Source organism: Ranitomeya imitator, chromosome 10 (assembly GCF_032444005.1).
Source record: "Ranitomeya imitator isolate aRanImi1 chromosome 10, aRanImi1.pri, whole genome shotgun sequence".
NCBI lineage: Eukaryota > Metazoa > Chordata > Amphibia > Anura > Dendrobatidae > Ranitomeya > Ranitomeya imitator.
In genome coordinates this window covers 78,575,557-78,647,645 of record NC_091291.1, presented here as the reverse complement: position 1 = coordinate 78,647,645, position 72,089 = coordinate 78,575,557, and the positions used below count along the sequence as shown (strand labels likewise).

The 72,089-nt window shown below is 44.4% G+C and overlaps 2 protein-coding genes across 2 annotated transcripts; both read left to right on the top strand.

The window, feature by feature from the left end:
* The first annotated feature begins 15,725 nt into the window (after positions 1-15,725).
* On the top strand, positions 15,726-57,307 carry LOC138651798 (oocyte zinc finger protein XlCOF8.4-like). The gene is made up of 8 exons (XM_069742302.1): positions 15,726-15,913; positions 36,303-36,388; positions 48,191-48,340; positions 48,467-48,646; positions 48,730-48,853; positions 48,937-49,037; positions 49,588-49,678; positions 56,877-57,307. Exons 3-8 carry the CDS (start codon positions 48,263-48,265, stop codon positions 57,173-57,175), a joined length of 873 nt encoding a protein of 290 aa, XP_069598403.1. The 5' UTR covers positions 15,726-15,913; positions 36,303-36,388; positions 48,191-48,262; the 3' UTR covers positions 57,176-57,307.
* On the top strand, positions 57,230-57,862 carry LOC138652208 (oocyte zinc finger protein XlCOF6.1-like). Its single transcript, XM_069742977.1, has 2 exons — positions 57,230-57,258; positions 57,344-57,862. Exons 1-2 carry the CDS (start codon positions 57,230-57,232, stop codon positions 57,807-57,809), a joined length of 495 nt encoding a protein of 164 aa, XP_069599078.1. The 3' UTR covers positions 57,810-57,862.
* Positions 57,863-72,089: the final 14,227 nt, after the last annotated feature.

Genomic DNA, 72,089 nt, shown 5'->3' with positions numbered 1-72,089 from the left:
GGGTTAGGGGTGTGGGGGGGTTAGTGTTGGAGTTAGAATTGAGGGGTTACCACTGTTTAGGCACATCAGGGGTCTCCAAACGCAACATGGCGCCACCATTGATTCCAGCCAATCTCGTATTCAAAAAGTCAAATGGTGCTCCCTCACTTCCGAGCCCTGACGTGTGCCCAAACAGTGGTTTACCCCCACATATGGGGTACCAGCATACTCAGGACAAACTGCGCAACAATTACTGGGGTCCAATTTCTCCTGTTACCCTTGTGAATCAAAAAAAATGCTTGCTAAAACATAATTTTTGAGGAAAGAAAAATGATTTTTTATTTTCACGGCTCTGCGTTGTAAACGTCTGTGAAGCACTTGGGGGTTCAAAGTGCTCACCACATATCTAGATAAGTTCCTTGGGGGATCTAGTTTCTAAAATGGGGTCACTTGTGGGAGGTTTCTACTGTTTAGGCACACCAGGGGCTCTGCAAACGCAACGTGACACCCGCAGACCATTCCATCAAAGTCTGCATTTCAAAAGTCACTACTTCCCTTCTGAGCCCCGACGTGTGCCCAAACAGTGGTTTACCCCCACTCATGGGGTATCAGCGTACTCAGGAGAAACAGGACAACAACTTTTGGGGTCCAATTTCTCCTGTAACCCTTGGGAAAATAAAAAATTCTGGGCTAAATAATTATTTTTGAGGAAAGAAAACGTATTTATTATTTTCACGGCTCTGCATTATAAACTTCTATGAAGCACTTGGGGGTTCAAAGTGCTCACCACACATCTAGATAAGTTCCTTTCGGGGTCTAGTTTCCAAAATGGGGTCACTTGTGGTGGGTTTCTACTGTTTAGGCACATCAGGGGCTCTGCAAACGCAACGTGACGCCCGCAGAGCATTCCATCAAAGTCTGCATTTCAAAACGTCACTACTTCAATTCCAAGCCCCGGCATGTGCCCAAACAGTAGTTTACCCCCACATATGGGGTATCACCGTACTCAGGAGAAACTGGACAACAAATATTGGGGTCAAATTTCTCCTGTTACCCTTGGGAAAATTAAAAAATTCTGGGCTAAATAATTATTTTTGAGGAAAGAAAACGTATTTATTATTTTCACGGCTCTGCGTTGTAAACGTCTGTGAAGCACTTGGGGGTTCAAAGTGCTCACCACATATCTAGATAAGTTCCTTGGGGGATCTAGTTTCTAAAATGGGGTCACTTGTGGGAGGTTTCTACTGTTTAGGCACACCAGGGGCTCTGCAAACGCAACGTGACACCCGCAGACCATTCCATCAAAGTCTGCATTTCAAAAGTCACTACTTCCCTTCTGAGCCCCGACGTGTGCCCAAACAGTGGTTTACCCCCACTCATGGGGTATCAGCGTACTCAGGAGAAACAGGACAACAACTTTTGGGGTCCAATTTCTCCTGTAACCCTTGGGAAAATAAAAAATTCTGGGCTAAATAATTATTTTTGAGGAAAGAAAACGTATTTATTATTTTCACGGCTCTGCATTATAAACTTCTATGAAGCACTTGGGGGTTCAAAGTGCTCACCACACATCTAGATAAGTTCCTTTGGGGGTCTAGTTTCCAAAATGGGGTCACTTGTGGGGGGTTTCTACTGTTAAGCCACATCAGGGGCTCTGCAAACGCAACGTGACGCCCACAGAGCATTCCATCAAAGTCTGCATTTCAAAACGTCACTACTTCACTTCCGAGCCCCGGCATGTGCCCAAACAGTGATTTACCCCCACATATGGGGTATCAGCGTACTCAGGAGAAACTGGACAACAAATATTGGGGTCAAATTTCTCCTGTTACCCTTGGGAAAATTAAAAAATTCTGGGCTAAATAATTATTTTTGAGGAAAGAAAACGTATTTATTATTTTCACGGCTCTGCATTATAAACTTCTATGAAGCGCTTGGGGGTTCAAAGTGCTCACCACACATCTAGATAAGTTCCTTTGGGGGTCTAGTTTCCAAAATGGGGTCACTTGTGGGGGGTTTCTACTGTTAAGCCACATCAGGGGCTCTGCAAACGCAACGTGACGCCCACAGAGCATTCCATCAAAGTCTGCATTTCAAAACGTCACTACTTCACTTCCGAGCCCCGGCATGTGCCCAAACAGTGATTTACCCCCACATATGGGGTATCAGCGTACTCAGGAGAAACTGGACAACAACTTTTGGGGTCAAATTTCTCCTGTTACCCTTGGGAAAATAAAAAATTGCAGGCTAAAAGATCATTTTTGAGAAAATAATTTTTTTTTTTTATTTTCATGGCTCTGCGTTATAAACTTCTGTGAAGCACTTGGGGGTTCAAAGTCCTCACCACACATCTAGATTAGTTCCTTTGGGGGTCTAGTTTCCAAAATGGTGTCATTTCTGGGGGATCTCCAATGTTTAGGCACACAGGGGCTCTCCAAACGTGACATGGTGTCCGCTAATGATTGGAGCTAATTTTCCATTTAAAAAGCCAAATGGCGTGCCATCCCTTCCAAGCCCTGCCGTGCGCCCAAACAGTGGTTTACCCCCACATATGGGGTATCAGCGTACTCAGGACAAACTGGACAACAATATTTGGGGTCCAATTTCTATTATCCTTGGCAAAATAGGAAATTCCAGGCTAAAAAATCATTTTTGAGGAAAGAAAAATTATTTTTTATTTTCATGGCTCTGCGTTATAAACTTCTGTGAAGCACCTGGGGGTTTAAAGTGCTCAATATGCATCTAGATAAGTTCCTTGGGGGGTCTAGTTTCCAAAATGGGGTCACTTGTGGGGGAGCTCCAATGTTTAGGCACACAGGGGCTCTCCAAACGTGACATGGTGTCCGCTAACAATTGGAGCTAATTTTCCATTCAAAAAGTCAAAAGGCGCGCCTTCCCTTCCGAGCCCTGCCGTGTGCCCAAACAGTGGTTTACCCCCACATATGAGGTATCGACGTACTCGGGAGAAATTGCCCAACAAATTTTATGATCCATTTTGTCCTACTGCCCATGTGAAAATGAAAAAATTGAGGCGAAAAGAATTTTTTTGTGAAAAAAAAAGTACTTTTTCATTTTTACAGATCAATTTGTGAAGCACCTGAGGGTTTAAAGTGCTCACTAGGCATCTAAATAAGTTCCTTGGGGGGTCTAGTTTCCAAAATGGGGTCACTTGTGGGGGAGCGCCAATGTTTAGGCACACAGGAGCTATCCAAACGCGACATGGTGTCCGCTAACGATGGAAATAATTTTTCATTCAAAAAGTCAAATGGCGCTCCTTCCCTTCCGAGCCTTACCATGTGCCCAAACAGTGGTTTACCCCCACATGTGAGGTATTGGTGTACTCAGAAGAAATTGCCCAACACATTTTAGGATCCATTTTGTCCTGTTGCCCATGTGAAAATGAAAAAATTGAGGCTAAAAGAATTTTTTTGTGAAAAAAAAGTACTTTTTCATTTTTACGGATCAATTTGTGAAGCACCTGGGGGTTCAAAGTGCTCACTATGCATCTAGATAAGTTCCTTGGGGCGTCTAGTTTCCAAAATGGGGTCACTTGTGGGGGAGCTCCAATTTTTAGGCACACGGGGGCTCTCCAAACGTGACATGGTGTCCGCTAAAGAGTGGAGCCAATTTTTGATTCAAAAAGTCAAATGGCGCTCCTTCCCTTCCAAGCCCTGCCGTGCGCCCAAACAGTGGTTTACCCCCACATATGAGGTATCAGCGTACTCAGGACAAATTGGACAACAACTTTCGTGGTTCAGTTTCTCCTTTTACCATTGGAAAAATAAAAAAATTGTTGCTAAAAGATAATTTTTGTGACTAAAACGTTAAATGTTCATTTTTTCCTTCCATGTTGCTTCTGCTGCTGTGAAGCACCTGAAGGGTTAATAAACTTCTTGAATGTGGTTTTGAGTACCTTGAGGGGTGCAGTTTTTAGAATGGTGTCACTTTTGGGTATTTTCAGCCATATAGACCCCTCAAACTGACTTCAAATGTGAGGTGGTCCCTAAAAGAAATGGTTTTGTAAATTTCGTTGTAAAAATGACAAATCGCTGGTCAAATTTTAACCCTTATAACTTCCTAACAAAAAAAAATTTTGTTTCCAAAATTGTGCTGATGTAAAGTAAACATGTGGGAAATGTTATTTATTAACTATTTTGTGTCACATATCTCTCTGGTTTAACAGAATAAAAATTCAAAATGTGAAAATTGCGAAATTTTCAACATTTTCGCCAAATTTCCGTTTTTATCACAAATAAACGCAGAATTTATTGACCTAAATTTACCACTAACATGAAGCCCAATATGTCACGAAAAAACAATCTCAGAACCGCTAGGATCCGTTGAAGCGTTCCTGAGTTATTACCTCATAAAGGGACACTGGTCAGAATTGCAAAAAACGGCAAGGTCTTTAAGGTCAAAATAGGCTGGGTCATGAAGGGGTTAACTCACCTCTCAATCTTTCTGACCACAACCTACTCACATTCACTTCCCTTTCCACTCCTTGTCCAAAATCCCCACCCAACAAACTTGCACACCCTCGCAGAAATCGTAAACACCTCAATCTACACTCACTGTCTGAATCCCTTCTCCCTCTTACAGGCATAAGCTACCTACATAATGCGGATGCCGCTGCCACTCTGTATAACACTATAATGGCTGTAGCTCTGGAATCAGCCGCCCATGTCACACATACCAAAGGTCGCAAAATCAACAGACAGCTCTGGCACACCAGCCTGAACAAAGAACTGAGACTTGCTACCAGGGTTGCTGAGCGGAGATGGAAAAGATCCAGCTCCAATGGGCACTTCATCACATTCAAACAGTCCCACACTACTTTCAAGGCCACACTCACTGCAGCAAAACAAACCTACTTCTCATCTCTCATATCCGCCCTGTCTCACAACCCTAAACAGTTATTCAACACTTTCAATTATCTACTCCTCCCCCTCAGCACCCCCTCCCTCTCCACTCATCTCGGAGGAAGACTTTGCCTCATTTTTCAAGCAGAAGATTGATAACATCAGAGACAGTTTTTATCGACAACCCCAGAGCCCTTCCTCCTAACTGCCCAGCCCTCCTCCTCCAAAACAAACTTCTCCACCATTACAGAAGATCGATTCTCCACTCTACTGTCAAGATCACATCTCACCACCTGTGCACTTGACCCGATCCCATCCCACTTCATCCCAAACCTCATCACAGTCTTCATTCCAACCCTAACCCATCTCTTCAACCTATCATTACCAATGGGTTTTTTTCCTCTCAAGCTTTAAACATGCCTCAATCACACCTATCCTCAAAAAGCTCTCTCTTGATCCATCCACTGTATCGAGCTATCACCCCATATCACTTCTCCCCTATGCCTCAAAACTACTGGAACAACACGTCCATCTTGAACTGTCGTCCCATCTATCTTCCTGCTCCCTTTTCGGCCGCTTACAGTCAGGCTTCCGGTCACCCCACTCCACTGAAACTGCCCTAACTAAAGTCACCAATGACCTTTTAAATGCCAAAGCCAAGCGGCATTACTCTGTCTTCCTCCTCCTAGACCTGTCCTCTGCCTTTGACACAGTGGACCAATCCCTACTATTGCAGACCCTCTCATCTCTTGGCATCACTGACTTGGCCCTATCTTGGATTTCATCGTACCTAACAGACCGGACATTTAGCGTCTCCCACTCGCACACCACTTCCTCACCTCACCCCCTATCTGTCGGGAGTCAAGATTCAGTCCTAGGGCCTCTGCTTTTCTCCATCTATACCTTTGGCCCTGGACAGCTCATAGAGTCCCTTGGTTTTCAGCATCATCTCTATGCTGATGACACACAGATCTACATCTCTGGACCAGATATCACCACCCTACTAACCAGAATCCCACAATGTCTGTCTGATATTTCATCCTTCTTCTCCGCTAGATTTCTAAAACTTATTATGGACAAAACATAATTCATCATCTTCCCCCATCTCACTTGACTCCCCCAACAGACCTATCCATTGAAGTAAATGGCTGCCCACTCTCCCCAGTCGCACAAGCTAGCTTCCTCGGGGTAATCCTTGACACTGATCTCTCCTTCAAACCACATATCCAAGCCCTTTCCACTTCCTGCCGACTCCAACTCAGAAATATTTCCCGGATCCGTATATTCCTCAACCAAGAATCTGCAAAAATTATTACACCAATAGAATTCCTCAATCATATATTTAGGATCCCTTCAAGTAATGTGGACAACAAGCTATTGGAGAATAAAGAAGGAGCACTGATCCAATGTATAATAAAAGATATTTCAACAACACATTTTATTAATAAATGGAGTACATATCATATAATAAATACAAAAGATATGGATATTTGACAGATAGGACAAAGTACATCAACCAATGAGTGCACAGAACACAACTGTCACTCATCAATTGGAGGAGCAATTTTGTTTTTGGTTATTTATTTTGACTTATCTACAAGTCACTACCCTGGAAAGGATGTTCTTTAAAATATTTCCCAGGAAAATCCATTTTGGTTTAGTTTTTGTATGTTTTATTGTGAGACTGTAAAAGTGGCGTAAGACTCTGACAACCTTGTTCACAGCAATGACCTGGGAGTCAGAAATGCTTCCTGGAGTCTTCCCCATACTATTCCCATGTCATTTGAGCACTGTTCCCATCAATATCCGCAATTTCTAGTCCCTCTGCAGACTGCCGGGGGACTACCAGAAAAATGCTCGAGTTTCCCATAAACTTACATTGGGCTCGTTGCTCGGGTAGAGCACCCAAGCATTCAAATTTGCTCCACCCGTGCAACGAGCACTCGAGCATTTCAGTGCTCGCCCATCACTAATGTTTAATAAAAAAAAATAAATGATAATAGTAATAAATATACAAGATACAATTATATAATTAGTCAGGGCTTAAAGTGCCGAGTCTCAGCTTTAATTTGAGGGTTTTCACATCTTAATTGAAGGTTTAAGAATTACAGCTCTTTAATCCCTTTACCCCCGAGGGTGGTTTGCATGTTAATGACCGGGCCAATTTTTACAATTCTGACCACTGTCCCTTTATGAGGTTATAACTATGGAACGCTTCAACGGATCCCGGTGATTCGGACATTGTTTTTTCTTGACATATTGTACTTCATGATAGTGGTAACATTTATTTGATGTGACGTGTGTTTATTTGTGAGAAAATGTTGAAAATTTCGCAATTTTCCAAATTTGAAATTTTATGCCCTTAAATCACACAGATATATCACACAAAATACTTAATAAGTAACACATGTCTACTTTACATCAGCACAATTTTGTAAATTTTTTTTGTTAGGAAGTTATAAGGCTTAAAAGTTGACCAGCGATTTCTCAATTTTACAACACCAATTTTTTTTAGGGACCATATCACATATGAAGTTACTTTGAGGGATCTATATGATAGAAAATACCCCAAATTGACACCATTCTAAAAACTGCACCCCTCAAGGTGCTCAAAACCACATTCTAGAAGCTTATTAACTCTTCGAGTGCTTCACAGGAATTTTTGGAATGTTAAAAAAATGAACATTTAACTTTTTTTTCACAAAAAATTAACTTCAGATCCAATTTTTTATTTTCCCAAGGGTAACAGGAGAAATTGGACTTCAAACGTTTTTGTGCAATTTGTCCTGAGTACGCTGATACCCCATATGTGGGGGTAAACCACTGTTGGGCGCATGACAGAGCTCGAAAGGGAAGGAACGTTGTTTGACGTTTCAATGCAAAATTGGCTGGAATTGAGATTGGACGCCATATCGCGTTTGGAGAGCCCCTGATGTGCCTAAACAGTGGAAACCCCCTAATTCTAACTCTAACCCTAACCCCAACACATCCCTAACTCTAGTCCCAACCCTAACCATAACCCTAAGCCAACACACCACTAACACCAACACCCCCCAACCCTAACCACACCCCTAACCCTGACACATCCTTAACCCTAATCCCAACCCTAACCCTAATTCCAATCATAAACGTAATCCCAACCCTAATCCAAACCCTAACTTTAGCACCAACCCTAACCCTACCTTTAGCCCCAACCCTAATCCTAACTTTGGCCCCATCCCTAACCTTAACTTTAGCCCCAGCCATAACCTTAACTTTAGCCCCAACCCTAACACTAATTTTAGCCCTAATCCTAACCCTAATGCGAAAATGGAAATAAATACATTTTTTTGTTTTATTATTTTTCCCTAACTAAGGGGGTGATAAAGAAGGGTTTGATTTACTCTTTCTAGCGGGTTTTTATGTTTGGCAGCTGTCACACGCTAAAAGACACTTTTTATTGTAAAAAATAGTTTTTGCATCACCACATTTTGAGAGCTATAATTTTTCGATATTTCCGTCCACAGAGTCATGTGAGGTCTTTTTTTTTGCGGGACGAGTTGACGTTTTTATTGGTACCATTTTCAGGCACATGACTTTTTTTATCGCTTTTTATTACGATTTTTGGGAGGCAGAATGAAAAAACAGCAATTCATGAATTTCTTTTGGATGGGGCATTTATACCGTTCCGAGTGTGGTAAAATTGATAAAGCAGCTTTATTCCTCGGGTTAATACGATTACAGCGATACCTCATTTATACCTTTTTTTTAATGTTTTGGTGCTTTTATACAATAAAAACTATTTTATATAAAAAATAATTGTTTTTGCATCGCTTTAGTCTGAGAGCTGTAACTTATTTATTTTTTCACTGATGACGCTGTATGGTGGCTTGTTTTCTGTGGGACAAGATGACGTTCTCAGTGGTACCATGTTTATTTATATCCGTCTTTTTGATCGTGTGTTTTTCCACTTTTTGTTCGGCGGTATGATGATAAAGCATTGTTTTTTGCCTTGTTTTTTTACTTATTTTTTTACAGTGTTCACTGAAGGGGTTAACTACTGGGACAGTTTTCTAGGTCGGGTCGTTACAGACTCGGCAATACTAAATGTGTACTTTTATTGTATTTTTTTATTTACATAAAGAAATTTATTTATTGGAACAATATTTATTTTTTCTCTTTATTTAGGAATTAAAATTTATTTTTTTTATACATGCTATTTTTTTTGCATTGTCACAGGGTGGGACATCACTGTATAAAGTCAGATCGCTGATCTGACACTTTGCACAGCACTGTGTCAGATCAGCGATCTGACAGGCAGTGAAGGAGGCATGCCGATGCTTGCTCTTAGCAGGCACTGAGAAGCCACCTCCCTGCAGGACCCGGAAGGACCCCATGGCCATCTTGGATCCGGGGGTCTCCATGGAGACCCTCAGGACAACGCCTCCCTGTGCGATGCTTCTCTATGTCACCGGAACACTGCGATCTTGCTTGATCGCATTGTTTCGGGGGTTAAAGTGCCGGGAGCGGTCCGTGACCGCTCCTGGCACTTAGTTTCGGGTGTCAGCTATGAGAATCAGCTGACACCCGGCCCCGATCAGCTGCACACCACCCGTGTGCGCGGCCGATTGGCTTTGGCATACTATCCCGTCCATGGTCATATGAGCCCACATGGATGGGATAGTATGTCGGATGTCAGAAAGGGGTTAATATGGAGCTGCCTGTTTTTTAAGGGACCAAAATTATTTGGATAATAATCTCAAATGCTCTTTCATTGACTATATGGGCTCTTGCCTTGTTAATCTATCATTAATTAAGCAGTTAAAAGGTCTGGAGCTGATTCCACGTGTGGATAGTGTAAAGTAACTCTCAATGGAAGTGAATCTGACCATCATTAGGCTGAAAAAAAGATAAAATCCATCAAAGAGATATGAGAATTGTTGGAAGTTGCCAAAGAAAACCGTTTGGTACATTCTGCAAAAAAAAAAAAAAAAATGAGTGCACTGGTGAGCATGGGAACTCAAAAAGGCGTGGACATCCATTGAATAAAACAGTGATGGATGATTGCAGAATCCTTTCCTTAGTGAAGAAAAGCCCGTTCACAATATCATCCTGTACCAGAATGATGGGAAGAAGAAAATATGAAGAATGCTTGAAACAGCAAATGATCCAAATCACAACACATCCTGTATAACACATGGTGGACATGTTGTTATGGTGTGGGCATGCATTGCTTCCAATGGCGCTGGATCACTAGTGTTTATTGATGATGTGACTGAAGACAGAAGCAGCCAGATGAATTCTGAAGTGTACAGGGCGATCCTTTCTCATCAGATTTAACCAAATGCGGTAAGGTTGATTGGACGGCACTACACAGAACAAATAGATGGACAATGACCCAAAACATAGTGCGAAAGCAAAGAAGTGGAATATTCTGCAATGGCTGCGTCATCACTAGATCTCAAACCCATGGAGCCACATTTCACAGGCTGAAGACAAATCTAAAGGCAGAAAAATCCAAAACAATCAACAACTGAAGTCACTGTAGTAAAGGCAGCTAAACCTCACAGTGGAGAAGACCCAGCTTTTGGTGATGTCCATGGCTTTGAGACTTCAGCCCATCATTGTGGAAGAGGATTCTCTACAAAGTATTAAACACGAACATTTTATTTATGGTGAAGTTAATTTGTCCAATTACTTGTGAGCTCCTGACATGAGGAGGATTTGTAGAAAAATTCCTAAACGTTTCACAGGACATATTTTTTCAACCTCTTTAATTAAACCTGAAAGTCTCCACTTCAATTGTATCTCAGTTGTTTCATTTTAAATCCAAATTAGTGTCCTGCAGAGCTGAAATAAAGAAGATTCAGTCACTGTCCAAAATATTTCTGGACCTAAATGTATTCATATATTTACAATATATGAAAAATATTGCATCTCTTTTCCCCAACCCCCAAAACAAACCCAAAATGTCCTCCTGCCTTTTTTCAAACTCGCAATCCCAAAAAATAAAAGGACATTCGGATTTGCCAATCCTCCCTCTTCTGTAGCCTTTTGGAGATAAAGCATCTTCAGTCTCGGCTCTTTACCTCTGCTACAGACAAAATGGAAGATAACAAAACACTTTTAGTAATCAGTTACAGTTGTGTTCAAAAGTTTACATACCCAGCAGAATATTTGCTTTCTTTGCCTTTTTCAGAGAATATGATCAAGAACACCAAAATCTTTTCTCCACTCATGGTTAGTGGTTGGGTGAAGCCATTTATTGCCAAACTACTGTGTTTTCTCTTTTTAAAGCATAATGACAACCCAAAACATCCAAATGCCCTGATCAAAAGTTCACATACCCTATTTCTTAATACCGTGTATTCAGGGCTGGCTCCAGGTTTTTGAGGGTTCCAGGCAAAAGAGTCTTAGTTTCAAACCCCCCCCCCCCTTCCTTTAACACATACCATGATTCATGATGCACAGATACAGCAGAGAAATATAGGTATAGTACAATGCCAGATTTCACTTCTTACATGAGTGATAGCTATTGTAATTTCTACAATACCATACAGCAGAGGGGCTTTATATAAGTCAACCCCTTATATGCCAATTTTTGTGACCTACTCCCTCATCCTCAGTTACCAGTAGGCATTTTATTCTTAGCTGAACTTGCTGCAAAGAAAAAACTGCATACATTGAATATGACATTTTTTTAATGGAAAACTTTTTAAAGTAAACACTAGAAAGTATTAACGTAGAACATTTGTAAAAGTGCAAAATGGGTAGCATATAGCACAGCCACGTAGTATAAAGCCCAGCTACGTAGCATATAGCACAGCCACGTAGTATATAACACAGCCATGTAGTATATAGCACAGCCACGTAGTATATAACACAGCCCACGTAGTATATAACACAGCCCACATAGCATATAACACAGCCCAAATAGTATACAGCACAGCCCACGTAGCATAAAACACAGCCCACATAGTATATAACACAGCCCATGTAGCATATAGCACAGCCATGTAGTATATAACACAGCCGTCAGTTACCAGTAGGCATTTTATTGTTAGCTGAACTTGCTGCAAAGAAAAAACTGCATACATTGAATATGACAATTTTTTAATGGAAAACTTTTTAAAGTAAACACTAGAAAGTATTAATGTAGAACATTTGTAAAAGTGTAAAATGGGTAGCATATAACACAGCCACGTAGTATATAGCACAGCCACGTAGTATATAGCATAGCCATGTAGTATATAGCACAGCCCACGTAGCATAACACAGCCCAAGTAGTATATAACACAGCCACGTAGTATATAGCACAGCCACGTAGCATATAACACAGCCCACGCACTATATAGCACAGCCACGTAGTATATATCACAGACCACATAGTATATAACACAGCCCATGTAGCATATAGCACAGCCATGTAGCATATAGCACAGTCACGTAGTATATAACACAGCCACGTAGTATATAACACAGCCATGTAGTATATAACACAGCCCACGTAGCATGTAGCACAGTCATGTAGTAATGACAGAAAAAAGACTGACACATCCAAACTAGAGTGAATAAGTGCATACCAGGAGCAGCTACCTCCATATACAATATACAAGAAAAGGTTTCACTTTATCGTGCCAAAGCATTGTCTAATATGAAATACATGAAATATGAATAGCAAAATGGCTTTTGAACATTAGGAAAAATATTTGAGAGACGCTTTGCACAGGATTTGGCCAAATAGTGTGAGCCCATCAACCATCGTCAAGGTGGTCTCATTAAACTGATGGACCTCCCTGTCCAAATGTGAACACTTACCGAAGGCTACTGTCTATATGCTTGGGTGAATGTGGACACCTCTGTCAGCAAAGCCTACATATGGGTTGGCTAGAACCAAGTGTGATTAGATGTAATTAAAAAACACATGGTGAAGGGAGGAGTGCTCAGTCAGTAAGCTAACATAGAAATGACAGAAAAAAGATTGGCACATCCAAACTAGTGTGAATAGGTGCATACCAGGAGCAGCTACCTCCATATACAATATACAAGAAAAGGTTGCACTCTATCGTGCCAAAGCATTGTCTAATATGAAAAACATGAAATTTGAATAGCAAAATGGCTTTTGAACATTAGGAAAAATGTGAGAGACGCTTTGCACAGGACTTGGCCAGCATAATGTGCTGCATTCATCTTTCCTGCAACTTCAACCAAGTTTCCTCTGCCTTTGTAGCTCACACATCCCCAAAACATCAGCGATCCACCTCCGTGCTTTACAGTAGGAGTGGTGTTCCTTTCAGTCCTTGTTGACCTCTATCCAAATGTAACGTTTATGGTTGTGGCCAAAAAGTTCAGTCTTGGTCTACCTGACAGTAGTTTTGTTTTTACAGAGCCCCTGATTTTCCACTTGTTAATCACACTTTGAACACTGCTGACTGGCATTATCAATTCCTTGGATATCTTTTTGTATCCTTTTCCTGTTTTATACAGTTCAACTACCTTTTCCAATAGAATCGCTGACAATTCTTTTGCTGTCCCCATGACTTACAATCTAGAAATATCGTGGCTGGATGAAAGATGCAAGACTCTGTCTGGATCCCAGAAACTCACTCAGCTGTTATGCACACACACTGATTACAAGCAAACAGGTCACAGGTGAGGATGTTCCCTTTAGTAGCCATTCAAACCCATTTGTGTCAACTTCTGTGCATGTTATCAGGTCCAAATCACCAGGGAATGTGAACTTTTGATGAGGGTCATTTGGATGTTTTGGGTTGTAATTATGATTTAAAATGAGAAAACACGGTAGTTTGACAATAAATGGCTTCAACCAACCACTAACCATGAGTGGAGAAAAAGTTTTGGTGTTATCATTCATATTTGCCTAAAAAAAGGGCAAGAAAGTATTTTTTTTTAAGGGAAATTACAGTAAAATGTCCACAATTCCTTTTCCCTTCCCCCTATCCAGAATGCTGGGGTGAGAATATCTCTCCAGAGACCCTAGATATATTAGGGTCCCAGCGCCATTATACAGAATAGTGTGATCTCCATAGCTCTTACACAGGACACAGAGATCAGACAAGGTCTCATACTCAGGCAGCTTCTCTGTTACTCCAATTATATGAGCAAGATCAGAGTCTCATTATACCGAGTAGAGAAGCTCCAGGGACAAAGACCCCGTCTGGTCCTAACACGCTGGGGCCCCGGAGTATCCAGCCACGGGGCCCGGATTCTCTCATTTGTGGCCCCAGCGTTTCTTGTAGAATAAATTCCTTTCTCATACAGTCCTGTAGTAATGACTTTGTTCTCACGTTTTGTAGGAGGGTTCGTCTGACTCCATCTTATGTTATCAGTATACGTGCAAGAGATCGACGACTGCAGATTTACCGTGTGTGTCCGGGGTCAGTTCTACAGGGGGACAGAGCCGCGGGGTCTGTGGCCAAAGATAGTGGTATACGGGTGTATACAGTGTACAGATAAGGGTCTACAACCGAAGCTGGGGGTACACAGGTGTATACAGTGTACAGAGAAGGGTCTACAAACGAAGCTGGGGGTATACAGCGTACACAGAGGGGTGCACACACACATGGCTCCACTCCGTACGTCTTGTACGCAAAAGGCTTAGCTCCGTACACCTCGTACACACACGGCTCCGCTCCGTACACCTCATACACACACGGCTCCACTCCATACACCTCATACACACACGGCTCCGCTCCGTACACCTCATACACACACGGCTCCGCTCAGTATACCTCGTACACACACGGCTCCGCTCCGTACACCTCGTACACACACGGCTCTGCTCCATACATCTCGTACACACACGGCTCTGCTCCGTACACCTCGCACACACACGGCTCCGCTCCGTACACCTCGTACACACACGGCTCCGCTCCGTACACCTCGTACACACACGGCTCTGCTCCATACATCTCGTACACACACGGCTCTGCTCCGTACACCTCGCACACACACGGCTCCGCTCCGTACACCTCGTACACACACGGCTCTGCTCCATACATCTCGTACACACACGGCTCTGCTCCATACATCTTGTACACACACGGCTCTGCTCCGTACACCTCGCACACACACGGCTCCGCTCCGTACACCTCGTACACACACGGCTCTGCTCCGTACACCTCGCACACACACGGCTCTGCTCCATACATCTCGTACACACACGGCTCTGCTCCGTACACCTCGCACACACACGGCTCCGCTCCGTACACCTCGTACACACACGGCTCTGCTCCATACACCTCGTACACACACGGCTCTGCTCCGTACACCTCGCACACACACGGCTCTGCTCCGTACACCTCGCACACACACGGCTCCGCTCCGTACACCTCGCACACACACGGCTCTGCTCCGTACATCTCGTACACACACGGCTCTGCTCCGTACACCTCGTACACACACGGCTCTGCTCCGTACACCTCGTACACACTCGGCTCTGCTCCGTACACCTCGCACACACACGGCTCCGCTCCGTACACCTCGTACACACACGGCTCTGCTCCGTACACCTCATATACACACGGCTCTGCTCCGTACACCTCGCACACACACGGCTCTGCTCCGTACACCTCGCACACACACGGTTCCGCTCCGTACACACGCGGCTCAGCTCCGTACACCCCATACACACACGGCTCCTCTACATGCACCTTGTACACATGCGGCTCCGATCTGTACACCCCATGCACACGGCTCCGCTCCGTACACCTCGTACACACTCAGCTCTGCTACATCCACACTGTAAACCCTCCTGACCCCACACATAAACTTCCCCCATCCAGCACCATGACAACCAGCACAGCAGAGTCCTGCATACACTGAGGCCCCTGATCATGTGACCCCTGACTCCTCCCTCATATGACCTCATCACAGGTCCTGTGTGCACAGAACAGCCGTATATGTGGAGTGCAGCTCTGCAGGTGGAGGGATGTGGAGATTCCCCATTACTGGGCGCAGGGGACATTAACCCCTTCAGCACTGAGGCTCTTTTGGGGTCTGTGTGAACAGTGACGTAACAGCTGCGGACAGAGGGGACAGATTACAGATACACCGTCGTCTATTGGAGCTTTCTGGTAAATAGCGTTTTCCGTTTCCCCCTCATATATGGAGATTTTGGGGTCACCGCCCTAGAACAAGCAGCGTAGAGTTCCCCATGTGACTTCTCCCCCAAATTCCTGCGGCTCCTGTCCTTGTGCTTTGTTTCTGGTCATAGTAAATAGAAGTCGGATTGGGAACTGTAGACCCCTGTAATGGGGACATGTCGCTTAGTAACGAGGGGGGAGACGCGGGATGGAAACATTTACCCCTTAGTTTCCCATAAGAATAGTGGCCCCAATAGCGTTGGGCTGAGACTCGGACACACGACCTTGCGCCGTAGGTTCCTCAGTGACGTTATCGGAGCTTCTATCCTTAGGCCGGCTTCACACTTGCGAGTTTTACGGACGTAAGAGCGCAGAAACTACGTCCGTAAAACTCGCAAAAAATACGGCACAATTATTCTCTATGCCCCTGCTCCTATCTGCCGTATTTTACTGATCAGTATTATACGGCTTTCTACGGCCGTACAAAATCGCAGCATGCTGCGTTTGTCACCGTACTGCGCAAGAAATACGTCAATGAAAGTCTATGGAAGCGTGAAAAATACGGATTTCACACGGACAAGCAGTGTGACTTGCGAGAAATACGCAGCGCTGTTAGAGAGAAAAGCCGGTAATTCAGTGCGGTGTACAGTAAAATCACACTGACAGCTTACAGTCCAATAGGTAGAATAAATGTGTACACATAGAATAGGTATATATATATATATATATATATGTCAGTGAGACACATATATGTATATATATTACTATTTATTCCAGCGCTATACAGCTTGAAAGCCGGTAATTCAATTACCGGCTTTTTCTTTCTCCTTCCTAAAACCCGACATGATTTGAGACATGGTTTACATACAGTAAACCATGTCTTCTCTCCATTTTTTTGGCAGATTCCACACTACTAATGTCAGTAGAGTGTATCTGCAAAATTTGGCCGTTCTAGCTCTTAAAATAAAGGGTTAAATGGCGGAAAAAATTGGCGTGGGCTCCCGCGCAATTTTCTCCGCCAGAGTAGTAAAGCCAGTGACTGAGGGCAGATATTAATAGCCTGGAGAGGGTCCACGGTTATTGGCCCCCCCCCCCCTGGCTAAAAATATCTGCCCCCAGCCACCCCAGAACAGGCACATCTGGAAGATGCGCCTATTCTGGCACTTGGCCACTCTCTTCCCACTCCCGTGTAGCGGTGGGATATGGGGTAATGAAGGGTTAATGCCACCTTGCTATTGTAAGGTGACATTAAGCCTAATTAATAATGGAGAGGCGTCAATTATGACACCTATCCATTATTAATCCAATTGAATGAAAGGGTTAAATAAAACACAAACACATTATTTAAAATTATTTTAATGAAATAAAAACAATGGTTGTTGGAGTATTTTATTCTACGCCCAATCCAGTCACTGAAGACCCTCGTTCTGTGAAAGAAAAAACATAATAAACCAACAATATACTTACCCTCCGCAGATCTGTAACGTCCAACCATGTAAATCCTTCTGAAGGGGTTAAAACAGTTTGCAGCAAGGAGCTTTGCTAATGCAATGCTACTCCTCGCTGCAAAACCCCGGGGAATGAGTCTAAATATAGACTGGATGTTCCTAGATCGTGGGAACTTTCCTAGAAAGCTCCCAGGCTTTCTAGGAAAGTTCCCACGATCTATAAACAGCCAGCAGAGGGCGCCTCACCGCAAATGAAGCTAAATATAGATCAGTGATCTATATTTAGACTCATTCCCCGGGGTTTTGCAGTGAGGAGTAGCATTGCATTAGCAAAGCTCCTTGCTGCAAACTGTTTTAACCCCTTCAGAAGGATTTACATCGTTGGACGTTACAGATCTGCGGAGGGTAAGTATATTGTTGGTTTATTATGTTTTTTCTTTCACAGAACGAGGGTCTTCAGTGACTGGATTGGGCGTAGAATAAAATACTCCAACAACCATTGTTTTTATTTCATTAAAATAATTTTAAATAACGTGTTTGTGTTTTATTTAACCCTTTCATTCAATTGGATTAATAATGGATAGGTGTCATAATTGACGCCTCTCCATTATTAATTAGGCTTAATGTCACCTTACAATAGCAAGGTGGCATTAACCCTTCATTACCCCATATCCCACCGCTACACGGGAATGGGAAGAGAGTGGCCAAGTGCCAGAATAGGCGCATCTTCCAGATGTGCCTGTTCTGGGGTGGCTGGGGGCAGATATTTTTAGCCAGGGGGGGGCCAATAACCGTGGACCCTCTCCAGGCTATTAATATCTGCCCTCAGTCACTGGCTTTACTACTCTGGCGGAGAAAATTGCGCGGGAGCCCACGCCAATTTTTTCCGCCATTTAACCCTTTATTTTAAGAGCTAGAACGGCCAAATTTTGCAGATACACACTACTGACATTAGTAGTGTGGAATCTGCAAAAAAAAAGGAGAGAAGACATGGTTTACTGTATGTAAACCATGTCTCAAATCATGTCGGGTTTTAGGAAGGAGAAAGAAAAAGCCGGTAATTGAATTACCGGCTTTCAAGCTGTATAGCGCTGGAAAAAATATTAATATATATACATATATGTGTCTACTGACATATATATAGATAGATAGATAGATAGATAGATAGATAGATAGATAGATAGACAGTATATATATATATTTTTTTTTCTTTTTGGGACACATGGATCACTTCTATAGCGGTATGTTGGTTTTGCAAGCCTGCGAGAAAACCACGCAGTACGGATGCCATACGGATTACATACGGAGGATGCCATGCGCAAAAAACGCTGACACACCCTGCCTACGGAGGAGCTACGGACCACTATTTTCGGGACATTTCAGCGTATTACGGCCGTAATATACGGACCGTATTTTCATACGCTGAGTGTGAAGCCGGCCTCATAGTGAGCCCCTGCGATGACATCCAGGAGACCCCAATGGGGACATTCCAGCTTGTTCATTCTCTGTGACTGAAGCAATGGCCGTGTCTGTGGTCGCTGGGCAGTCTCCCTATATCTGTAGATTATGGAGCTGACACTGTCGTTTTTAGGCGCTATGATTGTGCTATCAACAAGTCGCTGACGGGTGTTAAAACTATCAGGAAAACTTGGGTCAGTGACCTCCAGTTCCGAGGACGTCATTCTGCAAAAATTTTCTTAACCCCTTCTGACATGCGCCGTACATATAGTGCTCTGCGGGAGGTGCGTTCCCACAAAGAGAAGTATATGTATGGCGCTCTGATCACGCGGCCTCATGCTGAGCGACGGGGTGCGGGTGTCAGCTGTATGTGACAGCTGACACACTTCAGCAACGCCTTCAATCGGTGCTAGCACTGATTGCGAGCATTTAACCCCTCTGATGCAGCTGTCAGTAGTGGCAGCAACATAAAGGGGCACTCCCATCAGGACAACCCAATGCAATGACCTTTTCCTGATGGTCTCCATGAAGATGGCCGCGGGGTCCTGCAGGGAGGTGGCTTGTGAGAACCTGCTGAGAGCAGGCACTGGCATGCCTCCTTCCCTGCCTGTCAGATCTTATTTGATGCTCTGCAGTGCAAAGTGTCAGATCAGCGATCTGATACTGTATAGTGATGTCCCATACTGGGACAATGTAAAAAAACTATTATACAGTGTAAATATATTTAAAAAAAATCCCTTAATAAAGAAAAAAAGAAATATTTTCCAGTAAAAACATTTATGTAAATAAAAAAAAAATAAAAGTACACATTTGGTATCGCTGAATCCGTAACGACCCCCTCTATAAAACTGTCCTACTGCTTAACCCCTTCAGTGAACACCGTAAAAAAGATGAATAAAGAACAAAGCTTTATCATCTTACTGCCGAACAAAAAGTGCAATAAAACGCGATCAAAAACACAGATATAATAAAAATGGTACCGATGAAAATCTCATCTTGTCCCGCAAAAAACAAGCAGACACAAAGATCCATCAGCAGAAAAATAAGTTATAGCTCTGAGTAAAGCGATGCAAAAATAATTTTTTCTATAAAATAGTTTTTATTGTGTAAAAGCGCCAAAACATAAAAGCCGATATAAATGAGGTATCGCTGTAATCGTACTGACCTGAAGAATAAAGCGGTCTTACCAATGTTACCACACACGGAACGTTAAAAAAAAAAAAATTCTGAATTGCTGGTTTTTGTTCATTCTGTCTCCCAAAAATCAGAATAGAAAGCGATCAAGAAATGTCATGTGCCCGAAAATGGCGCCAATACAAACGTCAGCTGGTCCCGCAAAAATACAAGACCTCACATGACTGTGGTCCAAAATATGGAAAAATTACAGCTCTCAAAATGTGATGACTCAAAAACTAGTTTTCACAATAAAAAGCGTCTTATTGTGTGACTGCAGCCAAACATAAATACCCAATATAAATCTGGTATCGCTGTAATCGCACCGACCCAAAGAATAATGTCATCTAATTACTTATACCGCATGAGGAACTGCGTAAAAAATAAAACCAATTCTTCACCTGTTGTTAATTTTTTTTCATTGTGCCTCCTAAAGATCGCAGTAAGGTTCGGCTCGTATTTAACCTGCGCTGAGCACTTACACCGGAGTTGCCGTGTAAATCTCTGAATACGTGATTCAGACAGAACCTCCGCAGTTGTAGACACTGTGTCTTATTAGTGTACGTTCACATTAGCGTTTTGCGTCGGGCGCTGCAGCGGCGACGCATGCGTCATTCGCCCCTATATTTAACATGGGGGCGCATGGACATGCGTTGTGCTGCGTTGTGCGACGCATGCGTTTTTTTTGCATTTTTTTGGCGTCCAAATTTCGTCAAAAAAGGACGCATGCGTCGCAAAACGCAGCGTTTTAGCGTGCGTTTTGGTGCGTTTTTATTTGCGTTGTGCGTTGCGTCGCTGACGCAGCGGCGCACAACGCAAATGTGAACGTAGCCTTAGGATTGCATAAAAGTGCCGTCGGCCACAGTTTTGTGCACTTCAAAAAAGGACACCGCTGAACAGAGGCCAGACTGAGTCCAGAGTAAATCTGCCTCATTATAGTGAATGGATCCCTCGGGGGGTTTATCTGTCACGTTACTCAGAGATTTCGATGGAAACCCCAAAGTAAATGCTCAGCGTAGAGCATTTTCTTCTTCACTGCCCAATGGTATAGAAGTCTGTGACACACCTGTGGTGTCAATATAATCACTGCACCCCTAGATGAATTCATTGAGAGGTTTAATTGGTAAAATGGGGTCAGTTATGGGGGGTTCTGCTGTTCTGGCACCTCAGGGGCTCTGCAAATGTAATATGGCACCGTCAAACAAGTGCAGCAAAATCTGTTCTGTAATATGGTGCTACTCTCCTTCTGAGCTTTGCACTGTGCCTCAAAAGTAGTTTCTCTAGTCACCTTCCACGACAGCCACTTCGGAGGTTGTCTTCCCCGCCCTAATAGGGGACAGGAACACAAGAGGTTAAATACCCCTCCCCTTCCTGCACCCCCAGTGTTTTCCTGTCCCCTATGGGGCATGAAGAGATCTGAAGGGGCTGCCGTGGCCGGCGACGGAGCTCCACTTACCAGAAAAAGCCGGGCGGCATGAGGTCGGGCTCCCTCCTCTAGTATGCTGCTCCCGTCTCCTCTCTTTGGAGGGACTCTGGACCTTCCCGCCCCTCCGGCGCTCCCTTTGGGAGTAATGCGGGGCGGTGACGTGCTTGCCGGGGGCCTCCTGCAGCCCCCCGGTTCTCTCCTCCCATGGCTGCAGCGCTGGAGGTGGCGCGCGTCCCGGGCTGTGGCCGGAGGCCCGATGACTTCCGGGTTAACGCGCGTCACTTCCGGTTCATTCAGGGAGCGTTCCATGGAGCGCACGCCGGCCGGCAATGGCGTCCAGCAGCTGAAGCACGCCATACAGACAGCGTTTCGGGGGCGTTCCAGGACCTACCCCAATCGGGCACACGTGGGGGGAGGAGCACTGCACGCTGGGACCACCGATCCTTATAAAAAGATCCGGGTAGCAAGGTAAGCTGTCTGACTGTTAACAGCTGACGGACATGGACAGTGACAGACCCCCTTGCTCTGCATCTGCAGATGCCAGCGTTCCCCCTCCTACCAAAGTAAGTAGCAGGTGTTGGGCCCAGCTATCCCCTATATACATATGTGCTTTCATGGATATATGTATATGTAGATGTATACCTCTAAGTGGCTTAGCAAACCCTCTCTCTCTCTCTCTCTCTCTTAGGGAGAAAAGGTTTCCGACCCTAAAAGGTCAAGCCGCAAATGCAAAGTGTGTACAGCCAAACTCCCATCAACATACGGGAAAAAGCTCTGCCAATCCTGTACGGATGAGGTCCTACGCGCTGAACAACCCTCGCTGTTGGATAGCATTAGATCTCTCATTAAAGATGAGGTCCATTCTTCTATGGCTACCTTCTCACAAATGTTGGTGCCTCAGCCACCCCCTCCAAAAAAGAGGAAAAAAACCCCAGTAGAATCCGACCCGGACTCGGGAGAAATCCAGTCCTCAGGTTCAGAGGATAACTGGGAAAACGAAGGCTCTACTTCTACCCCCACCTGTAAATCAGAAAACAAAAAATATTATTTTAGTTCTGAGGACATGAGTGAACTAATCGGTTTAGTAAGAAGCACCATGGGGGTAGAGGATGAAGAAGTTACACTCACAGTACATGATGAGATGTTTGAGGGTCTGAAACCCAAAGACCAAAAAGGGTTCCCGGTGCATAAGAATTTACGAGATCTAATTCTGCATGAATGGGACCTCCCTGAAAAAGGTCTGACTATACCATCGGAACTAAAAAACCGGTACCCATTGGATGGGGATAACTCCTTATGGGAGACCCCGAAAGTAGATGTTCAGGTGTCTAGGGTAACTAAAAAAACTGCCCTCCCCTTTGAGGACTCTTAGCAACTCAAGGATCCGATGGATCGTAAAATAGAGAGTTTATTAAAGAAGTCCTGGGACACCTCCACAAATCTGCTGAAATCTAATATAGCCTCTACTTGCGTAGCCAGATCTCTATTTATCTGGTTACGCAAACTTGAGGATCACTTGACTCAAGGCACCCCAAGGGAGGAGATTTTAGACTCCCTACCATTACTACAGAAAGCTACGGGGTTCCTAGCCGATGCGTCTGCTGAATCAGTTCGAGTAGCCGCAAAAGCTGCCGTTCTCTCTAACTCGTCCAGGAGAGCACTCTGGATAAAATCCTGGGGAGGCGATTTTGTCTCCAAGTCCAAATTATGTAGCATACCCTTTCAGGGTCATAATGTATTTGGACCAGTCCTGGACGATATTTTGGATAAGGCGGCAGATAAAAAGAAATCTCTTCCTGAGCAAAAGACCCCCAAAAAACGCTTTTTTTGTCCCTCCCGTGATCAAACCTCACAGAGAGGAAAAGGCAAAACGGGAAGATGGAGTTATCCTAAGGGAGGCAGGGGAAAAAATATCCTGGCCCCTCAGGCCCAGCAAATCCCAGATAAGCAATGACTGTACTCCGGTCGGGGGTCGACTCTCACGATTCTTCACCGAGTGGCAAAACATCTCCACAAATCAGTGGGTCCTTCGTACCATTCAAGAAGGATTAAAAATAGAATTCGTGAGACCACCCCCACAATGCGTAAAGATAACCTCCCTTCAAAACCCAGATCTCCAAAACTCCTTGTTACAAGATCTACAAAAACTAATGCAATCAAATGTGATTTCTCAGGTGCCGAAGTTAGAGGAAGGACGTGGTCATTATTCACGCCTTTTTCTAATAACCAAGCCGTCGGGGAAGAACAGAATTATCATAAATTTGAAACCCTTAAACGAATCTGTCCGATACAGGAGATTCAAAATGGAGACAGTCAAATCAGTAATCCCCCTCATCGGTCAGAGTTGGATGATGGCGACTGTGGACCTGAGGGATGCGTATTACCATGTGCCAATCCATCCAGAGCACAGGAAATTCCTCAGGTTCGCAGTCTCCAAGGGTCACCAAATCAAACATTTTCAGTTCAATGTTCTCCCCTTCGGCATCTCTTCGGCCCCACGGGTTTTCACAAAGATTATGGCGGAAGCGATAATCTTCATCCGTCAACAGGGAATATGCATAGTCCCGTATCTAGACGACCTGCTTATCATGGCTCCATCTGCCTCCCGTCTGGAAACAGACGTATCAAAGTCCCTAGAGATATTACAAACCCTGGGTTGGATCCCAAATCTGGAGAAATCGGAGGTCCATCCCTCCACAAGAAGGAAATTTCTGGGGGTGCTACTGGACTCGGATGTAAGAACATCTTTTCTACCCAAAGATCATCAAATCAACCTTGTCCGCAAGGTAACCAAGTTCAGAGGCCAGCGTGCACCGACCCTCAGAGAATCGATGTCTGTACTAGGGTCCCTGACCGCATGTATACAGTCGGTTTCCTGGGCCCAGGCTCACACACGAACTCTCCAGACTTATGTTCTCCTACATTCCAGGAGACAACAGACTCCATTGAATCAGAAGATTCTTCTCCCTGGCCATGTGAAATCAGCGCTAAAATGGTGGCTAGATTACCAAAATCTCCAGAGAGGGGTCAGCTGGGACCACCTTCCCCTAAAAACACTCCGCTCAGATGCCAGCAAAAGAGGCTGGGGTGCGGTGGTAGAGGGTTTCCACTTTCAGGGACAATGGACATCGAACATCAGCAGCAGCTCCTCGAATCTAAGAGAATTAAAAGCTGTAGAGGAGGCCCATCACGTTCATATTTACTCGGACAATATGACCACAGTAGCCTATCTACGACACCAAGGGGGGACAAAGTATGCCTCTCTCAAAGAAGTGGCTGCAAGAATATTTTTCTGGGCAGAGAAGAACCTTCTATCGGTCACAGCAGTTCATCTGAGGGGATTGGACAACACTCAGGCGGATTTCCTCAGCAGGAAAGACGTTCATCCGGGAGAGTGGTCCCTAGACCAAGCAGTGTTTCAGTCCCTAACCAAAAAATGGGGTACTCCAGAGGTGGATTTATTCGCCAACAGGCAAAATGCAAAGGTAGAAACATTTTTCTCCCTTCATCACAAAGACAAGGCACAGAGAATAGATGCCTTTTCACACCAGTGGAAATTCAACCTTGCATATGCCTTTCCTCCCATTCCCATGCTGGCGAAAACTCTGCAAAAGATCAAGACAGACGAAGTGACCACAATCTTGATTGCCCCATTGTGGCCCGGGAGGAGTTGGTACGGCGCTCTATTAGATATGGCCCTGGAAGGTCCCTGCCTTCTACCTCAAAAGACCGATCTCCTACACCAGGGTCCTCTACTACATCCGGATCTAAACAGATTGAACTTGGCGGCATGGCTACTGAAGCCACAATTTTAAAAGCTAAAGGGCTCTCGGATGAAGTAATCCAGACCCTTCAAAAAAGCAGAAAGGCAGTAACCAATGCCATCTACACTAAGGTCTGGAAAAAATTTACGTCCTGGTGCTCCCCAGAAGTTCCAGACCCCTTCAATCCTGATATAGCAAGGATCTTACAATTTTTACAGAAGGGCTTGGATATAGGCCTTACCCCTAGCACACTCAAAGTGCAAGTATCGGCCCTTAGTAGCTTTTTTGACTCTAATTTAGCCAATCATCGCTGGATCAAGCGATTTATGACAGACGCATCCAGAATTCGTCCTACACTCCGTAATAGGGTACCCTCCTGGGACCTCAATACTGTACTTAACGCACTAACCCAGGATCCATTCGAACCCCTGGATGCTATAACCGTTAAAAACTTAACTTTGAAAACAGTCTTTCTAGTCGCAATCACTACGGCTAGACGTGTTGGGGAATTACAGGCCCTGTCAATACAGGAACCCTATCTAACGATCACTGCGGATAGCATTGTACTATAACTAGACCGGTCCTTTTTACCCAAGGTGGTCTCGAATTTCCACAGAGATCAGAACATTCTACTTCCTTCTTTTTGCCCAAACCCCTCCAACCCTAAAGAACAGACCTTCCACACCTTGGATGTTCGCAGGGTGGTCTAATTTTACTTACAACAAACTGAAACCTGGCGAATTGATCAAAATGTATTCATTCAGTTTTCTGGACGAAACAAGGGAAAGAAGGCGGCAAAAAACACCATCGCAAACTGGATCAAACAATCTATTTGCTTGGCTTATTCATCACAGGGACTGGATCCACCTGCCTCTCTGAAAGCACACTCTACCCGAGCAATGGCAACATCGTGGGCAGAGAGGGGGAATGCCTCAGCAGAGCAGATATGCAGAGCCGCCACCTGGTCGTCCATCCATACGTTCACCAGACATTACCGGCTAAATTTCAATAGGGATTTAACGTTTGGCAGACGTGTTCTGCAGGCTGTAGTCCCTCCCTAGAGAAATTAGCTGTTGGTACTACTCCGAAGTGGCTGTCGTGGAAGGTGACTAGAGAAAATAGAATTATTCTTACCGTTAATTCGGTTTCTAGGAACCTTCCACGACCGCACTAATTTCCCTCCCTACCTGATATTCCTATTGGATGATTCCTGCACTTTTGTGGTAACTATACATGCTACTGTGTCCAGGAAAACACTGGCGGTGCAGGAAGGGGAGGGGTATTTAACCTCTTGTGTTCCTGTCCCCTATTAGGGCGGAGAAGACAACCTCCGAAGTGGCTGTCGTGGAAGGTTCCTAGAAACCGAATTAACGGTAAGAATAATTCTATTTTTTGACCACATATGCAGTATCGGTGGACTCAGGAGAAATTGCACAACAAACTTTGGGGTCCATTTTCTACTTTTGCCCTTGTGAAAATGCAAAATTTGGAGCTAAAAAAAGATTTATCTGGGAAAAATGTGATTTTTTTTTTTTTTTTTTTTTCTTTTTAAATTTTCACAGGTTAACGTTATAAACTTCTGTGAAGCACCTGTGGGTTCAAGGTGCTCAATACACATCTAGGTAAGTTCCCTAAGGCTACTTTCACACTTCTGTCTTTTTAGATCCTTCACAATGCGTCGTTTTGGGAAAAAAACGCATCCTGCAAATGTGCCCGCAGGATGCTTTTTTTTCCCCATAGACTTGTATTGCCGATGGATCGTGACGTATGGCCACACGTCGCGCACTGGATGCGTCGGTATTTGGCGGACCGTCGCAGCGAAAAAACGTTCAAGGGAGCGTTTTTTCGTACGTCGTGTCCTGCATTTTAAACTGCCCATGCGCGGCCGGAACTCCACCCCCTCCTCCCGGGAAGTTTGCTATGGGCAGCGGACGGGTTGAAACACTGCGTTCGCTGCACACGTTGTGCAGAAAATCGCCACTGTCCGTCGGTACGTTGCGCCGACGCTTTGTGACGGCCCCCTACCGATGGAAGTGTGAAAGAAGCCTAAGGAGTCTAGTTTCCAAAATAGTGTCACTTGTTGGGGGTTTCCCTTGTTTAGTCACATCAGGGGCTCTCCAAACATGACATGGCGTCCACTAATTATGCCAGCAAATTTTACATTAAAAAAATAAAAGGTGCTCCTTCCCCTCCGAACCCTGCTGTCTGCCCAAACAGTAGATTTCCCCCACATATGGGGTATCGGCATGCTCAGGAGAAATTGCACAACAAAATGTATGGTCCATTTTTTCCTGTTACCCTTGCAAAAGTAAAAAAAATTTGATCTAAAGGAAGTTTTTTCTGAAAGAAAAGTAAATGTTTTTTTTTTTCCTTCTAAATTCAAAAAATTCCTGCGAAGCACCTGAAGGGTTAATAAACTTCTTGAATGTGGTTTTGAGTACTTTTTTTTTTTTTTGGGGGGGGGGGAGTTTTTAGAATGGTGTTGTTTTGGGTATTTTCTGTCATATAGGCCCCTCAAAGTAACTTCGAATGTGAGGTGGTCCCTGAAAAAGAAAAATGGTTTTGCAATTTATGTTGTAAAAATGAGAAATCACTGGTCAACTTTTAACCCTTGTAACTTCCTAACAAAAACAATTGTTTCCAAAATTGTGCTGATGTAAAGTAGACATGTAGGAAATGTTATTTATTAACTATTTTGTGCAATATGACTCTGATTTAAGGACATAAAAATTAAAAGTTTGACAATTGCGAATTTTTTGCAAAGTTTCCGTTTTTTTTCACAAATAAACGCAAGTCATATCAAAGAAATTTTACCACTATCGTGAAGTACAATATGTCACAAGAAAACATTCTCAGAATAACCGGGATCCATTGAAGCATTCGAGTCATAACCTCATAAACTGCCAGTGGTCAGAATTGTAAAAATTGGCCTGGTCAGGAAGGTGAAAACAGGCTTCGGGGATAGGGGTTAAGACAGTAGTGAAATCTGTAGGGAACCTGTCGTTTCCGATGCATGATAGATGGGACGTAAATTTGTCCGCAGTAGTATTTCCCATCAAAATTAAATAAATTCTGTAAAAAGCTAATCAAGGCAGCAAAGATTGCCAAAATATTCTTTAACTACATAAATAGAAACTAAAAAATGATAGTTTGGGTGAAATGATGGATGAGAATGAGGAAAAAGCCAATATGCTAAATGACTTTTTTTCATCAGTATTTAAACAAGAAAATCCCATGGCAGACAATATGATGAGTGATAACAAAAATTCCTCATTAAATGTCACCTGCTTAACCCAGCAGGAAGTGCGGCAGCGTCTAAAAATCACTAAAGTTGACAAATCTCCGGGCCCGGATGGGATACACCCCCGAGTACTGCAGGAACTAAGTACAGTCATTGATAGACCATTATTTTTAATCTTTAAAGACTCCATAATAACAGGGTCTGTACCACAGGACTGGCGTATAGCAAATGTGGTGCCAATATTCAAAAAGGGGACAAAAACTGAACTCGGTAATTATAGGCCAGTAAGCTTAACCTCTACTGTGGGTAAAATCCTGGAGGGAATTCTAAGGGATGCTATACTGGAGTATCTGAAGAGGAATAACCTCATGACTCAGTATCAGCACGGGTTTACTAGGGACCGTTCATGTCAGACTAATTTGATCAGTTTCTATGAAGAGGTAAGTTCCGGATTGGACCAAGGGAACCCAGTGGATGTAGTGTATATGGACTTCTCAAAAGCTTTTGATATGGTGCCACACAAAAGGTTGATTCATAAAATGAGAATAATGGGGATGGGGGAAAATATTTGCAAGTGGGTTGAGAGCTGGCTCAGGGATAGGAAACAAAGGGTGGTTATTAATGGAGCACACTCGGACTGGGTCGCGGTTAGCAGTGGGGTACCACAGGGGTCAGTATTGGGCCCTCTTCTTTTTAACATATTTATTAATGATCTTGTAGGGGGCATACAGAGTGGAATTTCAGTATTTGCAGATGACACTAAACTCTGCAGGGTAATCAATACAGAGGAGGACAATTTTATATTACAGGATGATTTATGTAAACTAGAAGCTTGGGCCGATAAATGGCAAATGAGCTTTAATGGGGATAAATGTAAGGTCATGCACTTGGGTAGAAGTAATAAGATGTATAACTATGCGCTTAATTCTAAATCTCTGGGCAAAACGGTCAATGAAAAAGACCTGGGTGTATGGGTGGATGACAAACTCACATTTAGTGGCCAGTGTCAGGCAGCTGCTACAAAGGCAAATAAAATAATGGGATGCATTAAAAAAGGCATAAATGCACATGAGGAAAACATAGTTTTACCTCTATACAAGTCACTAGTTCGACAACACTTAGGCTGGAGTCACACACAACGTATAAAAATATGGTCCGTTTTTACAGATCAAATACGCAGAAATTTTCCCTGAACAGTGATCCATATGTCATCCGTAGGTAAGGTATGGCTGCGTATTTTGTAATGTAAACCTCCGTATGGCATCCATATGGTGAGATTTTCTCGCCGGCTTGCAAACTGGACATAGAATAGATCCATGGGCTCAAATATTCGTGAAAACATATATACAGTTTCTATCTATCTATCTATCTATCTATCTATCGATTTATCACACACAGTACAGACCAAAAGTTTGGACACACCTTCCCATTTAAAGATTTTTCTGTATTTTCATGACTATGAAAATTGTACATTCACACTGAAGGCATCAAAACTATGAATGAACACATGTGGAATTATATACTTAACAAAAAAGTGTGAAACAACAACTGAAAATATGTCTTATATTCTAGTTATTCAAAGTAGCCATCTTTTGCTTTGATGACTGCTTTGCACACTCTTGGCATTCTCTTAATGAGCTTCAAGAGGTAGTCACCAGGAATGGTTTTCACTTCACAGGTGTGCCCTGTCAGGTTTAATAAGTGGGATTTCTTGCCTTATAAATGGGGTTGGGACCATCAGTTGTGTTGTGCAGAAGTCTGGTGGATACACAGCTGATAGTCCTACTGAGGCACAGAAGTTGAAGTTCACATTCGTTTTTATTTAGATTTAACGTGGAACCTCAGGACCACGGTCCGGGGGGCTCCGAAGGGGGCATGACTACGTGAGCCCTAGACACCCGTGGTAAGTCCCCTCGAACAGGGTCAAAGTGGAATGCCTGGGGGACACGGGTGCTACCTCCAGTTAGACCCCGAACTCGTAGCAGCTGTCCCACCGGGACAAACGGACAAGCAGGGTTAGCGGGAGACGTGGAGCTAAGCAGGTGATACCGGGTGGATGGGTAGAAGCTGAACAGCAGTACTGGCGTTGTCCGTAGATGAGGATGGCAGATTGGTGGGACGAGACAGATCTGGCGTAGACAGACTGAACGTCGTCCAAGATAGCCGGGTAACTGGTAGCTGATGATCTGTGGAGACAGAGAGTATGAGCAGAGCACTGGCAGAGAACTTCAGAAGCACATGCTGACAGGAACCGGAAGAAGCAACAGTGGATACTTGTTGCTCTGGCGCCCTCACTATGGTGGAGGAGCTAAAAATAGCAAAGAAAAACATTCCATTGGCCAGAAGCATCTTTTGAAAAGATGTGGGGGTGCTTTGCTGGTGACACAACAGGACAATGACCCCAAACACACCTCCAGGCTGTGTAAGGGCTATTTGACCAAGAAGGAGAGTGATGAGGTGCTACGCCAGATGACCTGGCCTCCACAGTCACCAGACCTGAACCCAATCGAGATGGTTTGGGGTGAGCTGGACCGCAGAGTGAAGGCAAAAGGGCCAACAAGTGCTAAGCATCTCTGGGAACTCCTTCAAGATTGTTGGAAGACCATTACCGGTGACTACTTCTTGAAGCTCATCAAGAGAATGCCAAGAGTGTGCAAAGCAGTCATCAAAGGCAGCACGGTGGCGCAGTGGTTAGCACAGCAGCCTTGCAGCGCTGGGGTCCTGGGTTCTAATCCCACCTTGGACAACATCTGCAAAGAGTTTGTATGTTCTCTCCGTGTTTGCGTGGGTTTCCTCCGGGCACTCCGGTTTCCTCCCACATTCCAAAGACATACTGATAGGGAATTTAGATTGTGAGCTCCATTGGGGACAGTGATGATAATGTGTGCAACCTGTAAAGCGCTGCATAATATGTTAGCGCTATATAAAAATAAAGATTATTATTATCAAAGCAAAAGGTGGCTACTTTGAAGAACCTAGAATATAAGACATATTTTCAGTTGTTGTTTCACACTTTTTTGTTAAGTATATAATTCCACATGTGTTAATTCATAGTATTGATGCCTTCGGTTTGATTGTACAATTTTCATAGTCATGAAAATAGAGTAAAATATTTAAATGAGAAGGTGTGTCCAAACTTTTGGTCTGTACTGTGTGTGTATGTATATATGTATATATATATATATATATATATATATATATATATATATATATATATATATATATATATATATATATATATATATATATATATATATATATATATATATATATATATATATACACACACACACTTTTGTTCCCCTAAATTTTGGGGGAAAGTGTGGGGGTGCGTCTTATAATCCGAATCTGTGTGCTGTGCTGTAGAGGAGGGGGGGCGGCTCTGAAGTGGAGTCGGGGGGCTGGGGTGGGCTGGCTGCAGAGACAGTAGGAGGTCCTGTGCTCCCGCTCAATAGCCTCATGTAATATTCACTGCACCTGCTGTCCATCACCTCGGTGCCGAAGCTGCTGGAGTTAATTCACAGGGGAGCAGCGAATATTACATGTGACTGCATCTCCCCCCCCCTTTCATCATTGATATGGCCCCCCTGTCACTCTTATATGCCCCCCCCCCCCCGTGCTGCTGGCAGACACATGCCCCGCCCCCCCCCCGTGCAGCTGGCAGACACATGATGAAATAACAAACACTTAACTCACCTTCCGATGATGGCTCCGTGCTCACAGCTCCTCGGTTGTGCTTCCTGTGTCTGTGCTGAGATCCGATTATGTGATTGGCACAGCACAGTGATGTCATCACTGTGTGCCCAGATCACATGATCCGATGCCTGGGAAACAGGAAGCACAACCGAGGAGCTGTGAGTATGGAGCCATCAACGGAAGGTGAGTTAGGTGATTGTTATTTTATCATGTGCCTGCCAGCAGCATGGGGGGGCATGTGTCTGCCAGCAGCACAGGGGGGGGGGGGGGGGTCATGCATCTGCCAGGAGCGCAGGGAGCATATAGTGACTGGGGGGCATTATAGTGACCGTGGGGGGCCTGTACCTGCCAGCATCACAGGGGGCATATAGTGACCGTGGGGGGCCTGTACCTGCCAGCAGCACTGGGGGCATATAGTGACCGGGGGGCTGTACCTGTCAGCAGCACTGGTGGCATATTGTGACCGGGGGGCATGTGCCTGCCAGCACAGGGGGGCATATAGTGACCCAGGGGGGGCATGTGCCTGCCAGCAGCACAGGGGGGCATATAGTGACCAGGGAAGCATGTGCCTGACAGCAGCACAGGGGGGCATGTGCCAGCACAAGGATGGGGGTTATATAGATACCAGGATGAGGGACATATGATTTGTAAGACGAACACTGGCATTAGAAGACAGACCCCCATTTAACGTATAAAAAAAAAATTCTTTTTCTTCACCAAATTTGGGGGTGCATCTTATAATCAGGTGTGTCTTATAAAGCGAAAAAAAAAATTATATATATATATATATATATATATATATATATTAGCTATTGAACCCGTTCTACGCCCGGGTGGCGAGCATCTATATTGGTATATGGTCTCCATCCTGTCATGAGCTGCTCCATCCTGCGTCCCCATCCTGTCATGTGCTGCACCCATCCTGCACCCCCATTCTGACATGTGCTGCTCCAATCCTGCACCCCCATTCTGACATGTGCTGCTCCATCCTGCGTCCCCATCCTGTCATGTGCTGCACCCATCCTGCGCCCCCATCCTGCCATGTGTTGCACCCATCTTGCGCCCCCATTCTGCCATGTGTTGCACCCATCCTGCGCCCCCATTCTGTCATGTGCTGCTCCCATCCTGCGCCCCCATTGTGACATGTGCTGCTCCCATCCTGCGCCCCCATTCTGACATGTGCTGCACCCATCCTGCGCCTCCATTCTGTCATTTGCTGCTCCCATCCTGTGCCCCCGTTCTATCATGTGCTGCTCCCATCTTGCGCCCCCGTTCTGTCATGTGCTGCTCCCATCCTGCGCCACCATTCTTTAATTTGCTTCTCCCATCCATATGCCCCATAAGCTGCTCCATTATGGTTGATGGCCCCCATAAGATGCTCCATAGTATATGCCCCGTACACTGCTCCATTATGGTTTATGGCCCCCATAAGACGCTCCAGTGTGTATGGCCCCGTACACTGCTCCATAAAGGTTTATGGCCCCCATAAGATGCTCCATAATATATGCCCCCGTACACTGCTCCATTATGGTTGATGGCCCCATAAGATGCTCCATTGTATTATATGCCCCCCATAAGATGCTCCATTGTATTATATGCCCCCCTGTTGTGAATTCTGTTGTCGGGCTCCGTCCTGTGGTCATGAATGGTACTTCGGCTGGTTCTGTCCATGGACTTCCTCTGGTCGGTGTTTCTGAGTTTCCTTTCACAGGTGACGAGGTTAATTCGTTAGCTGCTGCTCTATTTAACTCCACTTAGATCTTTGCTCCACGCCACCTGTCAATGTTCCAGTATTGGTCTAGTTCACTCCTGGATCGTTCTTGTGACCTGTCTTCCCATCAGAAGCTAAGTTCCAGCTTGTATTTCTTTGGTTTGCTATTTTTCTGTCCAGCTTGCTATTTAATTTGTTGTCTTGCTTGCTGGAAGCTCTGGGACGCAGAGGGAGCGCCTCCGCACCGTGAGTCGGTGCGGAGGGTATTTTTGTGCCCTCTGCGTGGTCTTTTTGTAGGTTTTTATGCTGACCGCAAAGTAACCTTTCCTATCCTCGGTCTGTTTAGTAAGTCGGGCCTCACTTTGCTTAATCTATTTCATCTCTGTGTTTGTATTTTCATCTTTACTCACAGTCATTATATGTGGGGGGCTGCCTTTTCCTTTGGGGAATTTCTCTGAGGCAAGGTAGGCTTTATTTTCCTATCTTCAGGGCTAGCTAGTTTCTTAGGCTGTGCCGAGTTGCATAGGGAGCGTTAGGCGCAATCCATGGCTATTTCTAGTGTGGTTGATAGGTTTAGGGATTGCGGTCAGCAGAGTTCCCACGTCCCAGAGCTCGTCCTTTATTATCAGTAACTATCAGGTCATTCCGTGTGCTCTTAACTACCAGGTCCATTATTGTCTTGACCACCAGGTCATAACACCCCCCATAAGATGCTCCATTGTATATGCCCCGTATGCTGCTGCCATATATATATATATATATATATATATATATATATATATATATTAAAAAAAAAACCATACTCACCTATGGTCGCTGGGCGCCGAGTGCTGGGGGCCTGAGCAGGTGGGGACACCGGCGTGCCGTGGGGGTCAGGTGCCGGTATCACCGCCAGCTCAGGCCCCCAGCACTTGCTATATTCACCTGTCTGTCCCGTTCCACCGCTGCGCGCCGCCATCTTCCGGCTCCTCTAGCTGTGACTGTTCAGTCAGAGGGCGGCGCGCATTAAGCGCATCATCGCGCCCTCTGAACTGTGAACGTCACAGCAGAGGACCCGGGAGACGGAGCAGCACGCAGCGCTGGAACGGGGGACAGGTGAATATACTTACCCTCCTGGCGGTCCCTGACTCTCCGGTGGAGATCGCGGTGTGCGTTCAGTGTTCACGCATACCGCGATCTCCTGGGAGCGTCGCTCTGTGAGGGCTAGACTGCGCCGGCGCTTGCACAGTCTATAAAGGCTTCGGACAGAGTGACGCTCCCAGCGTTATATTATAGATGTGTGTTTTCACGAATATTTGGGCCCGTGAATCCATTCTATGTCCTTTTTGCAAGCCGGCGAGAAAATCTTGCTATACGGATTACTTACGGAGGTTTACATGCGCAAAATACGCAGCCACACCTTGCCTACGGATGACATACGGATAACTGTTTTGGGATAATTTCTGCGTATTACGCCTGTTAAAAAAAAAAACGGACCGTATTTCCCTACGCTAAGTGTGACCCCAGCCTAATCTTGCAGAAAATCTGCGGATTTGCCGCTATATTATTGTATTGGGAACCTCCGGGGGGAAAAAACCCCACAAAAAATCCACACAAAAAAACGCAATAAAAACGCGAAAAATCCGCTTGCGGATTTCCTGTGAAAGGAGTCCGGATTTGCTCAGGAAAATTCTGCAAACCTTCCTGAACGTGGGCACATAGCCTCAAGGTGCGATTGATGGTCTTGACCACTTTCTTATGCTCCATGGTACATTCGCCCCAAACAATTAATTTGCAAGTCTGTAATACTTTAGCTTTCCCTGAGTTCTTAGTGATATTACAGATGAAATTTTCCAAGAGCGCTAGATTCAAGGGCAATCCTATTGCTGAACGAGCCATGCGCCCTCCATGTAAGGGCTCCTTCTCACTTGCGAGAAATTTGTCCAAGTCTCTCAGTTTAAAACCCTGCTCTGGCACCGACACTCCAGAGCGGAGCGTGCGGCCGCACAGCAATACATGGAGCCGCACGCTCCGCTCTGGAGTGCCGGCGCCAGAGCAGGGTTTTCAACTGAGAGACTTGGACGTATTTCTCGCAAGTGAGAAGGAGCCCTAAAAGTGTGTCCACAATTCCAGACGAGGCAATGGCTAGAGCAATGCTATTGTTTGATCAAATTTATGCTAGAAGCAAATTGATTAACTAAAAATGTTTTTTGCTACCTCCAGGTGTATCAGTCTCCCATTTCCACTTGAAATCTGAGCCATAATTGCCAAATACGCCAATCTGTGGTCATCAACTAAAAGAGACTTATTTAATTGGCAAATGACACTTGACACTTAGTTGACAAATTCATTCATCTTTTCCAAATCATGGCTTTTCTCTCGCAGAATATCTCTGTCCATAACATCAAAGGCTGGTGGAACTGGTGCTGGTAAACCTAATTCTGTTAGAGTTTTACTATAGATACATTTGCTCCTTTCTTCTAGAGTCAAGAGGACTTTGTTGAATATGTCGGCAGTGAAATTTATTTCCAAGTTCGGATTAACTCTCATGTGCACTTTAAGAATCTTCGGTAAGATTATTATTTTTTATTTATATAGCACCATTGATTCCATGGTGCTGTACTTGAGAAGGGGTTACATACAAATTACAAATATCACTCACAGTAAACAAACTAACAATGACAGACTGATACAGAGGGGCGAGGACCCTGCCCTTGCGGGCTTACATTCTACAGGATGATGGGTGTTGTGAATTCTGTTGTCGGGCTCCCTCCTGTGGTCATGAATGGTACTTCGGTTGGTTCTGTCCATGGACTTCCTCTGGTGGGTGTTTCTGAGTTTCCTTTCACAGGTGACGAGGTTAATTCGTTGGCTGCTGCTCTATTTAACTCCACTTAGATCTTTGCTCCAGGCCACCTGTACTGTTATGACCTGGTGGTCAGGAAAACAATGGACCTGGTGGTTAAGAGCACACGGAACGACCTGATAGTTACTGACAATAAGACGAGCTCTGGGACGTGGGAACTCTGCTGACCGCAATCCCTAAACCTATCAACCACACTAGAAATAGCCGTGGATTGCGCCTAACGCTCCCTATGCAACTCGGCACAGCCTAAGAAACTAGCTAGCCCTGAAGAAAGGAAAATAAAGCCTACCTTGCCTCAGAGAAATTCCCCAAAGGAAAAGGCAGACCCCCACATATAATGACTGTGAGTAAAGACACACACAGAGATGAAATAGATTAAGCAAAGTGAGGCCCGACTTACTAAACAGACCGAGGATAGGAAAGGTTGCTTTGCGGTCAGCACAAAAACCTACAAAAAGACCACGCAGAGGGCGCAAAAATACCCTCCGCACCGACTCACGGTGCGGAGGCGCTCCCTCTGCGTCCCAGAGCTTCCAGCAAGCAAGACAACAAATTAAATAGCAAGCTGGACAGAAAAATAGCAAACCAAAGAAATACAAGCTGTAACTTAGCTTCTGATGGGAAGACAGGTCACAAGAACGATCCAGGAGTGAACTAGACCAATACTGAAACATTGACAGGTGGCGTGGAGCAAAGATCTAAGTGGAGTTAAATAGAGCAGCAGCCAATGAATTAACCTCGTCACCTGTGAAAGGAAACTCAGAAACACCCACCAGAGGAAGTCCATGGACAGAACCAACCGAAGTACCATTCATGAGCACAGGAGGGAGCCCGACAACAGAATTCACAACAGATGGGGTAAGAGACAGTAGGTTGGGGGGATGCAGCAGCTCCGGTGTTGGTGAGGCGGTAGCTCTGGTATTGATGAGGCAGGGGTCATTCCAGGCTATAGACTTTCCTGAAGAGGTGGGTTTTCAGGTTCCGTCTGAAGGATCCGAATGTGGTTGATAGTCGGACGTGTTGGGGCACAGAATTCCAGAGGATGGGGAATATTCAGGAGAAGTCTTGGAGGCCGTTGGGTGAGAAGCGAATAAGCGTGGAGGAGAGAAGGAGGTCTTGGGAGGACCGGAGATTATGTGAGGGAAGATATAGAAAGATTAGTTCAGAGATATATGGAGGAGACAGGTTATGGATGGCTTTGTAGGTTAGTATTAGTAATTTGAGCTTGATACGCTGAGGGAATGGGATCCAGTGAAGAGATTTGCAGAGAGGGAAAGCGGAAGAGTAGCGAGGAGAGAGCTGAATTAGTCGGGCAGCAGAGTTAAGGATTGACAGGAGAGGTGCAAGGGTGTTAACAGGGAGGCCACAGAGGAGGATGTTGCAGTAGTCGAGGCGGGAAATGATGAGGGCATGCACAAGCATTTTAGTAGATTGAGGGTTGAGGAAAGGACGGATTCTGGAAATATTTTTGGGCTGGAGGCAACAGTAGGTGGAAAGAGCTTGGATGTGCAGTTTAAAGGACAGGGCAGAGTCGAGGGCTACTCCGAGGTAGCGGACTTTTGGTACGGGGGAAAGCATGATGTCATTTATTGTGATAGATAGATTAGGTTAAGATGATCTGTGAGATGGAGGAAAGATTTTGAGTCCAGATTTGTCCACGTTGAGTTTTTTTTCTTTTCTTTCTTTCTATCTTTTTCTTTCTCGGATATTCATTCGCTGATTGGTCTCGGCAGCTGCCTGTCATGGCTGCCGCGACCAATCAGAGACGGCCACAGTCCGATACATTCCTCCCTACTCCCCTGCAGTCAGTGCCCACTCCATACTCCCCACAGTCACCGCTCACACAGGGTTAATGCCAGCGGTAACGGACCGCGTTATGCCACGGGTAACTCACTCCGTTACCGCCGCTATTAACCCTGTGTGACCAAGTTTTTACTATTGATGCTGCCTATGCAGCTTCAATAGTAGAAGGATCTAATGTTAAAAATAATAAAAAATTATTATATACTCACCTTTCCCGCTCCTCGCGACGCTCCGGTGACCTCTCCATGGAAGCGGCAGGTTCCGGTGCCAACAATGGTATGGGAGAAGGACCTGCCATGATGTCACGGTCATGTGACCGCGACATCATCACAGGCCCTGCGCGAGAAGGACCTGCCATGACGTCACGGTCATGTGACCGTAACGTCATGGTAGGTCCTTCTCGCGCAGGCACGAAGAAGCTGCGGTACCATGGGTCAGGCAGGGACAGTGCCAGGAGGAGGTGAGTATTTCATATTCACCTGTCTGCGTTCCATCCGCCGGGCGCCGCTCCGTCTTCCCGTCCTCTTGCAGTGACTGTGCAGGTCAGAGGGCGCAATGATGTAAGTGGGTTGAGAGCTGGCTCAGGGATAGGAAACAAAGGGTGGTTATTAATGGAGCACACTCGGACTGGGTAGTGGTTAGCAGTGGGGTACCACAGGGGTCAGTATTGGGCCCTCTTCTTTTTAACATATTTATTAATGACCTTGTAGGGGGCATTCAGAGTAGAATTTCAATATTTGCAGATGACACTAAACTCTGCAGGGTAATCAATACAGGGGAGGACAATTTTATATTACAGGATAATTTATGTAAACTAGAAGCTTGGGCTGGTAAATGGCAAATGAGCTTTAATGAGGATAAATGTAAGGTCATGCACTTGGGTAGAAGTAATAAGATGTATAATTATGTGCTTAATTCTAAAACTCTGGGAAAAACCGTCAATGAAAAAGACCTGGGTGTATGGGTGGATGACAAACTCATATTCAGTGGCCAGTGTCAGGCAGATGCCACAAAGGCAAATAAAATAATGAGATGCATTAAAAGAGGCATAGATGCTCATGAGGAGAACATAATTTTACCTCTATACAGGTCACTAGTTCGACCACACTTCGAATACTGTGCACAGTTCTGGTCTCCGGTGTATAAGAAAGACATAGCTGAACTAGAGCGGGTGCAGAGAAGAGCGACCAAGGTTATTAGAGGACTGGGGGGTCTGCAATACCAAGACAGGTTATTACACTTGGGGCTATTTAGTTTGGAAAAACAAAGACTAAGGGTACCGTCACACAGTGGCATTTTGATCGCTACGACGGCACGATTCATGACGTTCCAGCGATATAGTTACGATCTCGCAGTGTCTGACACGCTCCTGCGATCAGGGACCCCGCTGAGAATCGTACGTCGTAGCAGATCGTTTGAAACTTTCTTTCGTCGTCTAGTGTCCCGCTGTGGCGGCATGATCGCATGGTGTAACAAAGGTGTGCACGATATTGTATACGATGTGCGCATAGTAACCAACGGCTTCTACATCGCACAAACGTCATGAAATTATCGCTCCAGCGTCGTACATTGCAAAGTGTGACAGCAGTCTACGACGCTGGAGCAATATTGTTACGATGCTGGAGCGTCACGGATCGTGCCGTCGTAGCGATCAAAATGTCACTGTGTGACGGTACCCTAAGGGGTGATCTTATGTTAATGTATAAATATGAGGGGACAGTACAAAGACCTTTCTGATGATCTTTTTAATCATAGACCTGAGACAGGGACAAGGGGGCATCCTCTACGGTCTGGAGGAAAGAAGGTTTATGCATAATAACAGACGCGGATTCTTTACTGCAAGAGCAGTGAGACTATGGAACTCTCTGCCGTATGATGTTGTAATGAGTGATTCATTACTTAAATTTAAGAGGAGACTGGATACCTTTCTGGAAAAGTATAATGTTACAGGGTATATACACTAGATTCCTTGATAAAGCGTTGATCCAGGGAACTAGTCTGATTGCCGTATGTGGAGTCGAGAAGGAATTTTTTTCCCCAAGGTGGAGCTTACTCTTTGCCACATGGTTTTTTTTTGCCTTCCTCTGGATCAACATGTTAGGGCATGTTAGGTTAGGCTATGGGTTGAACTAGATGGACTTATAGTCTTCCTTCAACCTTAATAACTATGTAACTATGTATTAGTGTGCGCGCCGCCCTCTGCCTGAACAGTCAGTGCGGAGAGACGGGATGCTGAGGAGCAGCGACGAGAGGTGAGTACCGTATATACTCGAGTATAAGCCGACCCGAGTATAAGCCGACCCCCCTAAGTTTGCCACAAAAAACTGGGAAAACTTATTGACTCGAGTATAAGCCTAGGGTAGGAAATGCAGCAGCTTTCGGTGAATTTCAAAAATGAAAATAGATGCTCCATACCGTTCATTATTGCCCCATAGATGCTCCATATAAAGCTGTGTCACATATAATGCTCTGCACCGTTCATTATGGCCCCATAGATGCTCCATATAAAGCTGTGCCACATATAATGCTCTGCACCGTTCATTATGGCCCCATAGATGCTCCACATAAAGCTGTGCCATATATAATGCTCTGCACCGTTCATTATGGCCCCATAGATGCTCCATATAAAGCTGTGCCATATAGAATGCTCTGCACCGTTCATTATGGCCCCACAGATGCTCCATATAAAGCTGTGCCATATAGAATGCTCTGCACCGTTCATTATGGCCCCATAGATGCTCCACATAAAGCTGTGCCATATATAATGATCTGCACCATTCATTATGGCCCCATAGATGCTCCATAGAAATCTGTGCCATATAGAATTCTCTGCACCATTCATTATGGACCCATAGATGCTCCACATAAAGCTGTGCCACATATAATGCTCTGCACCGTTCATTATGGCCCCATAGATGCTCCACATAAAGCTGTGCCACATATAATGCTCTGCACCGTTCATTATGGCCCCATAGATGCTCCATAGAAAGCTGTGCCATATATAATGCTGCTGCTGCACACACATACTCGCCTCTCTTCGCTCAGGACATCGGCGCTTTCAATATTTACCTGCTCCTCGTGCGGCTCCGTCTCCAGCACTGACGCTCAGCAGCGGGCGCACATTGGCTATGTCACCGCGCCCTCCGACCTGAGCGTCACTGCCAGAGGATGCAGGAGACGGAGCCGCACTGGAGCGAGGAGCAGGTAAATGTCGCGCAGCGCTCCCCTCCCCGTATACTTACCTGCTCCCGGCACGGTCCCTGCTTCTCCTGGCGCTGCATCTTCTTCCTGTATTGAGCGGTCACAGTTACCGCTCAATTACAGCAATGAATATGCGGCTACCCCTATGGGAGGTGGAGCCGCATATTCATTGCTGTAATGAGCGATACCATGTGACCCACTCAATACAGGAAGAATCTGCAGCGCTGGAAGAAGCAGGGACCGCGCCAGGAGCAGGTAAGTATAATTACACAGCCCCCGCTCCCCCGCTGACCCCCGGGTATTACTCGAGTATAAGCCGAGAGGGGGACTTTCAGACCAAAAAAATGGGCTGAAAATCTCAGCTTATACTCGAGTATATACAGTATGTGATTTTTCTTTTTGATTTTTTTTTTTTTTATTGCAGCAGCATTACATGTGGCACAATGCTGTATGGAGCGTCTATGGGGCCATAAAGAACTGCATGGAGCATTATATGGGGCATCTATGGGGCCATAACTGCATGGAGCATTATATGGGGCATCTATGGGGCCATAACTGCATGGAGCATTATATGGGGCATCAATGGGGCCATAATGAACTGCATGGAACATTAAATGGGGCATCTATGGGGCCATAACTGCATGGAGCATTATATGGGGCATCTATGGGGCCATAACTGCATGGAGCATTATACTACGTGGCTGGGCAAAATACTACGTGACTGGGCAATATACTACATGGGCTGTGCAATATACTATGTGGACATGCATATTCTAGAATACCTGATGTGTTAGAATCGGGCCACCATCTAGTATAATATATTAGCAAAGTAATGGTATGTAAATAAACTGAAATAGCTTATGCCCAAAGATATGTACAGATGGGCCGATAATGTGGACACATATGTGGACACCAGTATTTATAATGATAATAAATAAACACTGAAAATCTCTGTAATATGACCAGAATGGCCTGTGTGTCCTAAATATGTAAGTATATGTGTCAAATCTTACTACATTTGCCCATGTTTATGAGGGGTAAAATATAATTCACATCCCTATATGGGCCATTATATAATCACTAGATGGTGGCCCGATTCTAACGCATCGGGTATTCTAGAATCTGTAATGTAGTTTATTTACAAAGTTTTCAGACTAATGCAATTTACACACAGGATTCGGCCGGCCACGAGCAATTAGCAAAGCGTGGTTCAAATTGCCACAAAGTATATTGCCCAGCCACGTAGTATGTAGCACAGCCCACGTAGTATATTGCCCAGCCACGTAGTATATTGCCCAGCCACGTAGTATATAACACTGCCCATGCAGTATAGAGCACAACGATGTAGTATATTGCCCAGTCACGTAGTATATAGCACAGCCCACATAGTATACAGCACAGAGATGTATATAGCACAGCCCACACAGTATCTAACACAGCCCACGTAGTATATAGCAATGTGGGCACCATATCCCTGTTAAAAAAAAAAAAAAAGAATTAAAATAAAAAATAGTTATATACTCTCCTTCCGTCGGCCCCCCCGATCCAGCCGGGGCGTTTACCGATGCTTCTCGCGATGCTCCGGTCCCAAGAGTGCATTGCGGTCTCGCGAGATGATGACGTAGCGGTGTCGCAAGACCGCTACCTCATCTCGCGAGACTGCAATGCATGGACCGGTCACCGGAGCGTTGTGAGGAGCGGGAAAGGTGCCGGAAGGTGAATCTATGATGATTTTTTATTTTTTTTAATTATTTTTTAACATTAGATCTTTTTACTATTGATGCTGCATAGGCAGCATCAATCGTAAAAAGTTGGTCACACAGGGTTAATAGCAACGTTAACGGAGTGCGTTACACCGTGGCATAACGCGGTCCGTTAACGCTGCCATTAACCCTTTGTGAGCGCTGACTGGAGGGAATTATGGAGCGGGCACTGACTGTGGGGAGTAAGGAGCGGCCATTTTGCCCCCAGACTGTGCCCGTCACTGATTGGTCGTGGCCATTTTGCCGCGACCAATCAACGACTTGGGATTTCCGTGACAGACAGAAGGACAGACAGAAAGACGGAAGTGACCCTTAGACAATTATATAGTAGATTTGCATGAGAAATAAATTTCTCTTATATCTAGTGACACTTTGCCAAGATGAACGGTAGCGCAAATATTGCTATCATAAGGTGCTAATAAATAAGCAAATCCTAAACTTATAAGAGTTAGAAGGGAGACCATGGTACCACAATAAGAACATGTTGCCCCGAATATCTTAAATTAAATGATAGCAGCCTATATATAAAGGCACACAATACTTACCAAGGCCAGTGAGGAACAGAAAATATGCCGCATCCCAACGCGTGTCGCTATGCCATATAGCTTCATCAGGGGAGTTAGTACTATGTGGGTCAAGTCACGTATAAATAGTTGTAAGTGCACTTGCAATTGTTACCCAGATCGCAGACACCTGCGTCGGCGTTCCGGAAACACATGCGGAGCAGTGAAAGGAAGTACATGATTTGTCATGGTGCGTGTCAGGGCTGCGTTCCAGTAGCTGGATAGGATCACTGCACATGCGCACTGCGGCACAATATGTTAATGATCACAAGATAGACTCTCCCGTGCCTTTGCGCTTGCGTGTATCTAAGTCTGAATGCACCACTTATTCAAGCAGCCTTTAGTATCACATTACGCCTAAGGATAGAAATCAAATTCAGGAATCCTACGGAGCCGAAACAATCCTAAGTTTCATGTCATCTAATTGGAACAATAACAAGGGAATACACCGCACTCACGGATGGAATGTTTTGCAAATAAGTCATATAACAATTTTATTTATGTACATAGACATTAATGATAACAATGCAAGTACATGCAGCAGAAAGCGTATAGAAAAATAAATGACGTTTCGAACCCAACCGGGTTCTTAATAATAATCTGCTTTCAATAATCTGCAATGGACAGAATTGACAATATCCCAGCCGGGATAGAATAATGAGCTCAGCCGATATGCTATAATAAGTGTAAGACGCATCCAGTATGAGGCCAGATGTCGCTAGATTAGTAGATCCTGGTGGCAGATTCTAGAAGAGCGGCGCTCCCGCGCTTAGTTGTGCAGCATCCATCCATCCAAAACTGTCAGCAAGCCCAGGATGAGTTACATCCAAAACTAACGCAACTCTTTGTATGTCCATTAGACAAAAAAAAAGAGTAAAATAGAATGGAATAAAATACTTATTTATGGCATAAGAAACCCCGTAAACAATAGATCTTCATTCATGCCATTAGGGGCATGTACATGTGCAGGCATGTACTGCGGAGGTCAGAGAATGAACTTTAATCCAATATTGCAGCCAGCATGTAGCCACCGGGTAAGGAAAGGGTGAATCAAACACCCGAAAACCCCGCCTCCATGGCTGAAAATTGTTCCCTCCAAATTCAGGTGACAGAGTCCCTTTAATATTTTTGGAAGTTGGTGGTTTTTTTTAGATTTGGCTATCTTAGGAGGATATCTGTTTGTGCAGGTAACTATTACTATGCAGAATTATTAGGCGACTTAATAAAAACCAAATATATTAACATCTCACTTGTTTATTTTCACCAGGTAAACCAATATAACTGCACAAAATATAGAAATAAACATTTCTGACATGCAAAAACAAAATCCCCCAAAAAATTAGTGACCAATATAGCCACCTTTCTTTATGATGACACTCAACAGCCTTCCATGCATAGATTCTGTCAGTTGCTTGCTCTGTTTACGACCAACATTGTGTGCAGCAGCCACCACAGCCTCCCAGACACTGTTCCGAGAGGTGTACAGTTTTCCCTCCCTGTAGATCTCACATTTTATGAGGGACCACAGGTTCTCTATGGATCAGGTGAACAAGGGGGCCATGTCATTATTTTTTCTTCTTTGAGACCTTTACTGGCCAGCCACGCTGTGGAGTAGTTGGAGGCATGTGATGGAGCATTGTCCTGCATGAAAATCATGTTTTTCTTGAACGATACCAACTTCTTCCTGTACCACTGCTTGAAGAAGTTGTCTTCCAGAAACTGGCAGTAGATCTGGGAGTTGAGCTTCACTCCATCCTCAACCCGAAAAAGGTCCCGCAAGTTCATCTTTGATACCAGCCCATACCAGTACCCCACCCCCACCTTGCTGGCGTCTGAGTCGGAGTGGAGCTCTCTGCCTTTTACTGATCCAGCTTTTGGCCCATCCATCTGGCCCATCAAGAGTCACTCTCATTTCATCAGTCCATAAAACCTTTGAAAAGTCAGTCTTAAGATATTTCTTGGCCCAGTCTTGACGTTTTATCTTATGTTTCTTGTTCAAAAGTGGTCGTTTTTCAGCCTTCCTTACCTTGGCCATGTCCCTGAGTATTGCACACCTTGTGCTTTTTGTTACTCCAGTAACGTTGCAGCTCTGAACTATGGTAAAACTGGTGGCAAATGGCATCGTGGCAGCTTCACGCCTGATTTTCCTCAATTCATGGGCAGTTATTTTGCGCCTTTTTTGCCCAACACGCTTCTTGCGACCCTGTTGGCTATTGGCCATGAAAAGCTTGATTGTTCGGTGATGAAGCTTCAAAAGCTTGGCAATTTCAAGACTGCTGCATCCCTTTGCAAGACATCTCACAATTTTGGACTTTTCAGAGCCCGTCAAATCTCTCTTCTGACCCATTTTGCCAAAGGAAAGGAAGTTGCCTAATAATTAAGCACACCCTATATAGGGTGATGATGTCATTAGACAACACCCCTCCTCATTACAGAGATGCAAATCACCTGATGTACTTAATTGATAGTTGGCTCTCAAGCCTGAACAGCTTGGAGTAGGACAACATGTATAAAAAGTATCATGTGATCAAAATACAACTTGCCCAATAATTCTCTCTCTCTATCTATCTATATATATATATATATACAGTGCCTACAAGTAGTATTCAACCCCCTGCAGATTTAGCAGGTTTAATAAGATGCAAATAAGTTAGAGCCTTCAAACTTCAAACAAGAGCAGGATTTATTAACAGATGCATAAATCTTACAAACCAAAAAGTTTTGTTGCTCAGTTAAATTTTTATAAATTTTAAACATAAAAGTGTGGGTCAATTATTATTCAACCCCTAGGTTTAATATTTTGTGGAATAACCTTTGTTTGCAATTACAGCTAATAATCGTCTTTTATAAGACCTGATCAGGCCGGCTCAGGTCTCTGGAGTTATCTTGGCCCACTCCTCCATGCAGATCTTCTCCAAGTTATCTAGGTTCTTTGGGTGTCTCATGTGGACTTTAATCTTGAGCTCCTTCCACAAGTTTTCAATTGGGTTAAGGTCAGGAGACTGACTAGGCCACTGCAACACCTTGATTTTTTGCCTCTTGAAACAGGCCTTGGTTTTCTTGGCTGTGTGCTTTGGGTCGTTGTCTTGTTGGAAGTTCTTAAGATCCTTGATGGAGGAGCGGAGGTTCTTGGCCAAAATCTCCAGGTAGGCCGTGCTATCCATCTTCCCATGGATGCGGACCAGATGGCCAGGCCCCTTGGCTGAAAAACAGCCCCACAGCATGATGCTGCCACCACCATGCTTGACTGTAGGGATGGTATTCTTGGGGTCGTATGCAGTGCCATACAGTCTCCAAACGTCACGTGTGTGGTTGGCACCAAAGATCTCAATCTTGGTCTCATCAGACCAGAGAACCTTGAACCAGTCAGTCTCAGAGTCCTCCAAGTGATCATGAGCAAACTGTAGACTAGCCTTGACATGACGCTTTGAAAGTAAAGGTACCTTACGGGCTCGTCTGGAACGGAGACCATTGCGGTGGAGTACGTTACTTATGGTATTGACTGAAACCAATGTCCCCACTGCCATGAGATCTTCCCGGAGCTCCTTCCTTGTTGTCCTTGGGTTAGCCTTGACTCTTCGGACAAGCCTGGCCTCGGCATGGGAGGAAACTTTCAAAGGCTGTCCAGGCCGTGGAAGGCTAACAGTAGTTCCATAAGCCTTCCACTTCCGGATGATTCTCCCAACAGTGGAGACAGGTAGGCCCAACTCCTTGGAAAGGGTTTTGTACCCCTTGCCAGCCTTGTGACCCTCCACGATCTTGTCTCTGATGGCCTTGGAATGCTCCTTTGTCTTTCCCATGTTGACCATGTATGAGTGCTGTTCACAAGTTTGGGGAGGGTCTTAAATAGTCAGAAAAGGCTGGAAAAAGAGATAATTAATCCAAACATGTGAAGCTCATTGTTCTTTGTGCCTGAACTACTTCTTAATACTTTAGGGGAACCAAACAGAATTCTGGTGGGTTGAGGGGTTGAATAATAAATGACCCTCTGAAAAGACTTTTCACAAATTTTTAAAAAAATAAACAAAGAAATAACATTCTTTTTTGCTGCAGTGCATTTCACACTTCCAGGCTGATCTATAGTCCAAATGTCACAATGCCAAGTTAATTCCAAATGTGTAAACTATTACACTGGATTTCTATGATGTTACATCGGCTCATCTTCTTCTCATTCAGGTATCTACAATTTCTCATCCTTTCAGTAAAGATATTCTATGTCAGAGAATTTTCCTGATCTACCCATCAAGGATGGATATGGACAGGGACAAGATGGCGGAGAGGATATTACAACTCACCCTAGAGATTCTCTTCCGGCTTACTGGAGAGGTGAGAGATTCTGATGACGTCACATTACATGATTATCTATGGGAATAAGAGATGGACAGAACTGGAGAGGTGAGGACTCTAGAAATGACTGGAGTGAGATTTATTAATGTGTCTCTCCATAACCAGGATTACACAGTAGTGAAGAAGACCTCTAGTGAGTGCTGTCAGGACCCTGTGTCTGAGGGATGGGGAAGAACCATGACCCCAATCACAGGGCCACCACCTCACCCCCTGATACATGAGGACATCAACAACCAGAAGATCCTAGAACTCACCTACAAGATGATTGAGCTGCTGACTGGAGAGGTGACACTGCTGGGAATGCTGGGACATTATACAGTAATGCTATGAAGGGATCGGGGGGATGACGGTATCATTGTTTGTGCCAGGTTCCTATAAGGTGTCAGGATGTCGCTGTCTATTTCTCCATAGAGGAGTGGGAGTATTTAGAAGAACACAAAAATCTGTACAAGGACGTCATGATGGAGGTTCCCCAGCTCCTCACAACACCAGGTAATAGACAAGACTAAAAATACACAGCCAATAATTATCTGTATGTAAAGAATGCATTCAGTCCCTGTACGTGTTTACTCCAGATCTATCCAGTAAGAGGACAACACCAGAGAGATGTCCCCGTCCTCTTCTTTTTCCACAGGACTGTAAACCAGAAGATCCCAATGTTCCTCAGGATAATCAGGTAGATGGAGAGAAGGTGTCAGGAGATACTCCCTATGATGTGTAGATGTCTGTGAGGCTATGTGCACACGTTCAGGTTTTTTTTGCGTTTTTTCGCGCTAAAAACGCTATAAAAGCTCATTAGAATGCATAATGTATGCGTTTTTATCATTTAGAATGCATTCTGCATGTTTTGTGCACATGGATGTGTTTTTTTTTCCGTGAAAAAAAACGCATCGCGGTAAAAAATGAGCATTTTCATTATTTTTACGGATTTTCTGCGTTTTTCCCGCAATTCTATGCATTTGGGAAAAATCGCACAAAAACGCGTCAAAAAACGCGAAAAAAACGCATGTGGATTTCTGGCAGAAATGTCCGGTTTTTGTCAGGAAAATTTCTGCAAGAAATCCTGACGTGTGCACAAACCCTCAAGGTCTTGTGCTCAGTCCTGTTTTATCCACCATTATTATATGTTTTATATTTGTGTGATGAGAACAGTGAAGATGGCAGGAGTAGAACTAATCATAGATGTGACTTCTCCATCTGTCTGACTTTTATAATATTTGTTTCAGAGTGAAGATCTGACCCATATTAATACTACAGAGACATATGTGAGGGGTGATGATCAATGTAGAGAGGAGATTGCTACATATGACTACCCAGGTGAGTGATAACCACTAAATGCAGAAAAGTCACAGATTTTTCTCAGTCACCGGCTGTGGCTGTTTTATCAGTCGTGTAGTGCGGCCGTATCACAATCGTGTCATCACAATTTTGCCCGAGTCTAGACCAACATATTCTCCTCCATCCAAAACTGTTCAAATGACTTTGGGTATTTAAAGCCCTTTTCTATATGACTTCCAACCAGGAGTATCCACCTACCCCCTGGGATTAGAAGATGCTGACCGTTACCTGCTCAGATCAGTAAACTACAAAGCCAAATTACAGCTTACGTAGAATGTGCTGACAAATTAGAAAATCACTTGAAGAGAAATGTTATGATGGGCCTGTAAGAGAAAGCGGAGGGTAATGATGCTGTTGGCTTCCTAGAACCTTGATATCTTATTGGATGAATCTACCTTCTGTGATCATGTATGTGCTGTGTAATCGCCGTGGCATCGCATTTGGGAAGGTTCCATGCGATGCCACGGCGATTAGGGATCAGCTGGCGCCGCACAGTCTGAAGAAGGCGGAGTGAGAGGCGAAGATATGCACTGCGCATGCCCAGGAATCCCAGCCCCACAGTGTGAATAAATCAGAAGACACTTCGGGGCGGGATCTCGGGCAGCTCGGCCGCACAGGCGCAGTCAGCTAAACCTCAAATGATGTCAGAAGATGGGCAGCGCTAACTGCGCATGCCCAAGGCATAACATAACAGTGCAGGCGCCGGGACAGTTCAAAACAAAGCTGAGGAGTCGGCGCCCGGCGCCAAGAGGGTATGAGTGACGGTGGTGCTGCATCTGCATTAGGGGGGGAAAGACCTGCCCCAGGACTGTTTCAAGGTATTTTGGACAAATTGCAAAATCGATTATTTCTGCAGTTACAGCACCAAGAACTAAAAGAGCCACCTTGTCAGAATGCAGCATTAGTGCTGCACAAGGTGGCTCTTTTAGTTACAAACGCCTGGGGGGGTGACAGGTTTCCTTTAACCCCTCTTCTTGGATCTGAACTTACACAGAGACCCCTAGATTTGGGTCACAGTGCTACCTGCTGTTATGTAGAGTGAGAAGGCAAGAAGAATAGTCAGTTAGATAGGTCAGAATGATGGAAACAAGTACACAAGCTGGGAGCTGAGCACAGAGTTCTGAACCAGAGGCTCTATCTGGCAGCTTTCGGCAAAATGCTTTGAGTTTTAGTAGTGCGGTGCTCTCCAAATGGCTGAAGCAGGTAACATTACTTCAGCTGGACAGCACACACATACCACCAGACTGGATGGTACTACAGGTCCCAGGAACCCTAAACTTAGTGGCTGGATAGAACCTGTGCCATTCATGTCTTCTGATTCTGAAGTCTCCTCCATTACCAGTGCAGCTGCAGAATGAATAAGGTGGGGCTTGATGGCAGAAGCAGACATTGCAGGAGTAGGTCCCAGAGGAGATGGGACACATCATTAACCCTAATTTGACAAAATGGCAGAACACCAGAGCAGTAAAAATCCCCATAAAGGGACTCCAATTTAAATTTTTTAACACACTCTGAATTAATCTATATGAGTATTGACTATTTTGACTCCACAGCCACATTCTGGAAATTAGTATGCAGTGGATGTTACAGTGAAAATTGCAAATATGCAGTTTTATTGCCCAACACATAGTGCCTAGATTGTGCTCCAGGAGACAAATGCACCGCAAATTAAGTGATTTTTTTTTTCTCTCACTATAGTAATTTCAAATACATGGATGCTAAATGTGGTTTGGGTGCACTGCAAGGCTCAGAAGAGAGGGGGAGATTTGACTTTGGGAGAGAGGATATTGCTAATTTGGTTTATTAATACCATGTTGCTTTTCAAGAGCCTTTGAGACACTGATAATGTGGAAACCTCTGTTTTTCCATTAACATATGATGTGTTTTTTGCGGGATGAGTAGAAGTTTATATTGGTATTATTTTTGCCTACATAACATCGTTTGGTGGCTTTTTATTCCATATTTGGGAGGCAGAATGAACAAACAGTTGAATACCACGCCACACTTCACTGGTTCATCCTATGAGGTTTTCTATTAGACTGTGAACTGTCATTGTCTTGGTGAATAATTCAATATTTTTACATAACTTGCCATTTTTACTGACAGTTTAACCCCTTCCCGACCCATGACGCCACGTAGGCGTCATGAAAGTCGGTGCCAATCCGACCCATGACGCCTATGTGGCGTCATGGAAAGATCGCGTCCTTGCAGATCGGGTGAAAGGGTTAACTCCCATTTCACCCGATCTGCAGGGACAGGGGGAGTGGTAGTTTAGCCCAGGGGGGGTGGCTTCACCCCCTCGTGGCTACGATCGCTCTGATTGGCTGTTGAAAGTGAAACTGCCAATCAGAGCGATTTGTAATATTTCACCTATTATAACTGGTGAAATATTACAATCCAGCCATGGCCGATGCTGAAATATCATCGGCCATGGCTGGAAATACTAATGTGCCCCCACCCCACCCCTCCGATCGCCCCGCCAGCCCTCCGATCTGCCCGGTACACTGCCCCGCTCCCCTCCGTCCTGTGCTCCGCTCCCCCCCGTGCTCTTGTCCGCTCCCCCCGTGCTCCAATCACCCCCCCTACACTCCGATCCACCCCCCCCGGTGCTCCGTTCCACCCCCCCGTGCTCCGTTCCACGCCCCCCGTGCTCCGTTCCACCCCTCCCGCGCTCCGATTTCCCCTTCCCCCCCCCGTGCTCCGATCCCCCCCCCCCGTGGTCCCCCCCCACCCCATCATACTTACCGATCCAGCCGGGGTCCCGTCCGTCTTCTCCCTGGGCGCCGCCATCTTCCAAAATGGCGGGCGCATGCGCAGTGCGCCCGCCGAATCGGCCGGCAGATTCGTTCCAAAGTGCATTTTGATCACTGAGATAGATTATATCTCAGTGATCAAAATAATAAAAAAAATAATAAATGACCCCCCCCCCCCCTTTGTCACCCCCATAGGTAGGGACAATAAAAAAAAAGAATTTTTTTTTTTCCACTAATGTTAGAATAGGGTTAGGGTTAAGGTTAGGGGTAGGTTTAGGGTTAGGGGTAGGGGTAGGGTTAGGGTTAGGGTTTCGGTATGTGCACACGTATTCTGGTCCTCTGCGGAATTTTCCGCTGCGGATTTGATAAATCCGCAGTGCTAAACCGCTGCGGATTTATGGCGGATTTACCGCGTTTTTTTCTGCGCATTTCACTGCGGTTTTACAACTGCGATTTTCTATTGGAGCAGTTGTAAAACCGCTGCGGAATCCGCACAAAGAAGTGACATGCTGCGGAATGTAAACCGCTGCGTTTCCGTGCAGTTTTTCCGCAGCATGTGTACAGCGATTTTTGTTTCCCGTAGGTTTACATTGAACTGTAAACTCATGGGAAACTGCTGCGGATCCGCAGCGTTTTCCGCAGCGTGTGCACATACCTTTAGAATTAGGCTATGTGCACATGGTGCGGATTTGGCTGCGGATTGGCCGCTGCGGATTCGCAGCAGTGTTCCATCAGGTTTACAGTACCATGTAAACCTATGGAAAACCAAATCCGCTGTGCCCATGGTGCGGAAAATACCGCGCGGAAACGCTGCGTTGTATTTTCCGCAGCATGTCAATTCTTTGTGCGGATTCCGCAGCGTTTTACACCTGTTCCTCAATAGGAATCCGCAGGTGAAATCCGCACAAAAAACACTGGAAATCCGCGGAAAATCCGCAGGTAAAACGCAGTGCCTTTTACCCGCGGATTTTTCAAAAATGGTGCGGAAATATCTCACACGAATCCGCAACGTGGGCACATAGCCTTAGGGTTAGGGTTGGAATTAGGGTTGTGGTTAGGGTTGTGATTAGGGTTATGGCTACAGTTGGGATTAGGGTTACGGGTGTGGGGGGGTTAGTGTTGGAGGTAGAATTGAGGGGTTTCCACTGTTTAGGCACATCAGGGGTCTCCAAACGCAACATGGCGCCACCATTGATTCCAGCTAATCTCGTATTCAAAAAGTCAAATGGTGCTCCCTCACTTCCGAGCCCTGACGTGTGCCCAAACAGTGGTTTACCCCCACATATGGGGTACCAGCATACTCAGGACAAACTGCGCAACAATTACTGGGGTCCAATTTCTCCTGTTACCCTTGTGAATCTAAAAAAATGCTTGCTAAAACATAATTTTTGAGGAAAGAAAAATGATTTTTTATTTTCACGGCTCTGCGTTGTAAACGTCTGTGAAGCACTTGGGGGTTCAAAGTGCTCACCACATATCTAGATAAGTTCCTTGGGGGGTCTAGTTTCTAAAATGGGGTCACTTGTGGGGGTTTCTACTGTTTAGGCACACCAGGGGCTCTGCAAACGCAACGTGACACCCGCAGACCATTCCATCAAAGTCTGCATTTCAAAAGTCACTACTTCCCTTCTGAGCCCCGACGTGTGCCCAAACAGTGGTTTACCCCCACTCATGGGGTATCAGCGTACTCAGGAGAAACTGGACAACAACTTTTGGGGTCCAATTTCTCCTGTAACCCTTGGGAAAATAAAAAATTCTGGGCTAAATAATTATTTTTGAGGAAAGAAAACGTATTTATTATTTTCACGGCTCTGCATTATAAACTTCTATGAAGCGCTTGGGGGTTCAAAGTGCTCACCACACATCTAGATAAGTTCCTTTGGGGGTCTAGTTTCCAAAATGGGGTCACTTGTGGGGGGTTTCTACTGTTAAGCCACATCAGGGGCTCTGCAAACGCAACGTGACGCCCACAGAGCATTCCATCAAAGTCTGCATTTCAAAACGTCACTACTTCACTTCCGAGCCCCGGCATGTGCCCAAACAGTGATTTACCCCCACATATGGGGTATCAGCGTACTCAGGAGAAACTGGACAACAACTTTTGGGGTCAAATTTCTCCTGTTACCCTTGGGAAAATAAAAAATTGCAGGCTAAAAGATCATTTTTGAGAAAATATTTTTTTTTTTTTATTTTCATGGCTCTGCGTTATAAACTTCTGTGAAGCACTTGGGGGTTCAAAGTCCTCACCACACATCGAGATTAGTTCCTTTGGGGGTCTGGTTTCCAAAATGGGGTCATTTCTGGGGGATCTCCAATGTTTAGGCACACAGGGGCTCTCCAAACGTGACATGGTGTCCGCTAATGATTGGAGCTAATTTTCCATTTAAAAAGCCAAATGGCGTGCCATCCCTTCCGAGCCCTGCCGTGCGCCCAAACAGTGGTTTACCCCCACATATGGGGTATCAGCGTACTCAGGACAAACTGGACAACAATATTTGTGGTCCAATTTCTCCTATTATCCTTGGCAAAATAGGAAATTCCAGGCTAAAAAATCATTTTTGAGGAAAGAAAAATTATTTTTTATTTTCATGGCTCTGCGTTATAAACTTCTGTGAAGCACCTGGGGGTTTAAAGTGCTCAATATGCATCTATATAAGTTCCTTGGGGGGTCTAGTTTCCAAAATGGGGTCACTTGTGGGGGTGCTCCAATGTTTAGGCACACAGGGGCTCTCCAAAGGCGACTTGGTGTCCGCTAACAATTGGAGCTAATTTTCCATTCAAAAAGTCAAATGGCGCGCCTTCCCTTCCGAGCCCTGCCGTGTGCCCAAACAGTGGTTTACCCCCACGTATGAGGTATCGACGTACTCGGGAGAAATTGCCCAACAAATTTTATGATCCATTTTATCCTACTGCCCATGTGAAAATGAAAAAATTGAGGCGAAAAGAATTTTTTTGTGAAAAAAAATTACTTTTTCATTTTTACAGATCAATTTGTGAAGCACCTGAGGGTTTAAAGTGCTCACTAGGCATCTAAATAAGTTCCTTGGGGGGTCTAGTTTCCAAAATGGGGTCACTTGTGGGGTAGCGCCAATGTTTAGGCACACAGGAGCTATCCAAACGCGACATGGTGTCCGCTAACGATGGAAATAATTTTTCATTCAAAAAGTCAAATGGCGCTCCTTCCCTTCCGAGCCTTACCATGTGCCCAAACAGTGGTTTATCCCCACATATGAGGTATCAGTGTACTCTGGAGAAATTGCCCAACACATTTTAGGATCCATTTTATCCTGTTGCCCATGTAAAAATGAAAAAATTTAGGCTAAAAGAATTTTTTTGTGAAAAAAAAGTACTTTTTCATTTTTACGGATCAATTTGTGAAGCACCTGGGGGTTCAAAGTGCTCACTATGCATCTAGATAAGTTCCTTGGGGCGTCTAGTTTCCAAAATGGGGTCACTTGTGGGGGAGCTCCAATTTTTAGGCACACGGGGGCTCTCCAAACGTGACATGGTGTCCGCTAAAGAGTGGAGCCAATTTTTAATTCAAAAAGTCAAATGGCGCTCCTTCCCTTCCAAGCCCTGCCGTGCGCCCAAACAGTGGTTTACCCCCACATATGAGGTATCAGCGTACTCAGAACAAATTGGACAACAACTTTCGTGGTTCAGTTTCTCCTTTTACCATTGGGAAAATAAAAAAATTGTTGCTAAAAGATAATTTTTGTGACTAAAAAGTTAAATGTTCATTTTTTCCTTCCATGTTGCTTCTGCTGCTGTGAAGCACCTGAAGGGTTAATAAACTTCTTGAATGTGGTTTTGAGTACCTTGAGGGGTGCAGTTTTTAGAATGGTGTCACTTTTGGGTATTTTCAGCCATATAGACCCCTCAAACTGACTTCAAATGTGAGGTGGTCCCTAAAAAAAATGGTTTTGTAAATTTCGTTGTAAAAATGACAAATCGCTGGTCAAATTTTAACCCTTATAACTTCCTAACAAAAAAAAATTTTGTTTCCAAAATTGTGCTGATGTAAAGTAAACATGTGGGAAATGTTATTTATTAACTATTTTGTGTCGCATATCTCTCTGGTTTAACAGAATAAAAATTCAAAATGTGAAAATTGCGAAATTTTCAAAATTTTCGCCAAATTTCCGTTTTTATCACAAATAAACGCAGAATTTATTGACCTAAATTTACCACTAACATGAAGCCCAATATGTCACGAAAAAACAATCTCCGAACCGCTAGGATCCGTTGAAGCGTTCCTGAGTTATTACCTCATAAAGGGACACTGGTCAGAATTGCAAAAAACGGCAAGGTCTTTAAGGTCAAAATAGGCTGGGTCATGAAGGGGTTAAGTAGAAATGTTAAAAAATGTAAATTTAAAGGATTTTTTTTTTAATCAAAAATATAATTGGTTTTATTCTTGGCAGATGACTGTACCAGGAGATCAGAGGGACAGCTGACCTCTTCAATTAAATCAGATGATTTTGAGATCCCACAGGATACAACTGAAGTGAATGCCATTACTGCAGATATACCATCATCCCTTCACATCAAAGATCTGTCATCTGATCTTTTGAAACAGGTCCTGTCTTCTGATTCATTACCGACTACTAAAGAAAGTCAAAGTCACAAAATAAGCATTAAAAAAAGAACTGCTCCTAAAGGAAAGAAGCCATTTTCAAGTTCAGAATATGGAAATGGCTTTCCCCTCAAAGTCTTTTCTTAAACATCAAAACATTCACAAAGCAGAAAATAGATTTTCTTGTTCCAAGTGTGGGAAATGTTTCAAACAGAAATCAAATCTTATTAGTCACCAGAGAACTCATACAGGGGAGAAGCCATTTTCATGTTCAGAATGTGGGAAATGTTGTAACCAGAAATCACACCTTGTTAGTCACCAGAGAACTCACACAGGGGAGAAGCCTTTTACCTGTTCAGAATGTGGGAAATATTTTACAGCAAAATCAAGTCTAATCAAACATCTGAGAATTCACACAGGTGAGAAGCCATTTTCATGTTCAGAATGTGGGAAATGTTTTAACCAGAAATGGAATCTTGTTATGCACCAAATAACTCACTCAAAAGAGAAGCCATTTTCATGTTCAGAATGTGGGAAAAGTTTTAAGCAGAAATCCGTTTTAGTCAGTCACCATAGAATTCACACAGGGGAGATGCCTTTTTCATGTCCAGAATGTGGGAAATGTTTTAATAAAAATGCGCATCTTGTTATACACCATAGAACCCACACAGGGGAGAAGCCTTTTTCCTGCTCAGAATGTGGAAAATGTTTTGCAGAGAAATCAAAACTTACCGTGCACCAGAGAACTCACACAAGAGAGAAGCCTTTTTTATGTTCTTAATCTTTGAAATGTTTTATATGGAAATCAGCTCTTAATAAACATGAGAGAAGTCACACTGGGAAAAGCCTTTTTAATGTTTAGAATATTGGATATATTTTAACCCAAAATTGTATATTCTTAAAGGTCTTCTCCACTACTAGGACAACCCCTTGTCTTGTCTCATTAAAATAAAAACACTCATACTCCTGTGCCGGCGCTTTTCCTGCAGAGTAAGGACTCACGTGAGCTTGTTAAATCACATGAGCCCTGCGCCCAATCAGTGCTGGCTTTACTGTCGCCAGCTTCGGATATATTGAACATGAACAGGAAGCCAGGGCTGCTGCTGCTCTCTGACGCATTCTTAGGTGAGGACAGTCATGGCAGCGCTGATTGGGCGCAGGGCTCACATGACTAACAACCTCACATGAAACCTGCCGATAACACTGGAACAGCACCTGCATGGTAGGTTTGTATATGTGTTTTTATTTTAACTGGACAAAATATGAGGAATGAGAAATGATTGTCCAAAGAGTGGACAACTCTTTCAAACATCAAAAATCCCACTTAGAGAGGTGTCAGTATCATACCTAGAGCGTGAAAAATTAATTACTGGAAAATCGTATATTGCCGCATGTGTCAAAAATAACTTAGACGTTAGAAACTACCGTATATACTCTAGTATAAGCCGAGAATTCCAGCCCATTTTTTTAGGCTGAAATTGCCTCTCTCGGCTTATACTCGAGTCATTCTCAGGGGTCGGCAGGGGAGGGGAAGCGGCAGCTGTCTAATCATACTCACCTGCTCCTGGCGCGGTCCTGCATGTCCCTGGTTCTCCGGGCGCCGGCAGCTTCTTCCAGCGTTGAGCGGTCACATGGTACCGCTCATTACAGTAATGAATATGGACCCAACTCCACTCCCATAGGGGTGGAGCTGCATATTCATTACTATAATGAGCGGTACCATGTGACCGTTCAACACAGGAAGAAGCTGCCGGCGCCCGGAGAACCAGGGACATGCAGGACCGCGCCAGGAGCAGGTGAGTATAAAGGGGGCATTGCGCAATATTCACCATTCCATCGCCACTCCGTCTTCTCTGCAGTGACGCTCAGGTCAGAGGGCGCGATGACGCGATTAGTGTGTGCGCCGCCCTCTGCCTGAACGTCAGTGCAGAAGACGCAGCGGCGCCCAGCGGTGGAACGGGGAAAGGTGACTATAGCAAGTACCGGGGGCCTGAGCGACGAGAGGTGAGTATGTGATTTATTTATTTATTTATTTATTTTTAATCGCAGCAATAGCATATGGGGCAAATGTGTCTATGGAGCATCTTATGGGGCCATAATCACCATTTATGCAGCATTGTATGGGGCAAATATCTCTATGGAGCATCTTATGGGGCCATAATCGGCATTTGTGCAGCATTATATAGGGCAAATGTCTGTATGGAGCATCTTATGGGGCCATAATCAGCATTTATGCAGCATTATATAGGGCAAATGTCTGTATGGAGCATCTTATGGGGTCATAATCAGCATTTGTGCAGCATTATATGGGGCAAATGTCTGTATGGAGCATCTTATGGGGCAATAATCAGCATTTGTGCAGCATTGTATGGGGCAAATGTCTGTAAGGAGCATCTTATGGGGCAATAATCAGCATTTGTGCAGCACTGTATGGGGCAAATGTCTGTATGGAGCATCTTATGGGGTCATAATCAACATTTGTGCAGCATTATATGGGGCATATTTTAATATGGAGCATCTTATGGGGCCCATCATGAACTGTATGGAGCATTATATGGGGCTCCTGATTCAATATGGATATTCAAAAACACTTAACCTACTGATGTCTCAATTAATTTTACTTTTATTGGTATCTATTTTTATTTTTGACATTTACCGGTAGCTGCTACATTTTCCTCCCTAGGCTTATACTCGAGTCATTAAGTTTTTCAAGTTTTTTGGGGGGCAAAATTAGGGGTCTCGGCTTATACTCGGGTCGGCTTATACTTGAGTATATATGTTATTGTCAAATTGTACAAAAACATATAATACACATCCGTATAATTAAATGAAAGGGAATTTATTTTCCATTTTTTGGACTATAAAAGACACTTTTAGTAAAAAAAATCTTGCTAATAAGCGAGTGTGTCTTATTGACTTGAGGCATCTTCCTGTGACAAAGGATAACAATGAGACCGTGTCCTTCCTGATCACTGAAAAAAAAAAATGCTCTTTCCTCTAGCCCCACACTTATCTAAGGCTAGTTTCACACTAGCGTTTCCCTGATGTGTGGCGGGTTGCGGACTTCCTCCGTGAAGCCCCGCCCTCAGCCGCACCTCCGTTGCTAGCTCCGCCTACATCTGCATGCGGCCCGCATACCTATATTTAACATTAGGTACGCAGGTCGTGCGGCTGTATGCGGATGGTGCCGCATGTGTCATATTGACGATGCGGAAAAAAAAATGCTACATGGCTGCGTCTCCGCTGGTCGCCGCATCGTCAAAACGACGCATGCGGCACCATCCGCATACAGCCGCATGACCTGCGTACCTAATGTTAAATATAGGTACGCAGGCCGCATGAGGGCCGCATGCAGATGTAGGCGGAGCTAGCAGCGGAGGTGCGGCTGAGGGCGGGGCTTCACTGAGGAAGTCCGCAGCCCGCCGCACATCAGGGAAACGCTAGTGTGAAACTAGCCTAACTGGTTGGAGCAGAGCAAGAGAGGACGATACCAGGACCTGCATAGAGGCTGCATGTCCTGAGTTAGTAGCTGAATTACCTTCCACCCTACTAGCTCAAGAACCGTTCAGATCATATAACAATGTTTTACATATTTTAAAAAGCTGTCAGTTTCAGTTATGAAATGAGCCATTTCTAGATAATTTTGACCTCCTGAATTCAAATCTCACAATAAAAATTTTCAGTTGTCTCTTGTTTCTATAATATTAAAGTTTATCTTTTACTGCTTCATATAATTAATGCACAAAAGTTTCTGTACTTTGAAACATTATTTTTTGCAAATATGTAAAGATTCAGAATATTTTATGGCAATTTTCTTATTATTTAGAGGAGATTTGGCAGCAATTAATCAAATAACTAAAACATGTCTAAACATTATTTTGAATTATAAACAGTTATAGAAATCGCAGTGCAAAATTTGGTCCTCATTTCGTGACAACTGTTTTTACTTGACTCTTGTACTGCATTAGATCATCCCTTACAATTGTCCAACCATAACCTGTAAGCATTGATGGATTCCATTTTCCTTCATATGTTTTCTCCATAGCCTCAATATCTTGGTGAAATCTCACTGTGCTAGTCGCTTACTTCTCCGCAATTTGGTGGAAAAAAGTGCATATGTAAGAAATGAGCCTTCAATGACATGTTACAGCCAAAATCCTTATATGGTTTGAGATTTTCCACCAATTCTTCATACTTATCGACTCTTGAATTTCCCAAAAAATTAGTTACCACTAATGTGAATGCTACTCATGCAGCTTTTTCCTTGTTCTTCCACAAACGGAGAAACTCCTCATCTTGAAGAAGCTAACGAATCTGAGGTCCAATAAAGGCTTCTTCTTTTATCTTTGCTTCACTCAACCTTGGAAATGTATTAATCAGGTACTTGAAGGCTTTTACATTTTTATCCATTGCCTTTGCAAAGTTCTTAGACCCAATGTTATATGCAATAGTGATACCAAAATCTAATGTGGGTCAACAAGTGAGTTATGCAGGACATTTTTACTTCTTTGCTGAAATGAATGTCTGAGAGGACAGTCTCTTATTGCAGTGATAGTCTCTTGCGACTTGCACAACTATCCCACTCACACAGAAAACAGTAGTACTTTATTATTGTTTATCCACCCTGGAGACAAGTAAGAGGCAACCATCTTGACAGCTTTTGAGAACAAACAGTTGGACCAGCTCCTGGCAAGCATCTAGCTATTTATCCTGGATATGACCCTAAGAACATCCTGAAAATTGGCATGCATCTGTTGGATTACTTGCTGAGTGTGGAGGTACTTTGCTTCGGGGCATAAAAATGATCAGGAAAAGCCACAGGAAGATGGTGGGAGAAGCAGGCTCTCAGCTCCATGATGACACAGTGGTCGACAGATTGAGCAGGTATAACCAGGATGAGGGAAGTGGTGGCCAGGCTAGAGTGATTTTCCCACACAGAAACACAGGTCTCAGCAGGTGACAGTGGCCTTCATGAAGCTGCTACCCCGCAGATAAACAGGGGCTCTGGAGTGGATGAGTCTCGTGAGTAGGAGATGGGAGAGGCAGCCGCATTGATGGAGGGGCAAAACGACCACGAAACTGCATATGGCATAGTACTCTGTCCACAGCTTAAGGCTCCTTTTCCTATCGCCACGACAGCACCCACAACGAGAGAGGGGATCCGCCCACCTTCCGGACAGGAACCTACAGGTTAAAAAGGGGCGGTCCCCCTCGCCCTCCAGTTTGGGTTCCTGTCCGGACGGCGGGAGCCTACAGGTCGTTTCACCTACCCGGGTCCGCCAAGCCTCTGTGCGGTGTCCGGGTGAGAACGGCAGAGTCGGGGGCCCGGAAGCAGCGCCGGGTGAAGTCCTGTGTCCAGCTTCCCCCTCGTCTGACAAGGAGCGGCTGAATGCCGAAGTGGCGTTCCCAGGGGAAGGCACGCCGCCCTAGGTCGTCCACACGCGCGCGACGCTGCGGGAGCAGGTCGGCGCTTATGACCCGGAAGTGATCGATCGACTTCCGGAGGAGACCGGGAGGAGGAGCGCGGGACTTTTGAAAAGGAGCAGCGCTCAGGTGAGATGTGTGTGCGGCAATATGTCTTCAGCAGGAGACGCTGAACACCGACAGGCAGGAGAGCACAGGTCTCATAGCGGCGAACGTGGGCAGCAGGATCCTGGCAAACCAGCGTCACGTCGCGCCTCACCCCCTCAAAAACCGGTACTCTACATTTTTTCAGCAGTGGTGAGTGTAATATGTAAACCATTGCCTGATACAGCCGTTTTCTACACTATGCTTTATTATAGGGGAAAAAGGTCTCCAAATCCAAGCATAAGCAGTGTGCTGTATGCACAGAGCCTCTACCTGACACCTATGTTAAAAAGTTATGCCAATTATGCATATGTCGTATGTTAGAAGAAGAGGCCCCTCTCCGGGTATCGGATCTGAGGGAAGTAATTAGGGAAGAAATAAAATCATCCCTTAAAACCAGACGGCATGAAAAAAGCAGTGTGGAGTTGGTGTCCGATTCCAGCCCTTCAGTACAAGAAGGCGAGTGTTCGGAAAGTTCTTCGGCATCCTCTTCAGATGAGGAGGGAAGACCTTGCTTTTCCATGGAGGGTATGGAAACCTTAATTAAGGCAGTCCGTGCAACTATGGGGTTTGCAGAGAGTAAAGAACCAAAAACAACCCAGGAGATCATGTTCGCTGGGCTGAGCCAGAGAAGTCGGAAAGCCTTCCCAGTGGTGGATTCTGTTAAAGATCTGGTCAAACGGGAGTGGGACAAGCTGGATAAAGGGTTCTTACCTTCAGCGGCAAAAAGAAGGTACCCCTTTGAAGATGACTCACAGTGGATGAAGGTTCCTAAAATAGATGCGGCAGTAGCCTCTACTTCAAAAACAGCCTCACTTCCGTTAGAAGATGTAGGGCTCCTCAAGGATCCTTCAGACAGAAAGGCTGACATGCTCCTTAAAAAACTATGGGAGTCATCATCTGGAGCCTTTAAGCCGGCTATTGCAGGCACCTGTACGGCCAGATCAATCATGGTCTGGGTGACTCAGCTGGAGGAGCAGCTTAAAGCGAAGGTACCCAGGGATAAGTTGCTGAATTCCCTGTCTCAGGTCAGAGAAGGAGCAGCTTATCTAGCAGACGCCTCAATTGATTCTCTGAAATTGGCTGCAAGATCGGCAGGTCTTTCGAATGCAGCCAGACGGGCTCTATGGCTAAAGACATGGAAGGGGGATGCCCAGGCTAAGGCCAAACTTTGCTCCATTCCATGTAGGGGTGAGTACCTATTCGGCCCGGTGCTGGATGACATCCTTGCAAAGGCAGAAGATAGGAAGAAGGGATTTCCTAAAATGTTTAATCCCACTTTTAGGAATGCCTTCCGAAGACGCATGCCCTTCAGGAGATTCCAGCCAGACCAGCAGGGGTATAATCGCGATTCGGAAACATCAGATCATAAGAAGAAAGGTGGATACTATAAGAACCCTTCATCTTTCTCAAGACGTAGACGTAACTACAGATAGAACAGATCTACCAGTAGGGGGAAGACTAAAGTTCTTCTCAGATAGATGGAAAAAGATTACTTCTAGTGCCTGGATAATGGGGGTGGTTGAGTCCGGATTAAAATTAGAATTTTTGAGAACTCCCCCAGATCATTTTGTGATAACATCACTGGACACTCCGGCCCAACAACAGGCCTTAGAATTAGAGATTCAACAATTGCTTACAAAGCGAGTTATTGAAGAAGTACCAAAACATCAGGAGAAGACAGGCTTTTATTCTCCGCTATTCTTAATCTCTAAACCTGATGGGTCCTTTAGGACTATCATAAATTTACGTAAATTGAATAAATATCTTCAGTACCACGCTTTTAAGATGGAATCCATTAAGTCAACAACTAAGCTTTTGTTTCCTAGGTGCTACATGTCGGTCTTGGATCTAAAAGATGCGTACTACCATCTTCCAGTTCACAGAAATCACCAGCAATTCCTCAGGATGGCAGTATGGGTAAACCATCTGATTAAACATTTTCAATTTTTGGCAATGCCCTTTGGCCTGTCCATGGCACCTAGAGTTTTTACGAAGGTTGTTTCTGAAGTAATGGCCCATATTAGGGAAAGAGAAACCCTTGTGGTGCCCTATCTAGACGATTTTTTGATAGTAGGAAATTCAATTGACCAGTGTACGTCTAGGGTAAATGCCATAATATCATCCCTACAGGATCTCGGATGGATAATCAACTGGGAAAAATCAAAACTGGAACCCACAAGACGTCAAATGTTCCTAGGAGTTCTTCTAGACTCAGAAGATCAGTCATCCTTCCTACCAGAAGAGAAGAAGCGGAAGATCGTTCAAAGGATCACGGCCGTAAGAAAAGCTCCAAACTTAAGTTTAAGAGACGCAATGTCTCTACTAGGATCTTTGACTGCGTGTATATCGGCGGTAAGATGGGCTCAGGCTCATACCCGAATACTTCAGTACGAAGTTCTTCGAGCAGAAAAAGATCTTCACGGTGCTCTGAGCAGAAAGTTCAAATTATCACCCGCCACTCTTCACGATCTGAGATGGTGGCTCAATCCAGCACATTTGTCAAAAGGAGTTCTCTGGACCATCACTCCGAACAATACAGTTACAACAGATGCCAGCCCGTTCGGTTGGGGAGCCCATATGGGAGACATTCTAACCCAAGGGCGATGGTCGAGTCAGGAGTCCCAGAATTCCTCGAATCTAAGAGAGCTTACTGCAGTCTATCAGGCTCTTCTTTCCTTACTACCATCCCTGAGGAATACGCATGTACAGATACAAACAGACAATATGACTGTGGTAGCCTACATCAATCATCAGGGGGGGACAAGGTCTCGATCCCTGATGACCACTACAGCACAGATATTGTCCCTGGCCGAGAAACACTAACAATCCCTGTCGGCAGTACATATAAGAGGGGAACTCAATATAGAGGCGGACTACCTCAGTCGCCATTCCCTTCGTCAGGGAGAGTGGTCCCTAAACCAACAGATATTCGATCAGATAGTCAATCTGTGGGGGTTGCCGACAATAGATCTGTTTGCTACGAGGAGGAACAGGAAGGTCAGGAAGTTCGCATCCTTACATATAACAGACCAACCATTTATAGTGGATTCCCTTCGTGTCCGTTGGGACTTCCAGCTGGCATATGCCTTTCCCCCAATGTGTCTGATTCCGATAGTTCTCAGGAAGATCCGGGAGGAAAGAGCCAGAGTGATCTTAATCGCCCCCTTCTGGCCCAGGAGGCCTTGGTTCTCTCTCCTCATGACAATGTCTGTGACCGATCCCTGGGTGTTGCCAGTGGTTCCGGAACTCCTCTCTCAGGGTCCATTTCATCATCCAAATTTGGAGACTCTTCACTTAACGGCCTGGAATTTGAGAGGGAGCTTCTGAGGGAGAGGGGGTTCTCTAACGCTTTGATAGCTACTTTATTGAAAAGTAGAAAGGAGGTCACTACAAAGATCTACTCGAAAATTTGGAAAAAATTCCTTTTGTTTCATCAGCAACCATTAGGAGATAAGGCTCCGATTTCAGCTATTTTAGAATTCCTTCAGAAAGGCTGGGAATTGGGCTTAGCGGTCAACACTCTAAGAGTTCATGTTTCAGCCTTGGGAGCTCTATATAACAGTGATATAGCTGGTAATAGATGGGTTGCTAGATTTATTAAGGCATGTCAGCGTTCTAACCCAATCCATATTGTAAGAATACCCCCTTGGGATTTAAATTTGGTACTTGAGGCGTTGACTGAACCTCCGTTCGAGCCATTAGACTCTATTTCAATAAAAAATTTAACCTTAAAAACAGCTCTACTCTTAGCATTAACATCTGCCAGGAGGGTCAGTGATATACATGCGTTATCAGTAGATCCTCCCTATCTAATAATTCTCCAGGATAAGATTGTCTTAAAGCCTGATCCTGCATATTTACCAAAAGTAGCATCTAAATTTCATAGAAGTCAGGAGATTTATTTACCATCTTTCTATGAAAATCCAGGTTCAGAAGAGGAGAAAAAATATCATACCCTAGATGTAAAGAGGGCGATATTAGAATACCTGGATAGGACACAAAGCTGGAGACAGAGTAGGGCTCTGTTTGTTTCTTTCCAGAATCAGAAAAAAGGTTCTGGTGTCACGAAGAACTCTATCGCTAGATGGATTAGAGAAGCGATATGTCTTGCCTATTCTGCCAGGGGAGTAACACCACCAGAAGGCATCAGGGCGCACTCCACTCGGGCCATGGCATCATCCTGGGCGGAGAAGGCAGATGTCCCCATTGAAATGATATGTAAGGCGGCAACTTGGTCATCACCTTCCACCTTTTATAAGCACTATCGCCTTGATCTATCTGCTAATTCCAGCTTACAGTTTGGCCGTTCAGTACTTAGTGCTGTGGTCCCTCCCAGATAAATAGTCTTTGAAAGTCTCTCGTTGTGGGTGCTGTCGTCGCGATAGGAAAACCGGTTTTTACGTACCGGTAATAGGATTTTACAGAGTCCACGACAGCACCCATACATTCCCCCCCGTATTTAGTTCTTATTCCTGCACTCTGTTGGAAGGTGTGCCGTAGAGTTCACTCTATAGAGGTGGTGGTATTTAGTATTGTTTAATATGATATTGTCATGTACTGATTCATTGGCGGTAACCCTTGTACTCTGGAACACAAACTGGAGGGCGAGGGGGACCGCCCCTTTTTAACCTGTAGGTTCCTGTCCGGAAGGTGGGCGGATCCCCTCTCTCGTTGTGGGTGCTGTCGTGGATTCTGTAAAATCCTATTACCGGTACGTAAAAACCGGTTTCACACTAGCGTCGCAATGCGTCGGGGAGAGATTCCGACGCTAGCGTTTGCTGCATTGCACAATGGGTGCAGCGGATGCATTTTTCCAGCGCATCCGCTGCCCCATTGTAAGGTGCGGGGAGGTGGGGGCGGTTACATGTAGCGTTTTTTTCTCCTGACAGTCCGCAAAAGCACGACGCATCCGTCGCTCGACGGATGCGACGTGTGGCAATCCGTCGCAAATGCGTCGTCAATGCACGTCTATGGGGAAAAAACGCATCCTGCAAGCACTTTTGCAGGATGCGTTTTTTCTGCAAAACGACGCATTGTGACGGATTGCAGAAAATGCTAGTGTGAAAGTAGCCTAATCTGACCAAGGGAACATACAGGGACCTGAGGAACCTACTTCAAAAAGACGTTTTCATGGCAGTGGTGCACTGTATATCTTCTCTATCTGCTTTAAATATACAGTTTGATGGTATTAAACATGAGATAACAGGTATACGTCACAAACTGCAGACAATAGAAAACGGGGCAGAGTCAGCGCCATTGAGGATCAGATAGCTGATACAAGCATTAAGAAGTTTTCAACACAGCAAATATCAGCACTGCTGGTGAAAACGGATAACCTTGAAAATAGATCAAGGCATAATAATATACCATATAACATGTACAACCCTGGCAAAAATTATGTAGTCACCGACCTTGGAGGATGTTCATTTAGTTGTTTAATTGTGTAGAAAAAAAGCAGATCACAGACATGGCACAAAACTAAAGTCATTTCAAACGGCAACTTTCTGGCTTTAAGAAACACTAAAAGAAATCAATAACCAAAATGTGGTAGTCAGTAATGGTTACTTTTTTTAACCAAGCATAGGGAAAAAATTATGGAATCACTCAATTCTGAGGGAAAAAATTATGGAATCATGAAAAACAAAAAAACACTCCAACACATCACTAGTATTTTGTTGCACCACCTCTGGCTTTTATAACAGCTTGCAGTCGCTGAGACATGGACTTAATGAGTGTTAACTCCTTCAGTGAACGCGGTAAAAAAAACAAAAAAAAAACGCTTTATTATCATACCGCCGAACAAAAAGTGGAATAACACATGATCAGAAAGACCGATATAAATAACCATGGTACCGCTGAAAACGTCATCTTGTTTCGCAAAAAAAAAACATACAGCATCATCAGCGAAAAAATAAAAAAGTTATGGTCCTCAGAATAAAGCGATGCAAAAATAATTATTTTCTATAAAATAGTTTTTATCGTATAAAAGCGCCAGAACATAAAAAAAAGATATAAATGAGGTATCGCTGTAATCGTACTGACCTGAAGAATAAAACTGCTTTATCAATTTTACCAAACGTGGAACGGTATAAACGCCCCTCCCAAAAGAAATTCATGAATTGCTGGTTTTTGGTCATTCTGACTAACAAAAATCGGAATAAAAATCGATCAAAAAATGACACGTGCCCGAAAATGGTACCAATAAACACATCAACTCGTCCCGCAAAAAAACAAGACCTCACATGACTCTGTGGACCAAAATATGGAAAAATTATAACTCTCAAAATGTGGAGACGCAAAAACTATTTTTTGCAATAAAAAGCATCTTTTAGTGTGTGACAGCTGCCAATCATAAAAATCAGCTAAAAAAACCCGCTATAAAAGTAAATCAAACGCCCTTCATCACCCCCTTAGTTAGGGAAAAATAATAAAATAAAAAAAATGTATTTATTTCCATTTTTCCATTAGGGCTAGGTTACTTCTGTGAAACAGTTGGGGGTCAAAGTGCTCATCACACATCTAGATAAGTTCCTTAGGGGGTCTACTTTCCAAAATGGTGTCACTTGTTGGGGGTTTCAATGTTTAGGCACGTCAGGGGCTCTCCAAACGCGACATGGCGTCCCATCTCAATTCCAGTCAATTTTGCGTTGAAAAGTCAAACGGCGCTCCTTCCCTTCCGAGCTCTGCCATGCGCCCAAACAGTGGTTTACACCCACATATCTGCGTACTCAGGACAAATTGTACAACAACTTTTGGGGTCCAATTTCTCCTGTTACCCTTGGAAAAATACAAAACTGGGGCCAAAAAAATAATTTTTGTGGAAACAAAAGATTTTATTTTTATGGCTCTACATTATAAACTTCTGTGAAGCACTTGGAAGTTCAAAGTGCTCACCACACATCTAGATAAGTTCCTTGGGGGGTTTACTTTCCAAAATGGGGTCACTTATGGGGGTTTCTCCTGTTTAGGTACATCAGGGGCTCTGCAAACGCAACATGACACCCGCAGACCATGCCATCTAAGTCTGCAGTACTCGGGACAAATTGTACAACAACGTTTGGGGTCCAATTTCTCCTGTTACCCTTGTTGTTCCTTATAACTGCCTAACAAAACAAAAAAATGGTTCCAAAATTATGCTGATGTAAAGTTGACAACTTGGAAATGTTAGTTATTAAGTATTTTGTGTGACATATCTCTGTGATTTAAGGGGATAAATTCAAATGGGAAAAAAAAAATATCTCTTCCAGCTCCATTAATAAAAAATAAATACTCCTTTATTTAGAAAATCATTAAAATTTCCATGTGAGAATCTGGGACAATAAATGACAGATGAGCAGACAGAGCGACGCGTTTCGATCACAGCAGTGATCTTTGTCAAAGCTCTCATCTTGGGCTAGGTTTACATTGCGTTAGTGGGTGTCCGCTGATGGAATCCGTTACATAGCGCAACTAACGCTATGTAACGGATCCGTTAGCGCACCCATTGACTGCAATGTATGTAACGCATCGCTAACGCATGCCATTTTTGGCATGAGTTAGCGATGTTCCGTTATTTTCTGATGGACCTCGAACGCTGCTTGCAGTGTTTTTGGGTCCGTTCTCGCTAGCGCAGATCGGGCATCTGCGCTAGCGCGATCGCCAAACGCGATCACTTTTAGTACATTGCGTTAACGCAGTCCGTTAGCGTATGCGCTAAACGGACTGCACTAACGCAATGTAAACCTAGCCTTACCACCAGCAAGACAAGTTTATAAATCTCTAAAGACCAATCAGAAAGACAGAAGGAATCACATGACATACAGTGCGGCAAAAAAGTATTTAGTCAGTCAGCAATAGTGCAAGTTCCACCACTTAAAAAGATGAGAGACGTCTGTAATTTACATCATAGGTAGACCTCAACTATGGGAGACAAACTGAGAAAAAAAAAATCCAGAAAATCACATTGTCTGTTTTTTTTATCATTTTTTTTGCATATTATGGTGGAAAATAAGTATTTGGTCAGAAACAAACAAACAATCAAGATTTCTGGCTCTCACAGACCTGTAACTTCTTCTTTAAGAGTCTGCTCTTTCCTCCACTCATTACCTGTAGTAATGGCACCTGTTTAAACTTGTTATCAGTATAAAAAGACACCTGTGCACACCCTCAAACAGTCTGACTCCAAACTCCACTTTGGTGAAGACCAAAGAGCTGTCAAGGGACACCAGAAACAAAATTGTAGCCCTGCACCAGGCTGGGAAGACTGAATCTGCAATAGCCAACCAGCTTGGAGTGAAGAAATCAACAGTGGGAGTAATAATTAGAAAATGGAAGACATACAAGACCACTGATAATCTCCCTCGATCTGGAGCTCCACGCAAAATCCCACCCCGTGGGGTCAGAATGATCACAAGAACGGTGAGCAAAAATCCCAGAACCACGCGGGGGGACCTAGTGAATGAACTGCAGAGAGCTGGGACCAATGTAACAAGGCCTACCATAAGTAACACACTACGCCATCATGGACTCAGATCCTGCAGCGCCAGACGTGTCCCACTGCTTAAGCCAGTACATGTCCGGGCCCGTCTGAAGTTTGCTAGAGAGAATTTGGATGATCCAGAGGAGTTTTGGGAGAATGTCCTATAGTCTGATGAAACCAAACTGGAACTGTTTGGTAGAAACACAACTTGTCGTGTTTGGAGGAAAAAGAATACTGAGTTGCATCCATCAAACACCATACCTACTGTAAAGCATGGTGGTGGAAACATCATGCTTTGGGGCTGTTTCTCTGCAAAGGGGCCAGGACGACTGATCCGGGTACATGAAAGAATGAATGGGGCCATGTATCGTGAGATTTTGAGTGCAAACCTCCTTCCATCAGCAAGGGCATTGAAGATGAAACGTGGCTGGGTCTTTCAACATGACAATGATCCAAAGCACACCACCAGGGCAAAGAAGGAGTGGCTTCGTAAGAAGCATTTCAAGGTCCTGGAGTGGCCTAGCCAGTCTCCAGATCTCAACCCTATAGAAAACCTTTGGAGGGAGTTGAAAGTCCGTGTTGCCAAGCGAAAAGCCAAAAACATCACTGCTCTAGAGGAGATCTGCATGGAGGAATGGGCCAACATACCAACAACAGTGTGTGGCAACCTTGTGAAGACTTACAGAAAACGTTTGACCTCTGTCATTGCCAACAAAGGATACATTACAAAGTATTGAGATGAAATTTTGTTTCTGACCAAATACTTATTTTCCACCATAATATGCAAGTAAAATGTTAAAAAAACAGACAATGTGATTTTCTGGATTTTTTTTTCGCAGTTTGTCTCCCATAGTTGAGGTCTACCTATGATGTAAATTACAGACGCCTCTCATCTTTTTAAGTGGTGGAACTTGCACTATTGCTGACTGACTAAATACTTTTTTGCCCCACTGTATATGAATTAGACCAGAAAGATCCTAAAATAGACATATAAAAACATGAGATATGTTGATATATACAATACAATCTGCA

What these genes read in the sequence shown, in the direction of transcription:
- LOC138652208 (XM_069742977.1), top strand. Translation starts at nt 57,230, where the DNA reads ATGTTTCAAACAGAAATCAAATCTTATTA. An exon ending in ACAGAAATCAAATCTTATTA is followed by an intron (nt 57,259 to 57,343) that starts GTCACCAGAGAA and finishes ACACCTTGTTAG; the next exon opens with TCACCAGAGAACTCACACAG.
- LOC138651798 (XM_069742302.1), top strand. Translation starts at nt 48,263, where the DNA reads ATGGATATGGACAGGGACAAGATGGCGGAGAGGATATTACAACTCACC. An exon ending in TCTTCCGGCTTACTGGAGAG is followed by an intron (nt 48,341 to 48,466) that starts GTGAGAGATTCT and finishes CTCCATAACCAG; the next exon opens with GATTACACAGTAGTGAAGAA. An exon ending in TTGAGCTGCTGACTGGAGAG is followed by an intron (nt 48,647 to 48,729) that starts GTGACACTGCTG and finishes TGTTTGTGCCAG; the next exon opens with GTTCCTATAAGGTGTCAGGA.